Source organism: Sycon ciliatum, chromosome 9 (genome assembly GCF_964019385.1).
Source record: "Sycon ciliatum chromosome 9, ocSycCili1.1, whole genome shotgun sequence".
Taxonomy (NCBI): domain Eukaryota; kingdom Metazoa; phylum Porifera; class Calcarea; order Leucosolenida; family Sycettidae; genus Sycon; species Sycon ciliatum.
In genome coordinates, this window is record NC_088651.1 from 9,343,591 (window position 1) to 9,401,090 (window position 57,500).

Genomic DNA, 57,500 nt, shown 5'->3' on the forward strand with positions numbered 1-57,500 from the left:
CTCTCGCTCTCGCTCTCTCTCTCTCTCTCTCTCTTCTCTCTCTCTCTCTCTCTCTCTCTCTCTCTCTCTCTCTCTCTCTCTCTCTCTCTCTCTCTCTCTCTCTCTCTCTCTCTCTCTCTCTCTCTCTCTCTGAGGTCTTCCTTTCTCTTCCTCCATTCTCCTCAGTGCATGATTGTTTCACTTGTGTTGCAGGGTAAACTGTTGCACTTTATGTTCACGAAGCTGTCAATCGACGACACGTGGGTACCTGTGTTTATCTCTATTCATAGTTAACACCATTCCTATCGAAAGCACTTGACATTGTTGTTCCTGCTGGCAATGGTAACAATGACACTGATTCTTGTTATGTTGGTGGTTCAGTTTTTTGCTTTGTTTGCTGTGTGTTTGACAGCTTCAAAAGGAGCGTAAGCAACTGGAAGAGCGTGTCAAGGAGACCACACAGGCGTTGGATGACGAGAGTGATCGCGTCAAGACCCTGGCCAAGTCCAAGGCCAAGAACGAGACCATGATTGCTGATCTGGAGAGTCGCCTGGGCACCGAAGAAAAAGGTACCTTCAGCCTGCAAGTGTGTGTGTGTGTGTGTGCGTGCGTGTGTGTGTGGTGTGAGAGAGAGGGTGTGTGTATGTGTGTGTGGAGTGAAAGAGAGGGTGTGTGTGTGTGCGTGTGTATGCGTGTGTGTGTTCATGTGTTTGCGTGTGTATGTGTGTGTGGAGGGGGGGGGGGGTCTGGCTCTGTGCTTGTCTTTTTGTTTGTTGGCCACTGCCCTGTGCCGTGTTTATCTCCTCAGCATGTCCCAGCAGTAATCACCCACAACATGCTGCTTATTTGTAGTATTGCTCACGGGTGACTTCTCATTGTGCTGAACTGAACCACTGCAACCATATGCAATACTATGCAGGTCTCTATTTAAACCTTTACCATTGCAGTTATGTAACTCTCCCTTTCTTTCTCTATGGATCATAGGAGCTGCTGCATCTGCGCCTTGATCCGTAGCGGGTGCTGGTGTTCCTACGGATGCGCAAAACACCTTGATCCGTAGCGGGTGCTGGTGTTCCTACGGATGCGGAAAACACCTTGATCCGTAGCGGTTGCTGGTGTTCCCACGGCGGATGCGGAAAACTTGGCCTTCAGCCGAGTCTGACGCGAACCGTGAATTTTATTTACTCTTTTTCACTCGTTCTTCGTGTTGTAGAACCGCAAGGAGTTGGAGAAGCAGAAGAAGAAGGTGGATGCTGAAGCACGTGAGCTGCAGGAGAAGCTGTTTGCAGTGCTGATGAAGATCCAAGAACTGGAGTCCACTGTTGCTCGCCTTGAAGGAGAGCTATCCTCCACAAACCAGCGGTGAGCATTAACACCACTGGTGGCTCTTGATATCTATCACCATTAGAATCTTCTCTGTAGCGCAAATCATCAGCTGTCAAACCCCGGTCATGTCCAATAGGGTACTTTTTTCTTTCTTTTTCTGGTCATGCCAACTCACCACGTTGTCTATTACTTGTCCTGCTCTATTACAATGTGCACGCGTGTGTGTTTGTCGGGTATCTGTAGGCTTGAAGAGGAGAGTGCCGCCAAGGCGCAGCTGGAAAAGAAGCGTCGTGAGCTAGAAGGTCAGATCGCCGACTTGAACGAAGATTTGGACATGGAACGTTCCGCCAGGGGAGACGCTGAGAAGAAGAGCAAGCAGCTGGAATCGGTACGTTCACTTCTCCTCTTTCACCCATTTAGCCCTTTCAGTGCCAAGGGGGTCAGAAAAATTCAAATTTTTATGCGTTGAGCCCAACTCAAATTTTTCATAGCTCAGCTGTATATCCACGAATCTTTACAAACGATGGCTCTCTGAAAAGATATCATGGCCAGGCAGACAGCTGGGAAGAGAAAATGCAGCGAAAATAGTCTTCCTCGCGAGGGTGACTGAGCGAAGTCCGTTTTCTGCATTTTCATAGCATCTGCACTTTCTCACGCGCGCGATCGATCGCAGTGCAGTCAACTTTCAACACACGAAATTCGGACAAATTTGGCCTGAAAGCCACTGAAAATCTCGTTGTTTGCGCATACGTCATGTTTTCTACGCGCGACAATTGTTTGTCCGAGCGCGAGCGCTTCAGGCTTCGCCCTGGCGATATCTATCCTCATGGACACAAAACGATGTGATGAGTCGATAGCCAAGGTCTTCCTGAAGATGTAGAGTGGTCGTTTGTAACTCTCCTGTGTGTAGAAGTGAAGATACGAATTTATTTGTACACACATACTCATTCTGGGCGACTAAAGTCGCCCGTGGCACTGAGAGGGTTAAGGCTACATGTCATGGCAAAGAGGCTCTGCACGCCTTATTTGGCATTGAAAAAGACGTATAATACGTCCTCAGCGCCTGGGCGTTATTTTTCATGACGTATATGTATATGTACGTCTTTGGCGTTAAATGGGTTAATTCATTGCAACTAGCTGAATTGACGATCATCAATGACTTCCTGAACTGACAATCATCAATGACTTACTGAACTGACAATCATCAATGACTTCCTGAACTGACAGTCATCAATGACTTCCTGAACTGACAATCATCAATGACTTCCTGAACTGACAATCATCAATGACTTCCTGAACTGGCTCAGGCTAGTTTCTTTCCTCTACCTTTTGTCATGTGTAGTGGTAAGTTGTCCTTGTTGTGGGTTGTGTCGCATGCCTCGTGTGATGCTTCTTTTATAACTTTCCTTCGCGTTCTGCCTCTATCTCTGTCTCCCTGTCTCTCGCAAACACACACACACACATGCTCACTCTACACCCCCACAGGAACTGGAGAATCTTCAGAATGTTGTTGTTGTTGTTGTTTGGCTTTATTTAAAGTGGAGTTCCAAAACAGGCCTAAACCTAATGACAATGGTCCCACTGATAATAAGAGAAAAGAAAATATAATAATAAGCGGACAAACAGAACCAAGAAGAAGATACAGCTGTAGTTAGATAACTAATATGAGCACGGCAGCAGGGGAAAAAAGTCACAAGCACGGCAACCGGGAAGAAAGGAGTGAGTGAGTGAGAGAGAGAGAGAGAGAGAGAGAGAGAGAGAGAGAGAGAGAGAGAGAGAGAGAGAGAGAGAGAGAGAGAGAGAGAGAGGTAGTGAAGCAGATGAGTTCATCCTAGTTGACGGTACTGCCTAACAGAAAGGCCAGGCTTAGCGATTTGAAAGTGGAGCGCTTTCTTTCGAGGCGTGCTGTGTCTGGGAGCTGGTTCCACAGGATAGCTCCAGCATGGCTAATGCGCTTAGCTGAGGATGCAGTGGGGGAGACAGGAATGATGAGTAACTTGCTGTTCCCTCCTCGTGTTCGGAGAGAGGGACTACGGGTGAAAAAGCTTGCAAACAGAGTACTTGAAGATTTGTTCAGGCAGCGCCAAATGAATACAAGGATGTGCATGTGGGTGTATATGCTGAGGGTATGGGCATTCATGCGTTCAAGTAAGGGAGCCGTGTGAGTGCGAGGGGCTGCCCTGCACACCGAGCGAGCCGCACGTTTGAACAAACTATTTAGGCGCTTATCCTGATAAGACGATAAGAAAGGGGCATAGGCAGCAGATGCATAGTCAAATTCTGATAGTATAAAGGACCTGAAAAACTGAACACGGCAAGAAAAAGGCAAACATGCTGCACTTCGATTTAGTAGCCCAATCTTAGCGGCAACGCGGCGTGCAACATGGCTTGTCATGGTGTTCCAGCTCATGTCTGAGTCGAAATGTAGGCCAAGATACTTGGCCGTTTTCACAACAGGCAGCGTCTGCCCATTACAAATGACATGCAGCTCAAGTGCTTGAGATGGGGATGGGGGAATAGGCAATATCTGTGTCTTTCTTTCATTAAGAATTAAACCACGGCCCTTCAGCCAGGTGGCCAGGTGCTGAACAGCAGCTGAAAGGTGTGCAGAAACAGCTTCCGCAGACTCCCTGCTACATCGTATAGAGATGTCATCAGCAAACTGGATTGCTCCCACATTAAACGGTGATAGTTCTTCTGCTATGCCGCGGGCATAGACAATAAATAGCAGTGGGCCCAGTACCGACCCCTGGGGGACACCTGAGTAACTGGTGTACGGGAGACTTCTAGTCTGGCCAACCTGAACGTACTGTTCTCTATCAGAGAGGTAATCCACCAGCCAACAGAGTGCCGTGTCGCAGATGCCAAGTTCGAACAGATCTTGCACAAGAGTTTGATGTTTCACTTTATCGAATGCCTTTGACATATCAACAAAGGCTACACCTGTGTTGAGTCTGTTCATGCGGGCCTCACAGATACCTTCCACAGCTAGCACTAGTGCGTCGGATGTAGAGTGGTGGGATCTGTAGCCGAATTGAGTTGGCGGGAATAAATTGCTCTGAACTAGATATCGTGTGAGTTGCTCGTGGACTATCCTTTCCAACACTTTGGATGCAATCGATAACAAGGACACTGGTCGATGATTCTTTGGCATGCTCGGATCTCCGCCTTTGAAGAGTGGCGATATCCTAGCACTTTTCATCTGGGCAGGAAATATGCCCTCTCTCAGGGACTTGTTAAAGATCAAAGTCAGGGATGGCGCCAGTACGTCTGCATGTGCGCGGAGAAGGGCTGCAGAAATGTCATCATCACCGCTGGACTTGGCCGGATTTAAACGTTCGAGGAGCTTCCTCACTCTGGCAATAGACACTGGTGCAAAGGCTGTCAGATCAGTGCTTGAGGCGGGCCCGTAGGGAAATGAGAGATGCACTGGGCGGCTGGCGTCCTCTACTATCTCTGCAAAGGTGTTTTGGATGGCATCAACAGAACATTGAGGTGGCTGAGATTGTCGATGTTTACCACTCAATTCTTTGATCGTGTGCCATGTCTGTTTGGTATTGCCAGACGCAGCTCGAAACTTGGATTGGTAGTAGGTCTCTTTCTGTTGCCTATTATAGCTGGTAGCTTCCCGCCTGGCAGCCTTGAAAGCTGAGTGGGAATGTTCTGTTCCATCACTAAGCCACCTCCTATGGAGCCGGTTGCGCTTGGTCAAGAGGTGTAATAACTGGCGGTTCATCCATGGTACTGATTTTTTCTTGCGTCGAGGGCTTGGTGCAAGAGGAGCATGTCTGTCTAACACTTGTAGAAAGCGGCTGGCCCACTCAGTCCACATGACAGTTGGGCTTCCGTCAATTTCACAAAAATCCTGTTGGACCAAATCTGCCTTGAACTGGTCATGATTTATGTTTCGGTAGTGTCGCCGTAGCCCAGAAGTTACAGTACTTCTTACTGGGCTGAGTTGAAATTCACTGAGAACTGCTGCATGGTCACTGAACGCGATGGGGATAACAGTAGCCATATTTAGAGGGTCGAATGTATTGTAAAATTGATCCAGTGTGGTTGGTGCAGAGTTTGCTGAGAACCGAGTCGGCTGGTGAACTCCGGGATATAAACTGTAGCTGGCCACGAGGTCAGATAGATAATGAAGCTGTGGATCTGGAGGTGCTGTTGGATTGGTGTTTATGTTGATGTCGCCACAAATAATCACGTTCTTCCCGGGCATTATAGCTGAATGGAGATGGTCGTCCAGGCAGTCCCAGTATCGAACTGGCTCAGATGGAGGTCGATAAATGGTTCCTATCAAACAAGTTCCAGATTGGCAATGGATTTCTCCCCAGCAGCTCTCAATTGCCGATTCTGTGAGGTCCATTCTTGGCTTGACCAGGAGGGATGCCTTGGAGTACAGGCAGACTCCTCCACCGGCCTGATCTTTTCTGTCTGAGCGCAGTATGTTGAAGCCATCCAAAGCTATCTCTCCATCAGACACGGTGTCGTCTAGCCAGGTATAAATGAGCTTGAGGAGCAAGTGAGTGGCACGGTAGTTATGGAGGAAGTGCGTCGCAAGCGTGAAGGAGAGGTAGCCAGTCTGAAACTGCAGGTGACGGAAGGCACTCGTATGCACGATGCCGCATTGTCCGAGCTCAAGGAGAAGCTCAACTCTCAGATCCAGCGTCTGCAGGAGGAGGCTGATCAGCTGAGTCGAGTAAGTCCTGTTGTCTGTTGTTTGGTGAACATTGCGTACCTACCAGACATTGTTCAAAGTGGGAAATGGAGTTTGCGGTGAAAGCATACGACATGGTCTTAGTATACATGAACACGCTGAGTAGAGTAAGTACTGCTGTGTGTTGTCTGTTGTCTGTGTTCTGGTGGACAATACGGACCTAGAAAACATCCTGTGCACAAGGAAAATTGGCTTTTGGGTGAACACAGACGAAATATTCTTGATACTGTTAACAGGGAAACATGCCTGTTTTAGTAAGTAATTTGCGAGCACACGCACCGATTTGCACCTGGAAAGGTTTGCGATTGGAGTCAATTTCTTTAGTTACTTTCCTACAAGTCAACGTTTTGTGTCAGCTTATTTTTGCGGTTCCACACCCATAGCAAAAATCGCGAACGATTCCATACCGCAAATGTTTCCCGGTTTACAGCTGTACTGGTACATGAACTGAACTACCTAACCTGTCCTCTGTGTGTGTATGTGTGTGTGTGTGTGTGTGTGTGTCTGTCTGTCTGTCTGTCTGTCTTTGTGTGTGCCTGTCTGTGCGTATGTTTGTTTGTTGTCTGTTCAACTCTAGGCCAATTCCAACCTGGAGAAGGAGAAGAATCGCCTGGTGCATGAGAACCGTGACCTGGTGTCCGAGCTGGAGAGCGAGAAGGCGGCTCGCATTGAGTCCGACCGTCGTCGTCGTAACCTGGAACAGGCTAACATGGAGTTGTCCAACGTCAACAGTGAGAAGAACAGGAAACTGGACGAGCTCACTGCCACAAAGACCAAACTACAGGTCAGCGTCGGGTAGTTACTAGTAGATGTGTGTCACCAAGAGTACACCAACACCCAGAGTGTCATTTGTACAACTACATGTACAAGCAGGATTCAAGCACATCTCTTTATGAACAGCTGCACTTTGGGTCAGACCTCACCTACTCGTAACGCTAAAACGTTTGTTGAGAGTGTTGTCTTTTAACGTGTACTGTGTGATGAACCTGATAATGGGCTGAGTATTTGGTGAAGTGGACGTCTAATTCTGAGAGAGACCACAAATTTCAGGTTCTTCAGCACTGACATTTTTGAAACGTTTCACAAGTAAACTTTCATGCCCTCTCCTCAGGTGATGTGGACGTCTTTGTTTTTTGTTCTCGTGTTCTTGTCTTCAGTCTGACCTTGAAGGTAGCAATGGTCACTTGGTGGATCTGGAGTCTAAGGTGTCTAGCCTGGAGCGCGGCAAGCATGCGCTGGAATCCCAGCTCAATGAGCTCAGGGTAAGCTTAGCTTCCAACTGCTGTGGGTGGGGATAGCATGCACAAGTACACTGGAACTCACATGTGGGGTAGTGCCTTTGCTGATTGCATTATGCAGAGCTCACTGACTTGTCAGTTCGAGCACTCTGTGACAAGGTACATTCGGGCCTGGTTTAAATCTGGCTTCTGGATCACGCCACGTCCTTGACTCGCAAGTCACACGCTATGTACAGCTCTGGACACGATTGGTGGCCCGTGCACCTACTACTAATAGATATCTGGTATTTGAAAGTCTTTGCAGACGTGGATGATACTCCTAAACCCATGTTGTTTTCTTGTGTATTCGGGCTATGCAACAGTTTCCAACCTGTCCTCGACAGCATTTCACCAGTGCATGATTCTAACCACAGGTTTATGGCCAGTACCACCACCTGCCACCTACTTTCAAATGCCAGTATGATAACAACGCTGTATGTCCGTATTCGAAACAGTATTGCCGAGGGAAAGCTGAGGGACAAAAAATGTATTCGGAGCTGAAAATGGTATTGTGCTGCATTCTTGTCTTTCCTTGCTGTTGTTTTTAATTCTCATTGTTCAGGAGTCAATGATGGAAGATGCAGCTAGTCTCTCTGCTGTCACACACAAGCTAAAGGCCTCACAGGCTTAAGTAGTAACTCTCAATGATCAGCTGGAGGAGGAGCAAAATGCCCGCGAAGAGATGCAGAAGCAGTTGAGCAATGCCAACACTCAGGTACATATAGTTCGGATACCTAGGCATGCCTGCTGTCTCTCTCTCTCCGTCTCTCTCTCTCTCTCTCCCTCCCTCCCTCTCTCTCTCTCCCTCTCTCTCTCTCTCCCTCTCTCTCTCTCTCTCTCTCTCTCTTTGTTTGTTTGCTCTCAGTCTGTGCAATATTCTTGGGTTGGTTCTTGGGCAATTCTCCAATGGCTCACTCCGAAACCTCTCTGCTATTGGCAACAGTGCTCATTCAAGTCATGCTCTCTGCTCGGTGCTCTGTACTTCTACCTGTGTGTGTTTATGTGCAGCTTGCTGATACACGTCGGGATCGTGACCAACTATCCCTGGACAACGAGGAGCTGGAGAACTACCGCAAGAAGTCGCAGAGAGAAATAGAGTCTCTGCAGACGCAGCAGGACGAACTGGCCAACGCCAACGCCAAGCTGGAGAAGACCAAGAAACGACTAACGGAAGAAGTGAGCGATGCTGCATGCCTGCGTGGCTGTTCTCTAATGCTACATGCTGGTAGTTAGGCTGTTGTACAGTTATGCTCGATGAACTCTGACCTAAAGTGCATGGAGCCGTCTACTTGCACGGCCCTTGACGCTCTGGGAGTGGCATGAATGCTGCAGGACGTACACATGTTCACATGCAGTGATGAAATCGGAACTGGTCCTGGGCGTCAGTTTTGCACTTTTCTGTTGGATTTCAGTGAGTGCAGCTGTAGGTTTCTGACTGTAAAGTTCAAGAGTCACTAGGCAGCATGGTGCATGATGAAAGGTTTGCTATGTCCAAGCAAACTGATCTTCTTCCTAATAAAATAAATAGAGGAAGAGTGAGCCAAACTATCGTAAGCGAATGTGCTTATAATTATTATGTGAACACGATTGGTGGAATGCTCGGCAGCTGAATATACTACTAAGGCCTCGGTCACACTGCGGCAAATTTGAAACTGGACGCAGCGTCAAACCCAAGCACTTTGGTCACATGACCAAGATGTGAAACCACTCTAAACTCCTGGGTGTAGTATCGGTTGAGTTCTTGTAAGTACAGTGCCAGGGAACACGATAAGATTTCGAAATTGCTCTGACACAATGTCCTGCCACTTCTGGAAACGGTCGGACATGGCCGGACACTGTGATTTGGCAGATTCTGTGATACATGTACATGTCAGGGACTCTTTTATTTTTCCATCACTTTCATACACGTAAATGTACATACTCCCGGGGGGGGGGGGTACATACTCTTGATGCTATTAATATTATTAGTATTACAGTGCGGTGCTACAAAAGTACAGTGCTGGAAACTGAAATCCGACCTCTGAGCGGTGGGTTCACATTCTGGCGGTCTCTGTTTCGTAGTGTTACTATCCCATGGTGGGTCTTTGTGATGTGAGCGCACCGCTCAGGGGGTTGGATTTCAGTTGCCAGCACTGTACAAGTAACATCACACAGATCTCGAGTCAAGTAGATGATTGTAACACTGATTCAAATCTCTGTGCATTGTGCAGCAAACACAGTAACTGGGACTGTGTGACTGTGAGCGTGCAGTGGTTCTGCACATATCGGATTTGAGCTGTTTTTTTCCACGACAAAGTAATTTTTATGAAGTCAGCAAAAGACAAAGTGGGCACCTGCTCGCCCGTTCTTGTTGCCAGCTCCAAGATCGACACCATGTCACCACGAGTACTCGAGTTGGCTGAAGGATCCCATCTTTGCAAACGTTATGTGCTCTGTGAACAGCATGTAGATTCTACGCGACATTGAATTTATGACACTTTAGCTGCTGTTGCTTCATTGATCTTGCACGGCGCTAGAGATAACGCAAGCTGGTACATTTCTGACCCCTCGTTTCCCCTGGAACACGGACTTTTTTTAATTTTTCGGATCGTACAAACGCGTCGCGGAATAGTTCCTAGCTTCAGCAGGAAGCGAGAAAAAAATTCATTTCAAAAACTCCTTCCCGATCGTTTGCTACGCTCAAACTGGAGCTACGCTGAAGTGGACAGCTCCCTGCCATGCCGTAAAACCCTCTTGTCACAGGTTGCTGCTCTAACTTCTTGAGACTTCTTCCCAGCCAGAGTGCCACTGTCCTTTGTCGTTCTCTTTCTCAGCGACGCTATTCAATTATTTCGGTCGGACAGATTGTCCGTTCAAGTAAAAAAGCGCCGGATTTGAATCGAAAATGGTCGGAAAATGTCCGATGTCCAACCGTTATCGTGTTCCCTGCAGTGCTGGGAGATACTGTGGAGAGTGAGTTCATCCTGACTTCTCTCTATCTCTTTACGCATTGCTCTGCAGGTTGCCGACCTCAGTGTGAACTTTGAAGCCCAGGCAGCCCGCGCCGCAGAGCTGGAGAAGAAACAGCGCAAGTTTGACCAGACGCTGACGGATGAGCGGGCCAGAACGGAAGAGACTTGTGAGCAGAGGGACGCCGCACTGCGTGAGTCCAGAGAGTATGCTACAAAGGTATGTGACGGTTTTTTTGTATCTCCGTCATGGACAGATTGTGCTCTGGTTTGGTCGTGCGTTGGACTGTCATTCTGTGTACTAGTATTGCCAAGAGTACATAACCCCTCAGGAGTGTGCAACTCCACTATGGGTGCTGTCCTGACAGAATTTCAAGTTGACATCATTTCTATGATGCAATGCAAACTGAAGGCATAGTGGTGGCCTGCGGAAGCGAAGGCTATAGCTTGTGTGTTTCTGAACATTCAAGTGATGCTAACGCGGATCCCGCGAATATTATTATATTATTATAATGCGAACTGAACTGAACCGGCATAATGTGACCCATAGATGCAGGGGTTGTGTGGAGTTGGAACCAACATGGCCGACGTCATGTGACCCATAGATGCAGGAGTTGAGTGGAGTTGGAACCTACATAGCTGCCCCGTATTATAATTATGGTCATGCGATAGATTTGATAGATGTGAACCAATCTCCATTCAGCTGATGTCAAGCTCTGATAATGAGAACATGTTTTTTTGCTGCGTGTTTGTTCCTGTATTGTTTGCATATAGAACATGGCATTAACACAGGACGTGGAGATGTTGACCAATAAGCTGGCTGAGTCTGAGCGCTCACGCAAGTCACTGCTTGCTGAGCTCAATGATCAACTGGAGAACAAGGATGACACTGGTAAGCTAGGTCAATGATCAACTAGTGAATTATTTGTCTCATCTCCTCTGTGTGTGTGTGTGTGTGTGTGTGTTTGCGTGTGGTGTGTGTGTGTGCATGTGTGCATGTGTGTGTGTGTGTGTGTGTGTGTGTGTGTGTTTGCGTGCATGTGTGTGTGGTGTGGTGTGTGCATGTGTGTGTGCATGTGTGTGTGTGTGTGTGAGGGAGAGGGAGAGGGAGAGAGAGATCGTGTGCCTTTATGTCTTTTCTACTCTTCGTCTGTCTGTGGACGATTTCCTCTGATCTCTGTTCTCATATGAAGGTACTGTAGTACTAGTATCAGTAGGGTGGACTCTTTTCTAGAGTTGCTCAACTCTGGTGTCTTCCTTGTTCAAAGCACTTCACTACGTGTGTGTGTGTGTGTGCGTGTGTGCGTGGTGTGACCTGCAGGTAAATTACTTCATGAACTGAAGAAGGCCAAGCGTAACTTGGAAGCACAGCTTGATGACCAGACGATGCAACTGGAGGAGCTAGAGGATGAGCTCCAGACTGTGGAGGATGCTAAGCTCAGACTGGAGGTAAGTAGCCTTGATGTGTCTGTGTCTGTGCCGCCCACGCTTGTGTATGCGTTTACGGGCATGCGAGTGGGTGTATGTAAAGGTTCGGCAGCATATCATTAACATTTGGCAGCACTATACTGAAACTGAAGGAACTTGCAGCTCCCAGATTTGTGAGGCTCATCCAGCAGTAAAATGGGGAGAACCCCTGACTCTGGGTTACATACACTATCATGAGTCTGATGGGTCTGAGAGAATGTCACTTACACTCACTAACTATTGCTTTGTCTGTTCCGCATGTCATTGCTCAGGTCAACTTCCAGGCCACCAAGACCAACTGGGAGCGCGAGATGGCGTCGAAGGATGAAGTTGTGGAGGAGCAGCGCCGTGGAATGCAGAAGCAGCTGCGTGAACTTGAGTCGGACTTGGAGGACGAACGCCGCAATCGATCATCTGCTGTCGCCGCCAAGAAGAAGCTGGAAGGCGAGATGAGAGAACTGGAGAATGACAAGCTGCAGTTGGAGAAGGGCAAGGAGGATGCATCCAAACAAGTTAGACGACTTCAGGTGAGAACCCTGACAAAGCATTATCAGGAGCGTAGCTGGTCCCCCTTTTAGGGGGTTCAACGGCCGCATATGTTTAGGATGATGGCTGGTGCATGTGATACATGGTCATTATGTGCATGCTGAATCTAGGTCGGAATTGTTAGGGGGTGCACGTACCCCCCCCCCCCCCTCCAGTGCGGGCTATGCGCCGGTGGATTCATACGTTGTTTATCCGGGCGGTCCAGGACGGGGCATTGCTCGTGTCTTCGAACTATCTTTAGCTCGGAGTCACATACGATTCAATTGGGAAAGGCGGTCGATATGGCATATGGCGTCACATATCCACAAAAAGTGACAAAGAGTAGTAATATTTCCACTAGAACTGGTGCAAGTGTGCCCTGCAGACGTAAGTGACGTGAACTTTGGTGTCGGGATAACTGACTTACCAGTATGTGTGTACTTGTACCTAGCTAGGTGGTGGCTGGGTATGCGCGTGTGCATGTGTGCGTGTGCTTCTTTCTGGGTGGTGCCGGTTGGTTGGAATGAGCATGTCAGGTTGTTCTCGGATGGAGCGTCTGTGTTAGCCGACACCATAGCCTCTACTGCAGTTGCTGCTGCTGCTGCTGCTGTTCTTACTAATGATGGTGATGTTATGGACGCTACTGCATACTTTGCTCAGGTTGCTGCTGCTGGTGGTGGTGTGCTGTTGTTGCTGTTGTTGCTGCTGCTGCTGCTGCTGCTGCTGCTGCTGCTGGTGGTGGTGGTGTGCTGTTGTTGCTGTTGTTGCTGGTGGTGGTGGTGGTGGTGGTGGCAGTGTGCTGCTGTTGCTGCTGGTAGTGGTGGTGTGCTGTTGCTGCTGCTGCTGGTGATGGTGTGCTGTTGCTGCTGGTAGTGGTGGTGGTGTGCTGCTGCTGGTGATGGCGGTGGTGATGCGGCTGCTGATGTTACTGCTGATGCTGTGATGCTGTTGATGATACTGATGCTCTTGCTGCTGTTGCTGATGTTTGTTGCTGGTGTGCGTGTGTGCATGTGTGTGTGTGTGTGTGTGTGTGTGTGTGTGTGTGTGTGTGTGTGTGTGTGTGTGTGTGTGCACACGTATGTGTGTGTGTGTGTGTGTGTGTGTGTGTGTGTTGTGTGTGTGTGTGTGTGTGTGTGTGTGTGTGTGTGTGTGCACAGGCTCAAATGAAGGAGGTCTATCACGAGCTGGAGGAGTCCCGTACCGGCCGCGATGAAGCACTGCAGCTGTCCCGTGAGGCCGAGAAGAAACTCAAGGTTCTGGAGTCGGATGTCACACGCCTTACTGAGGTCAGTAGCCAGTGATAGGTCCACCGTCTGTTTTCTTGTATTCTGGTTTCCACTTCATCCCGTGCTGGGAACATTGTGTAGACAGCCTACTTTGCAGATACTTTCTCGTTGTGACTTGACATTGATATTTGCTTTTATCTCTCCTCTCTCTCTCTCTCTCTCTCTCTCTCTCTCTCTCTCTCTCTCTCTCTCTCTCTCTCTCTCTCTCTCTCTCTCTCTCTCTCTCTCTCTCTCTCTCTCTCTCTCTCTCTCTCTCTCTCTCTCTCTCTCTCTCTCTCTCTCTCTCTCTCTCTCTCTCTCTCTCTCTCTCTCTCTCTCTCTCTCTCTCTCTCTCTCTCTCTCTCTCTCTCTCTCTCTCTCTCTCTCTCTCTCTCTCTCTCTCTCTCTCTCTCTCTCTCTCTCTCTCTCTCTCTCTCTCTCTCTCTCGCTGCCTCTGCCACTTACAGGAACTGATGTCGGCCGATAGAGCCCGACGTAACGCCGAGGCAGAGCGTGATGAGCTGTACGACGAGGCACGCGGTAACAGTCCACGCCTGCAGTCGCTGAGCGAGGAGAAGAGAAAGCTAGAGCAGGCTATTGTGCAACTGGAGGAAGACTTGGAGGAAGAACAAGCCAACACAGAAATGTACATGGAGAAGTCCAGGAAGTCACAGTCTCTGGTAAGTAGAGAAACTGTGTAGAATGATAGGCGTTTACATCATTTTTATGGTACAATGTGCCTCGCGTGTGTGTGACTTGCGATGTTTGCACGGGGTGGCACCGCATGGCACTCGTCTGTACAGGATCAAATTTGGGTGTCGCGGATCTAACAGGTTTCAGGTGCAATGCAGAATTAGGTGACCAGCATTCCCTGCACATACAGTTCCTACTCCAGTGCTTTTTAGGTGCTATCTAAATTTAAGTGCCTGGTTTCTCTACGGAAATTAAAGTTACACCGAAAACAATATGTTATACTATACCTGGTGCATGCTGCAGATGTTGCGCATGCAGTAAGTGCTCTGCATACCGTGATTGGAATTTGTTATGGGCGGGGATGCTTTGGTACTCCACGGTCACCCCAGCTATGTCACAGATAGCGATTCCTGTGTGTGTGTGTGTGTGTGTGTGTGTGTGTGCGTGTGTGTGTGTGCGTGTGTGTGTGCGCGCGTGTGTGTGTGTGTTACACACAGCTTGAATCGACCCAAGTTGAGATGAGCGCACTCAAGGAGGAGGTTGCCACGCTGGAGCACAGTAACGCAACTCTGGACAGACAGGTACTAAGCGTTGCTATCGTGCAGGCAATACGTGTGCTCAGCAGCTGTTGTGTCATGTACTGACATACGGAAGTGGTTTATTTTACAGACAGATGAGTGTAGATATAGTGAAGAGTCAGGGAGGCCATGCCCAGCAGAGCGTGGTATCGTCCGTAGCACGGGGGTAGTGCGAGGTCACGTACCGTCTTTACATGGCGACACACAGGGGAAGGACTATGCCGTGAATGGGTGAAAGGATAACATGATACAGGATACAGGGTATATTCTAGGACGAATTTCCAACCGGTTACGGTCCAATGATGAGTCGGGGGGTCCGGGGGTCCCCCCGTAATTTTTTTCAAAATACAACCCAAATATGGCACTCGACAGCAATTTAACAGATTTCTTGGTGCTGGAGTACACACTCGTGACCCTAGTACCAGCCCACGCGGCTTCGCTGGAAGTATCCGTCCAGAAAAAAGCGTTTGACCATTCACAGCTCCATTCACCCACAGAAAAGTACGGGCGGTTGGAACTGATTTGTAACTTTTCAACCGGTCGCCAACAATTTCAACCGGTCGAAAACCGGTTGGGGCGGTTCTAGAAAATTCCCTGGGATAGGACAGCAGCCACACCAGCATGTACAGAGTACTGGTCTTAATGGGGATATTTTGTACATGTACATGTAGATCTAAATAATAAGTATGGTTGCAGCGCGTAGCTCGCATGGGGCACGGGGGGGGAGACACATGCACCCCCTGAAATTCCCAACCCAGGTGCAGCACGCGCATGTTGACCATGAATGTCATGCACCAGCCACCCTACACATCCGTGCACCCCCCTAAAAGGGAGATCAGCTACGTCCCTGAGCGGCTGTATGCTTTGGACGCTCACGGCCATTCTTGGTCTGTTTAGTGTTGCCATGTTGAGAAGCAGGTCCAAGAATTTCTGCCTGTTTGTGGTGGCTTGCCTTTCTCTGCTTCTTTCAGACCAAGGATCTCAAGTCGAAATTGGAATCTGCGGAGAATGAGCGTGGCTCACGTCTGAAGGGTCAAGTGCGCTCACTAGAGATGAAGATCTCCACACTGGAGGAGCAGATAGAAGTAGAATCGCGGTAAGTGTCACCAATGCCGAATTTCTCACGTGTACCTGTACGCATGCCGCCTGTACGCATGCCATCATGATCTGTAGGCAAGCCAGCGCTGTCCACCATTCAGACTACTGTATTGTCTTGTATTAAAGCCTGTCTCATATAGAAGCCTGTTTTGAATACAAGCCTGATTTTCAAGATGCATTGTCGGCACATAAGCCTGGTTTTAGTGTTGACACACATAGAAAGTTAGAAAGACCTGGTTTGGATAGAAGCCGGATGTGAATAGAAGCCTAGCCCTGACATCGGTCTCTACAGGAATATGCCCGGCCTTGATACGCGACATGACGGTATGTGCACCGGTTTCTTCGTTGTCTGAGTCTCTTCCACGGGATACTGCAGTTCTACAGTGCTGAGCTCAATGAAGTCCGGTTGTCCGAGTCAAGTTGCCCCCCCCCCCCACACACACATGTGTGGTCCCTTATTGCTATAAAATGTTACATTACAAAGTCACTGTTCGCGTGTCCAACGTTGTCAACCCGCCCCTTTTTCCCTATGGTCCTGCACAGCGAAAAGCATAGCCTGCAGAAGACTAACCGGCGCTTGGATCGCAAGAACAAGGACCTGATTGGTCAGGTGGAGGAGGAGCGTCGACGTGGCGATCAGCTTCATGAGCACGTGAGTAGAGTACTGTGCAAGTACTAAGAATACGCTTTTTTCTTTCTTTGTGACGGACTGTGGGGTGTTTATTAGGCCAGGGGCGGCGCAAGGTAATTTACTGTGGTACGGTCAGCCATCTGAAGTACAATTTACTCGTGGGGGAGGGGTGGCTGAGCCGAAAATTTGCATACCGGTATGGTTGTTTTCACTGGCGAATCCGGACGTTTTCACTTTGACTTGGGTTTAGACTTATGATTTTCTTGACTGGAGCACAATCAGCAGATTCCACTATTCAACCAGCTTGTGACGTGGTTTAGGTGTAGACCTGTAGAGATAAGTGGAGCCTTTGTCGGCCTCTCAAATTTATTACTACATGTATCACTCTGCTGTTGCTGTTCTCGCAGAATGACAAGTTGTCACTTCGAATGAAGGCACTCAAGCGTCAATTGGATGAAGCGGTAAGTGTGTGTGTGTATGTGTGTGTGTGTGTGTGTGTGTGTATGTGTGTGTGTGTGTGTGTGTGTGTGTGTGTGTGTATGTGTGTGTGTGTGTGTGTGTGTGTGTGTGTGTGTGTGTGTGTGTGGTTTTATTTTATTTTATTTTACTATGTTCACCTACCCAGCTCGAAAAGAATAATGAAAGACAATGGTACAGAGAGTAGGACAGATGTGTATGTCTTAGTGCTGAAATGATCTCAACTGACTGGCTTGCCGTGGAGTTGGCCAAACATGTTTGTTGTTCCTCTTTCGATGTTGTGCGTAGTTTGAATTGCCAGGCCTGTGATTTGCTTGCGTGTCAAGGTTTGCTGCGTGCTGTAAAACCAAAACGATTCGGTGGTGTAACATTTTCGGCTTACCCCAGAATCGGGGTTTCAGTAGCGTTTATTCTTCAGTATCGGTTAGTTTGGCTTGCTCCCATGCAAGTGCTGGTGGGCACTACAGTCAGACCTCGCTTATCCGATCCTCTTTTATCCGCATCCCTCACCATCCGGAAGAAAATAGCTGGTTTCAGATTTACAGCCTACGTGATTCATCCAACATAACCGGTGTTCGGTTATCCGGCTCCCTCACCTATCCGGATATATTTTTTTATCCGGAAAACAGATGTGAGCGGTTAAGTGAGGTCGGGCTGTATTGTACTGATAGCACTACCTGGTGGCATTATTTTTTTAGGTATAGTTTTGCTGCACCTGTGTTAGGCCATCATTTTTTATATCTATGTTTCGCGTCAGGTCAACTTCCAGAATCATATGCGAGAGGTGGAAAAAATAAAAAGTTGCAAAATAATAAAAAAGGCTCATCAGAGGTGTATGCACTGTACATAGCACAATAGCTCGTGCATGGTGTACATTCGAAAGAAAAATCGTACATCGAGGCACAACATCTTGGTTATCAACATGAGTAAATATTCACTTTGGACGGAGGAGGCAACCGTTGGTGCCTATGCTTCGCTGGATTATTGTACTCAGACTTCAGCAGCGGTGCAAAGAGCTCCGGAACGACGCATCCTCTCAGCTTGAGGCGATCAATGCGGTCTGGTGTGAGCTCATAGAATATTGCTCCCAGATTCCGAACAAACGATTTACCAATCCTGGCCTAGAGCCCAGTAGAGGCCATTTCTGAATCCCAGCTTCGCCGTATGCAACCAATCCACACTTATGACTCGCACGATCGTACATTCACTGTGCATGTTCGATTTTTTTTATTTTTTTCCCAAAAAAATCAAAACGTATGCGTGCGGACGACGCGAAACATAGCTATAAAAAATGATGGCCTTACCAAAAAATGAAAACTCCACTGAAAATGTCTTTAGTTCCATATTTCCACAGATGATCGTAGCTTGAAAATCGATTCTGGATAAACACAATTTCAAACCTAGAACAAATTGTCATGTTGCGTGGTGATGTCTGCTGCATTCATACTTTTCATAGGTATTATTGAACTTTTATCTCCATGTAGATTATTTGAAAATTTCTGGTGTTGCAGTTTTAGCGCTTTGCCGGTTGAGGTAGACACCTTGTCTAGTATCGTCTTTGCTGGTGTACTTACCTACTTTGTGTCGCATTGTTCTTGGCGTTTGCAATGGACATGTGTGTGTGTGTGTGTGTGCGTGTGCATGTGTGTGTATGTGTGTGCGTGTGTGTGTGTGTGTGTGTGTGTGTGTGTATGTGTATGCATGTGTGCGTGCTCACAGGAGGAAGAGGCGTCGCGCCTGACGCAGTCGCGTCGGAAGCTGCAGCGGGAGCTCGACGAGGCCACCGAGACGTTCAACTCTGTGCAGTCTGAGCTGACACAGTTACAGAGGGGTGTCCGTACCGGCATGCCCCGCAGCTACTCAGCCAGGAAGCGCAAGTCAGAACAGGTCGGGGAATCCGATGATCTCGGCGACGACTGAGTGAATTCTTGACATCGCTCCGAGTAACGATTTTACTACTTGACCCGTGGATTCTGAGCTAGTACTGTGAGTTGCTCTGAGCAGTGTGCAATCGGTGTAGACCTGATGCTGAGGGTGATGTGAGAGGTTAGAGTCAGTTCCTCTGCTTGCCCGCTGGTCAGTGAGAAAGGTGGGCTCTGTGCAGGGTTGCTGAGTGCCGTGCAACTCATGCCTACGTCTTCGTCGTGAAGGATGGCCAGTGGCAGGGATCCATGTGTGTGTGTGTGTGTGTGTGTGTGTGTGTGTGTGTGTGTGTGTGCGCGTGCGTGCGCCATTTTTGAGAGTAGAGAATTTGCAGCATCTACGTGCCGGCCGGTGATCGGTTAGAAACAAACGTTGGGCCATAATCAACCGTGATATCACAATACTCCTCCCTCCCCCCCCCCCCCCCACCACCACTCCCCAAGCTGTGTGTCCTGTCCTGTGATGCTTATCTATGTACCATGGCACGGCACCCCCCCCCCTCCCTCCCTCCCCGCCATGCACTGCTGTTGCGGAGCGGTCTGCCCTTCGCATTTCTCATCACGCCCTGCCGTATGCTTGTTGGTTGAGATGAGCGCCGAGAGTTGCAATGCTTCAGCCTTCCTTCATCCTGTCGTCTCATTTTGACACTAGGACTCTTTTCTGTACTTCTTTACTTCTGCAGTTCTTGTTTTTTTTGTTTTTTTTTGCGCTTGCCAGCTGTTTTTAATTTATTTTATCGCCTTGAGTATGTCTAGCATCGGCCCCCGGTGCCTTTTGAGTCTCTTTGCTTCTATCAGCGTGTGTGTGTGTGTTTTTGCGCGCGCACGCGTGTGCTTGTGTAAGTGTTCTAAAACTTTTGAAAGGTTTTTTCATTGTGCTACTACAGTGGTTCAAGCAGGTCGATGCGTGCGCCCTTTGCCAACCTGTGCTGTAGCAGACTGCATGTTCTCACAGCTATGCACACTCGCGTACCCGCACACCTGGCAAAAGTATTCTACCCTGCACTGCCCTTGCCCGCTTTAGCTTTTTATCTGTTTTTTAAAATTCCTTTCCCTTCCTCTCTTTCGTTTTTTACAGAATATTTGCTACAGTGTTTTCTTGTTCCTGCTCTCTCCTGGTTGTACCTTTTCTTTGGTGATAATTATTTGTTTTCTTGTGTCCCGATCGCAGGCAGAGCCATGTAAAGTGTGAGCAGCAGAAGAGTGACAATGCCTCTGAGTTCACTTGTGACGTTGTCGCGAGCAGCCCCAACGCTCCATGTAGATCAAAAACTTTTTTCTTATTTTGTTTTACTGCCGTGGTTACCGTGTAAAGTAGGTTTTCATGAATTTCAGTGCTGTTGTTGGCTAGTTGTGAGTGAGAGGACCTATAGGATGTGCTATTTCAAGTGCTTGTTGTGTTGCGCTTTTACCTGTTCTTCTTCCGTACATTTGTATCAGTTTTGTTGTTGTTGTAAATCTAAGGCCCTTGGTGACCTGTGACTGCTGTGAGTATGTGTTTCAGCTTGTGCTTTTAATGATTTTGAGAATGACAGTTGTCACTGGACATGATGTGTGCAAGCTGCAAGCACACGTGTGCGTTTGTGTGTGTGTGTGTGCGTACGTACGTGTGTGACGTTGTATATCATGTGTATTATGCTATGCACATAACGTTACGTGTGAGGAAGGATAATCCCCCCCCCCCCCCCGTGCTGAATTTGCAACAATTATAATAATAAATATTATACCTTTACACGTGCTATTTGGCACGGAAGGGTTTCCCAGCGTGAGTTCCCACCCACCCATTCCTATAGAGTATGACAAGGTCATCCCCTGCACCTTCAGTTCAGGGCAGCGTCAAGGTTTAGCACCGAGCTGACGGATGGCGCTACTACTGTACTAGACTGCAGACACAGTGTAGTAGTGATGAGTGATGTGCAATATTTTCATCCTGCATTCTAACATTTTAGTCACGTGCATTTTGTTACAAAATACACATCATGTGACATGACTGAATGTTTTAAGAGAATGCAGGATGAAAATATTATCATGTAGGATTGTAGATCTGTTTCAGTACATGCACTCCTGCTATCATGACTTTAATAATACTAGTTAGATCTCCAGTGCACTAGCGTCGATGTTGAAGTACTAGTGATACCCGTGAACTGGTGACAGGCACAAACGATGGGAAACAGTTCTTGCTTTTCTCACATTGAAGTTTATTCTTAAGAAAGGTTTGCTCCCCACACCGGAGCTCGCGCTATTCCGCTGACACTTGACTGACTCACGACTGCCATCCAGAGCACACGAGAAGTCCATCGAACCTTCGACTCGGCAAACCTGCAAGAAAGCACCACTCCCTGCTCAATACACAGTGTTTCGGGGAATTCACCCCTCATCAGTTGAGCTTGAGTAGGCTGAGGAAGATTGTGCCTGAAGAGCACCACTTATATAGTGCTCTCCAGGCACAAACATCACCAGGGATACAAACTGTCTGTTTACAGAGACGCTCCGCTTCCAGCGCGATAAACACCTCGTGAACACCAGATAGCAGTGTGAGTCAGTGTCGCTCCTGGACGGTGAGACAGACGTCGAGGACCCTCGGTCATTCGCAACGCTGTCACCTCCAAACCAACTATAGTCTGTTTCAAAAAGATTTACAATCAAGTTTCGGTCTTAAAAAGTATGAAGATAAGGGAAATTTGGACAACAAAGTACATAGAATGGCTTGTTAGGACACGGCAAATTGTTCTGTGAAGGTTTCGGAACAATTGGACCAACCGCTAAGGAGTTAGAATTTCGGCCAGGTTTCCGGCCTTTTCCAATGGTTTACAATTTGCCGTGGAAGCCAGTATCGATTTTTTATCAAAACCCACGATTTATCCTTTCCTTTTTGGCCGTGTGGTTATGAATGCTGTCTGCTGACCATGAAGTTGTGAGTTCAAATCCCAACCTATCCTCTCAAGTCAAACTTTTTTTTCATTGTTTTGGTGATCAAGCTGGTACAAGACAAAGAAGATGGCTGCACCAAACGACTTGTTGTTGGAGCTCGCGCTTCCTGCCGAACTGACTGACTCACGCCATGTGAACACACCCACAACACTGCAATGGTGTGAGTGAATTATAATGGAAGTCATCGCGCTGTAGCTTTTTGAGATTTATTTTAGTATTTCAAGATCGCCAATTTATTTGAATTTAGCAGTCAACGCCGTCTTCTATCAGCGTTCACAAGCGTCTGCTTTTCTCAAAATGTCGTCGAAGTCACACGGATAGCTTTGCCAAGTCATGGCCTTGGGAATGAGTCCGTGTCGATGTCGTTTTCGTCACACGGTGAGTAAATTGCATCGCAGCTCAAAGAAACTATTTTGGTCACAAAACGGACCCAAGGAGCTCGTCAACATTTACAACACTTTCGTTTCGACATGTCCTCTCTGACTCCATTATCGATACGAGGAAGAACTCGTTTGTTGTAAACCAGACGTACATGACTGTGTCAACGTGAGTGAGTTGTCATTTTTCCTGCTTTCGCGCGGAATATTTCTTCGAGTTCACAGTGAGTTTTTCCAGGCAGCGCTCGAGTGCTCATACGGTAAGACGCCAAACTCCGCGGGCGATCGCCAGGATCGTAAATCTTTTTGAAACGGACTGTAGTCGCAAGCCCGCGCTGGGCACAACAGTACGAAGTAGTGGTTGCGACTTCGGCGATGATTTGTAAGAAAGGTTTGCTCCCCACACCGGAGCTCGCGCTATTCCGCCGACTTTACTTGACACTTGACTGACTCACGACTGCCATCCAGAGCACACGAGAAGTCCATCGAACCTTCGACTCGGCAAACCTGCAAGAAAGCACCACTCCCTGCTCAATACACAGTGTTTCGGGGAATTCACCCCTCATCAGTTGAGCTTGAGTAGGCTGAGGAAGATTGTGCCTGAAGAGCACCACTTATAGTGCTCTCCAGGCACAAACATCACCAGGGATACAAACTTACAGAGACGCTCCGCTTCCAGCGCGATAAACACCTCGTGAACACCAGATAGCAGTGTGAGTCAGTGTCGCTCCTGGACGGTGAGACAGACGTCGAGGACCCTCGGTCATTCGCAACGCTTCCTCAGCCTACTCAAGCTCAACTGATGAGGGGTGAATTCCCCGAAACACTGTGTATTGAGCAGGGAGTGGTGCTTTCTTGCAGGTTTGCCGAGTCGAAGGTTCGATGGACTTCTCGTGTGCTCTGGATGGCAGTCGTGAGTCAGTCAAGTGTCAAGTAAAGTCGGCGGAATAGCGCGAGCTCCGGTGTGGGGAGCAAACCTTTCTTACAAATCATCGCCGATGTCGCAACCACTACTTCGTGAAGTTTATTCTTATCAGAAAATAAGGAAGCTAGAATAGTCGTTAGCGATGATGCTCGAGCAACAGTTTATTCTTCCCTGTTTTCACTGCATTCAGCGAGCACCTGATGTAAGTGCAGTGAACCGCTGAACGGGGCTGTGAGACTGAGTGCTTGTGAGCTTCGCACTACTACTACTACTACTACTAGTATGTCTTTCTTCCGCGAGCCAGATGCCGAAACATTTCGTCGTGAATGGTGAAAAGGACATTTTGCCGAAATACGAGCACTGTTGCGGCGGTGGGTACTCGGTCGAACCATTCGGCATTCCGTAGCGGACGTGGACGGATTTTGCCGCGGAGTCACCGCTCGACGACCACTAAGCAGTATTGACATATCCGCGGCAAGCCGCTTATGTACAACGGCATGGGAGAGGATAACAAAAAATGAAAATATATTGTTGGGGAAATCCACGCTATTATCGAATATTCAACAATGACGGGTGTGGGGTTATACCAAATTCCCATAATGTGGACTAACCTGTGTACATACGGTAATCATTGCTGTCTTGCCGGCCAATGGGTTTGCCTTCGACAACATTCTGTTCCGGGCGCTCGTTCTCCAGTATGCAGAGAGACCGGGACCGTGAAGCCGCGCAATTATCCCCAGTAAGTACTCGTAGTGACCCACTTCTTTGTTTGATATTGATTCACCGCTGCATGCTTGTCAACAATCACAATGTGTAGTACGTATTACAGGCTCTGCCCTATATGGGTCAGGGAATAATTTACTTTCAATTTTTTGCATAGCACCTTTGCTATGCAAAATCAAACTAAGCAATATTGCAATTCGAAATTGTTGCATATAATAGTTATTTTCTTCAAAACCTAATCTGGTGCCAAAATGCGTAGATAAGCACTTTCGAAGTCTATTTTTGCGCATCAATCTCATCCCTAAGAGACACACCTGACATGCACACTGTACATCATTGGCTGCAGTGAAAAATCAACATGCATCGCAGTTATCTGCGACACATTTCTGAAGTTCCTTTGCACCTCAGAAGAATTGCGTAGCAAACTGCGATGCAATACCGGTTAAATTATTCCCTGTGGGTACTGCAAAACATGTAATTTTCGGTGTAACTTTAATTTCGGTGATTTCGGTAGAGAAACCAGGCACCTAACGGTAAATATAAATTTCACCTAGTATTGATCACTCTTCGGACAGTGGAACACGCTTCTTGATTACATAATGGTATTACATACATGTACATGCACTGCTCACTGGTGGTGAACTTCGTTTGCCTAAAAGAGGCTAGAATCCTGCTGGCACTTCAGCAAACATACAATAGGGATGTTCTGCGTTTCGAATAGTACACCACACCTGCTAGTAGTATCTTTCAACTGTCACCGGGGAGGGGGGGGGGGGGTCAAGAGTCGACGGAGCAGTAGAACCTTCGAGAAAGTCGAACGAGAAGAAGCAGTCGAGTCGAACGTTACTCTCGTACTCATGCAGTTTAGGGTTCCGAATTATTCCGAACTTTCCCAGTGGTATGTCACGGTACGACTCAATCTACTTCAAGAATTCCTCATCGTGAGTATTGAGCAGAAGAGCATCGTCAGGCAGAAGCCCGATGACCTGAACAATAGATCGCTGCTCGATAGCCATTGTCGATCTCAAGAGGCGACAAGTGACACGACCAGCGCGCTTCGCGTTCCAATATGGCATAAAAAAACATTTCCTGGCAAAAAACGAGCATTTCTGGAAATGTATAATCTTCACGTTAGGTCAATTATTAACTTTTTTAAATATCATTGTTGAAAGCGTTGCAGTCGTAAACGAACGAATATTCGTTCGTTCATTAACAATAAGAATATTCGGATAGTCGATATTCGTATTCGTTTGTAGTGCATACATACAGTATGTGTTGATTATCCGGTTCCCTCGCCCATCCGGATATTTGTTTGTGGACAACGGCTGTGTGCGGTTAAACGAGGTCTGACTGTATGAGTGTTGTAGTTAACACTTAGCAGATTCTGCTTGAAAAGTCGCTGAGTGAAATTGGCAGAACCATGCAAACCTTGTGGCAGGCACTTCCTTGAATTCTACTCCACTTCTTTACACACATACCAAACATGCATGAAACATACCAGAAAACTGACCAAATTCTGTCAATTTTTTCTACCAGCATTATCCGCTAAGGGATAGCTGCCATTCATGACATCATGGATTCTATAATCAGGTACCAACAACAAATTCACGAGGAAACCGTTAATAGGCCTGTGAATGAGTCCATGAATAAGTTGAATACTTGCGGAGTTTGAGAAGATTGGTCTGTTCTTCACTGAGTCATGCTGCATTGCTTGATAATACTTCAAGCACAGTAGAATGCCAGCTGATTGCACTGGTGAATTCTGAAGACTGTGCCAGCTGATTGCACTGGTGAATTCTGAAGACTATGCCAGCTGATTGCACTGGTGAATTCTGTAGACTATGCCAGCTGATTACACTGGTGAATTCCGTAGACTATGCCAGCTGATGGCTGGTGAATTCTGAAGACCGTGCGGGGTGATTGCGGTGGTGAATTCTGAAGACTATGCCAGCTGATTGCACTGGTGAATTCTGAAGACTCTGCCAGCTGATTGCACTGGTGAATTCTGAAGACTGTGTCAGCTGATTGCACTGGTGAATTCTGAAGACTGTGCCGGGTGATTGCACTGGTGAATTCTGAAGACTGTGCCAGCTGATTGCACTGGTGAATTCTGAAGACTGTGCCGGGTGATTGCACTGGTGAATTCTGAAGACTATGCCGGGTGATTGCACTGGTGAATTCTGAAGACTGTGCCGGGTGATTGCACTGGTGAATTCTGAAGACTATGCCGGGTGATTGCACTGGTGAATTCTGAAGACTATGCCAGGTGATTGCACTGGTGAATTCTGAAGACTATGCCGGGTGATTGCACTGGTGAATTCTGAAGACTGTACCAGGTGATTGCACTGGTGAATTCTGAAGACTGTACCAGGTGATTGCACTGGTGAATTCTGAAGACTATGCCGGGTGATTGCACTGGTGAATTCTGAAGACTGTGCCGGGTGATTGCACTGGTGAATTCTGAAGACTATGCCGGGTGATTGCACTGGTGAATTCTGAAGACTATGCCGGGTGATTGCACTGGTGAATTCTGAAGACTATGCCGGGTGATTCGGCACTGGTGAATTCTGAAGACTGTGCCGGGTGATTGCACTGGTGAATTCTGAAGACTGTGCCGGGTGATTGCACTGGTGAATTCTGAAGACTATGCCGGGTGATTGCAATGGTGAATTCTGAAGACTATGCCGGGTGATTGCACTGGTGAATTCTGAACACTATGCCGGGTGATTGCACTGGTGAATTCTGAACACTATGCCGGGTGATCTCCTCTGCTATACATGTAGTCAAGAGTGCGTAAACATTTTTTTATTGACTCTTGATGTACTGCGTAACACATTGGGTTTTGGTAGACCTTCAATTTCGGTGAGAAACCGGTAGAGAAACCAAGCACTTAGATTTTAGATCACCTGTATGTGAAGGGAATGCTGGTCACCTAATTCTACTTTGAAGTACATCATTACACCTGAAACCTGTCAGGTCTCTCGATACCAAAATTTAAATAATTATATATTTTAATGTTATCAAGAGTGCATAAACAGTTTATTGACTCTTGATGTTGTGCAGTATACCACAGTAACCATGGTAACGTAGCTCGACTGGTGCATTGCCATGCACGACAAGCAAGTACCGTAGCTTCCCGATTATAAGTCGCACTCGATTGTAAGTCGTACCCCCATTTTCCGGTTTGAGCAATATCGTTTTGATACATTATATTGAGTTCAGTAGTATGTCATGCTCGATTGTAAGTCGCACCCCCCCCCCCCCCGTTTTTCGTTTTTATCTTTGAATTTTTGTGTAAAAAGGTGAAGCTTATATTCAGGGGAAAACGGTAATCATGGTGTTGTCATCAAAACCGTGTTTTTCTGCTGTGCAGGGATGACAGTGAGCGTGGCTGGAGAGACTGGACTAGCACTGGACTAGAACAGCAGACAGCAACCTGCTTCAGTGAAGGCATCCCGGGTGACGCCACAGCTACGACTCGACTGCTTTCATCCACACGCGGTGTGTGTGCGTGTACGCAACACACGCGCGTGTGCGCGTGTGTGTAGTAGTAGTAGTGTTGTAGTAGTACTAGTAGTAGTGGTAGTACCATCGTAGTTTGTACATGATCATAGTATGGTAGTTTTCGCGGAACCAATGCCATCGCAGGGGGCGTGCTTGGCGAGGGGCACAGGGGGCAAGTGCACCCCCCAAAAAATATTTCGACCGGGGTTTTGAAAAGTCACCAATGTATTGCGGAAAGCCCGACCTCGCGGGAGCACATCCTGCACCTGTGTCTCGTACTTTGAACTAGTAAGTATTAGTTGTAGTGCAGTAGGGGCCTGGTGCGCGGCCTATGCAGCCAGGCAGTCCCGTAGACCTACGTACAGTCTGTCAAGTGTCATATCAGATTGTATGACATCGCGAAGGGATGCGACCATCGGCCTGCCTGGCACAGTGCCGTTGACGGATTGGGTTTTCAATATTTGTAAAGTTTTCATCCTTTATTTTTTTAAATTGATATGATGCTGTACTGTGGTCATTCTTGATATACATATTTTGTAACAGTAACAATGACGTCACATGTACAAATGATGATGTCACCCTTTTGAAACTAATAATTGCTGTTGTCTGGAAATGGTGCCTGCACCGCGGACAGCTACGCCATTATTTGTTGCTCCTGAATCCGCATAATGATTGCTGTTGGTTCGCTCCCTCTTGCCAGTATTGCATTGTGTGTGTGTGTGTGTGTGCGTGTGTGTGTGTGCGTGTGTGTGTGTGCGTGTGTGTGTGTGTGTGTGTGTGCATGCGTGTGTCGTCCATACCATCCAGACCTCTGCAGTATTTTCTGTGTGTGAACGGGATGGAGATGGAGGGGGGGGGGGGCTATGGAAGGGCATGTAAGGGGGGGGGGGGGGGCAGTGATTGCTCAACTGTCCTCGACCATGGGAAGCAGAGTCTTCTCGATCTTCATGCAGCTTTCAAAGTGTGAAGTGAAACCTCACACCTCTGTAGTTCGCTTTTCGAAGACTGCGATTGGCCGGGGACAGTTGACCAATCATCAAGTGTGAACCTCTGAGCTAGGGTAGGCTATATAAGTAATTTTTCTGGTAGGGGATGGTGGTCGGGGTTTGGGATGGCTATTATTTTAGAATTTTCTTCGCATGAATTTTCTCCGCCGGCTTGCTTCTTGCTGTCTTGCTGCTGACTGTCCTCCTCCTTCTCTGGCTGCTGCAATGGCCACCATCCACCTGTACAAAACACATACACAAGAAAACAAAATCTAATTTTTTAAATTTCAAATCCAGCTCGGGGCTGGAACAGACACATGCTACTGTCGTGAACATTGAAATCCGGTGGAGTGACTGGGGACGGTGCCTTAGCGCGCACGCGTACATCCACTCTACTTCACGCGCACACTGTAAAAGTGAAACCGGCATTGTTTCAATGGCTACAAGGCCAGTGCCCCATCAAGGTCGCTTGACCGGCATTGTTTCCATGGCTACAAGGCCAGTGCCCCATCAAGGTCGCTTGACTGGCATTGTTTCCATGGCTACAAGGCCAGTGCCCCATCAAGGTCGCTTGACCGGCATTGTTTCCATGGCTACAAGGCCAGTGCCCCATCAAGGTCGCTTGACCGGCATTGTTTCCATGGCTACAAGGCCAGTGCCCCATCAAGGTCGCTTGACCGGCATTGTTTCCATGGCTACAAGGCCAGTACCCCATCAAGGTCGCTTGACCGGCATTGTTTCCATGGCTACAAGGCCAGTGCCCCATCAAGGTCGCTTGACCGGCATTGTTTCCATGGCTACAAGGCCAGTGCCCCATCAAGGCCGCTTGTCTTCTCAACGGATTTCACTGTCCGCAACAGCACAAGCAAAACGAATTTTCAAGCAACTTTTGAAGCAAGCAATTCTGCAGAAAACACATCAATAGGCTGCACGTCACAGAACTTGTGTTTCTCGTACAAACTGTTTGGGCAGCAACAATGTAAAATCTTGCAAAACAGACTGACATCATGAGTGTGTTGAGGTACACTGCATGCACACCATCACCAGATCACCATTCTGCTATGCATTCCCTACTGTATAAGCAGAAATGTTCGTCTGCACGGCACAAAACTTGTGTTTCTCGTCACGTGACAAACTGCTTGGGCCGCAACAATGCAACATCTTCCAAAAGAGACTAACATACTGTGTTACACAGCGTAGCCCTGTGGTGTACAATGTGTTACACAGCGTAGCATGGTGTACAATGTGTTACACAGCGTAGCCCTGTGGTGAACAATGTGTTACACAGCGTAACATGGTGTACAATGTGTTACACAGCGTAGCCCTGTGGTGAACAATGTGTTACACAGCGTAACATGGTGTACAATGTGTTACACAGCGTAGCATGGTGTACAATACGTTACACAGCGTAGCATGGTGTACAATGTGTTGGGGCACACCGTACACCAACAACATTCTGCAATGCACGCTTTGTCTACTGTACAAGCACTGGAATAAAATCTCGTCTTTTTCCTCGAAAGAGGAACGAACAAATAATATTAATGTCGATTCGTCCAGTTTGTCAATATGTTTTACCATCCATGGACTAATTTTCTACCTCATGAACTCCCTTTCTTTGGAGTTGGTGGCAAAATTATTCACTGACTAAGTTCTCTGCTTGCACAGTACATGAATGTAATCCGCACTGCTATTGCTTTGAGTACATGTGCACGTTGCTGGGTAAAGTAGTCCATCAAGTAACAATACTATTAGTCCTCAGTTGATCTCCTTGATCCCCAGACGACAAACGGTAAAGTACAAGGCTGCAGCATGGCAGTCAGTTGCTGCAAGACAATGTCACGTAGATCTACAGCTAGCTCTTGGCGGATAATGGCGGTCGAAAAATTGCCAGAACCACACAAACCTTATGGCAGGCACTTCCTTGACCCCTGCTCCACTTCTTTATACACACACCAAACATGCATGCAACATACCAGAAAATGTAGCAAATTCTGCCAGTAGTTTTTCTGGCGCTATTATCCGGTTCAGATTTAGGGTTAGTGTTGGGGTTGTGTTTAGGTTCAGATTTAGGGTTAGTGTTGGGGTTGGGTTTAGGTTCAGATTTAGGGTTAGTGTTGGGGTTGGGTTTAAGTTCAGATTTAGGGTTAGTGTTGGGGTTGGGTTTAGGTTCAGATTTAGGGTTAGTGTTGGGGTTGGGTTTAGGTTCAGATTTAGGGTTGGGGATGGGTTTAGGTTCAGATTTAGGGTTAGTGTTGGGGTTGGGTTTAGGTTCAGATTTAGGGTTGGGGATGGGTTTAGGTTCAGATTTAGGGTTAGTGTTGGGGTTGGGTTTAGGTTCAGATTTAGGGTTAGTGTTGGGGTTGGGTTTAGTTTTTTAGGGTTAGTGTTGGGGTTGGGTTTAGGTTCAGATTTAGGGTTAGTGTTGGGGTTGGGTTTAGTTTTTTAGGGTTAGGTGACTGCCCTGAAACGTCATAATTTTTCAACATCACAAGAAAAGAACATTAGAATTTTCAATGCAGCGCTCACGCAGATTTTAAATAGCAACTGCATAGAGCGGTTGCCAGTTGACAAACCCCCTTTTCTTTCATAATGCAATTGCATGATGTCCACACTTTTCTTAGGCTGTGTTTACATGAAGCGTTTCAACCCGGGTTGAGTTCGACCCGGGTCAGATTTCAACCCGCCATGTACACAAAATGAATGGCGCGTTTACATGACGCATTGCGCTTGACCCGGGTTGAAATTTCGCCCCGGGTTGAAATCAACCCGGGTCAAGAATATCGTACAAACGTACTTCTGTGTGTATCTCGCGCCAGGTTTGAACAGCACTGCAGATGCAAATTTCGCGCGAACGGATTCACGTGACCATACAGGACTATAGAAGTGGACTTTTGGCGGCATATCAGTATTTGACCCGGGTCAACTGTCTTCATGTAAACGCTCACCTCTTTTGTCTATCGTACAGACTTTCAACCCGGGCTGAACTCAACCCGGGCTGAACTCGACCCGGGTTGAAATTTCTCATGTAAACACAGCCTTAGGGCATGTTCGATTGTACGAATCCATCAGCCCCGGATTCGCCAAATTCGTACATGTTCGATTGTACGAATCCGGATCCCGAGAGCACGGATTCGGATCCAGTCAACCCACCTCCCAGAGACGGATTCGACGGATTCATTTCCATGGTACGACTCATATCTACTCAAAACTCCCAATATGCGTACACTAGGTCAAGAGTTCACCACAATGCGTACAGATACTACGGGATGAGCTGTAGCAACGCGGTTGCTAAGGCCTTGAAACGGATTATCGGTTGTGCACATTCGATTGTATCCGTCCGATCGAAGTGATCTGATTGGCGGGGATCGGGATCCAGTTTCCACAATTGAATGCAGCCTTAGTTTTGCCCTGAAACCAATTTTCAACAAGTCTGAGGTGAGTTTCGGTTCCAAGACTCTCCACACGTACACGTACGTTGAGCAACGGCTTTTTGTTTAGGTTATGTAACCCAGGCATGCGGCCATTCTTAACAGGGTTGCTGCAAGAAAATATCGTCGACAATAGAGAGTGGACTCGGATGGAGAGCCAAGCTTAAATTTACAGGAAAGAAAAGGACCAAGGAACTACAAGTTACGCTAGCTAATTATTAGTTGTAGAACGTCAGTACCGTCGGTCAGTATTGTGCAATGTTATCGCATGAGCTGATTGTTTAGTAACTGGTGGTGTTCGTGGACATTATAGTGTAACTTGTAGTTCCTTGATCCTTTTTCTTTTCGATAATAGAGAGGTTTTGCATTCTGAAATTCGGCAAAAGATTCGGCATGGGACAGCCAGGTCAAGAATGCACTCGAAGACTGGCTCGGCATGTTTGTTCAGAAAAATATCACTTCACCGAAAGTATTTTTTGGAAGAATTTTCTTGTAGAAGAGCGCACTAGTGTGCTTTATTCAAAAAGGTTTCTTATCTCGTAATGATTTCGCAAGCGTCTTCGACTCTTCGTCGACATCAGCATCGTCAGCTACCTCTCATTGCTCCTCTCCTTTGTCTCTTTTCTCCCTTTTTCCTGCAGTGTCCTCACCATTATCTGTGGGTGGAAAGGACAAGGTGATATCCATGCAATATGACTTGGCCATGGATTCGGTTCTTCTGAGGCAAATGAGAGGTGGTACAAATCCATTCCTGCGTGGATTTCCGGGAAGTGAGGAGACAGCGTTGGCCCTCGAGTCTTTGTTTGAAAAGGTTTGCTGGAATCAGCAAAAAAGGAGCCCGAGACATGTTCGACTTGCAAAACAAATTTTCGTTCGAAAATCCGAGTTCTGATGTTCGACAAATGAACGCCGAAAGCCGAACCGAATTTCGGAATGCAAACCCCCTATGATGTTTTCGCGGCGTTTCTTTGAAAACTGACAATACTGACCATGCAAGTTAGTTATTCTCTAAACGGACGGTAGTCTGCAACAGTCACTTACTATGTTTAGTGTTTACTAAGCTCCGGCGGATTATGCGGCTCGCGAAATCATGGAATTATGCTTTCATGGATTCCCGCATTATGCTCGCAGAATCCTCATATTATGCTTTGGCACGCGGAGATTCATATTCACTTTGTTGTGCTTATGGAGCCTCAGCGTTCGGAAAATTTCCTTTTTCGTACTTGCAAGTGGCCATAAGCACAACAAAATGTTACATGATTATCCCCATACCAAGGTGTCCATGCATGCTAGAGATCAACATGAGAAAGAGAAAACATTACTTCTTCTATTCATTAGTTGACTTCTTTTGTAAATTGTTATAGCCAAATTAGTTTCAGTTACCTTTGAAAATTAGCATGTTCAATTGTCTTCGTAATCAAGTCGTCATACTCGTCCAACCGATGTCATCCTCAGTGGCCTCACCCTGCTAATAATCAGCTCATCTCTCCCGTAGCTCCACCTCTCCTTCCATCATGACCGAACATCAGCTATACCTAATTTTTTTTTAATTATTAGAGCAATATCCATAGCCTGCACAGTCATGGCTGCTAAAATCCAGAGGTCATGACTTCATAACATGCATAATCATGTACATGTGCGCTGAGTTTTGCGGACTGCCCGTCACTACTAGTATCTCATCCGCTCCGGGATACCTGATAAAAACTGATTCACTCAGTCGCATCTTCTCCTGCATGTACTGTATCAGTGTGAGAAAGAACTTTGTAGAAGACGAGCCTGAGCATACAATACTGTATTGCCATGAGTTCTACCCTGATTTTCATTGAAAACACTATCCGCATGACCTCCGAACCCTTTGCCATGCAGATCACCAGCACTGATCAGGTGCATTGCACACAATTGTGTAGCCTACATACTAGAACTGTGGTACAATCATGTACAGTAGAACCTGTAAAGGCGACCACTAGGATAAGGCGACCACCTGTCCCAGAAGACCACTGCAACCAGGACCAAGGGATGCTATTTCCAGTCAAATGACCCAGGATAAGCAGACCACCTGGTAACAGAGACCATGTTTTGAAGGTCGCTTGAGTGGTCGTCTCAGACAGGTTTCACTTTAGTTATGCTTCTACCTCCGAAAGGATGCCAAATAATTATGCTCCAAAATTTCACCCATCACATTATGACAATAATTATCGTGGGATAATTCGCAGGAGTCTAGTGTTTACGATACCTGGCAATGCGGCGAGCAAGTCCAGACGACCAGAGCGGTTGCAGCTTGTCTCGTTGCAAACCAGTTAGACGGCAGCGGGGCAAATTTCGGAACTAACCTGCCCACCGAACAGCATCATTCTCAGAAAGACGTTGTTGCTCCCGGCTCCAACCCTAGAGCCCTGCACTGTAGCGAACGGCTGGGAAGGTCTGTTGTTCCACAGCGACAAGACAATGGCCCACGGAGTCATGATAGAACAAGCGAGTTGACGTTCGTAGCACTCCGGCCCTGGCAAGACCTCGGAGAGCCGGTCGGAAAAGGTGTCGCGGCATAAAGCGATATCAGTAGACGATGATAAAATAATTCTTACCTAGTATACACGTAGTACAGCTGTTGCGTTCGGCATTCTTTCACGGTTCTCATCCAGCAGTTGCACTGTCGTACACGATCGGCTATTTCCGAAAGTGAACATTCTTCTTGCTCGTTGAGACCAACCATGCCTGGCATCACGCTACAAAAGGCCGATTTTTCGGCCGATGCTCCGACGCCGGCACCGACTAAATCGACTGACTGTGTCGGGTGAGCCGGTAGCTGTTGATACGCACCGGTGAGCCTCGCTTCTAGACCTAGCGCCTGTCTGCTCACACACTCAAGTGTACACAGCCGCGCTTGACCGTAGGCGTAGTACTAGTAGTAGACGCTAGACGTCTAGACAGCGGAATTCAGAAATGAGATAGTTTTACACGAGCTACAAGGCCAAAAAGGCAAAAGGCGTGAAGCGTTAGAGTCTAGTAAGTAGTATTATTACTAGTACCGGCAGGGAGTCTATGACTCCCTGGTACCGGTACATGTAGTAGCGATAATACGGAGAGTAATAATTAGTGCGGCCAGTTTACGGTCAGCACCGCGACGCTCTCTGCTGCCATCCTGGTCAGGATCGGGTCAGGATGGTGAAAAGCCGTCAGTCAACCTAGTGCTAGTGGCCGGGGGGGGGGGGGGGGCATGGACTTATGACCCGCGATAGAGTAGGTCCCACACGTGGAGCAACACAGAAACAGCTACAATCGTCATGTTGTAACTCTTGCTCCTGCCACTGATGATACATGTACACCTAAATTTATCTTGATCCTGCCTTGCTCTCCTTGTTCAATGTCCTCAACCCCTTGCTCAGTCCTGCCTTGCTCTCCTTGTTCAATGTCCTCAACCCTTACTCAGTCCTGCCTTGCTCTCCTTGTTCAATGTCCTCAACCCCTTACTCAGTCCTGCCTTGCTCTCCTTGTTCAATGTCCTCAACCCCTTACTCAGTTCTGCCTTGCTCTCCTTGTTCAATGTCCTCAACCCCTTGCTCAGTCCTGCCTTGCTCTCCTTGTTCAATGTGCTCAACCCCTTGCTCAGTCCTGCCCTGCTCTCCTTGTTCAATGTGCTCAACCCCTTGCTCAGTCCTGCCCTGCTCTCCTTGTTCAATGTCCTCAACCCCTTGCTCAGTCCTGCCCTGCTCTTCTTGTTCAATGTCCTCAACCCCTTGCTCAGTCCTGCCCTGCTCTTCTTGTTCAATGTCCTCAACCCTTGCTCAGTCCTGCCCTGCTCTTCTTGTTCAATGTCCTCAACACCTTGCTCAGTCCTGCCCTGCTCTCCTTGTTCAATGTCCTCAACCCCTTGCTCAGTCCTGCCTTGCTCTCCTTGTTCAATGTCCTCAACCCCTTGCTCAGTCCTGCCTTGCTCTCCTTTTTCAATGTCCTCAACCCCTTGCTCAGTCCTGCCCTGCTCTTCTTGTTCAATGTCCTCAACCCCTTGCTCAGTCCTGCCTTGCTCTTCTTGTTCAATGTCCTCAACCCTTGCTCAGTCCTGCCCTGCTCTTCTTGTTCAATGTCCTCAACACCTTGCTCAGTCCTGCCCTGCTCTCCTTGTTCAATGTCCTCAACCCCTTGCTCAGTCCTGCCTTGCTCTCCTTGTTCAATGTCCTCAACCCCTTGCTCAGTCCTGCCTTGCTCTCCTTTTTCAATGTCCTCAACCCCTTACTCAGTCCTGCCTTGCTCTCCTTGTTCAATGTCCTCAACCCCTTACTCAGTCCTGCCTTGCTCTCCTTGTTCAATGTCCTCAACCCCTTACTCAGTCCTGCCTTGCTCTCCTTGTTCAATGTCCTCAACCCCTTACTCAGTCCTGCCTTGCTCTCCTTGTTCAATGTCCTCAACCCTTGCTCAGTCCTGCCTTGCTCTCCTTGTTCAATGTCCTCAACCCCTTGCTCAGTCCTGCCTTGCTCTTCTTGTTCAATGTCCTCAACCCCTTGCTCAGTCCTGCCTTGCTCTCCTTGTTCAATGTCCTCAACCCCTTGCTCAGTTCTGCCTTGCTCTCCTTGTTCAACGTCCTCAACCCCTTGCTCAGTTCTGCCTTGCTCTTCTTGTTCAATGTCCTCAACCCCTTGCTCAGTTCTGCCTTGCTCTCTTTGTTCAATGTCCTCAACCCCTTGCTCAGTTCTGCTTTGCTCTCCTTGTTCAATGTCCTCAACCCCTTGCTCAGTCCTGCCCATGGCGTCAATGTACAATGTACATGTACATCACGAATCTCTTTCCTTTCATCGTCCACTCGCCTCATTTCTACATGCGCACAACTTCTCCTCCCCCCCCCCACCACACTCTCCTCCTCCTTCTCTTCTCTGCCTCTTTTATTTGTTTTTACCGTACCCTTGGTATGACGCGATTAATTTTCGCAGAAATCGCCGTCATTGGTGCCTTTTGGTGGAAATCACGGAATTTGCAAATTCTTCCGAAGAATGAGTTGTCATCAGTAAACTAGTGATATTGCTACCCAGAAAGCTGCAGAAAAGCTATTTTGCCATCTACATGTATATTGGAGCACATCATTGCGTTTGTCAGTATGGTTGTGTGCAGGCCTCTATTGTACCCTTCAGTTGGTGATGGCCAAGTATAGTGTGAAAACAGTGAAAGGTATTTTCCTTTCTACTACTGTACTAGTATCTAGGGTAAGCTTTCGCCATCATTTTATTGGGTCTTCATCCCCTTTGAATGTGCGAAGTAAAATAAAAACAAACAACCTACAAGTACATGTAACAAGATATGAGGATGGTGAAAACCTCGCAGAGATGATGCAGTATTAAAATGGCACAAGATAGCGGGAGCGATTTCGGCGATGATTACAGGAAGAAAAGAAGAAAAAAATAGGAAAGGTGTTTGCTCCCCACACCGGAGCTCGTGCTTTTCAGCCGACTTGACTTGACACTTGACCAACTCACGATTAACATCCAGAGCATAGGAGATCCATACCATCGAACCTTCGACTCGGCAAACCTGCAAGGAAGCACCACTCCCTGCTCAATACACAGCGTTTCGGGGGAATTCACCCCGCTCATCAGTTGAGCTTGAGTAGGCTGGGGAAGATTGTGTCTGGACTCTGGAGAGCATTACATCTATTATACATTATGTTGTTTGTTGACAGCATGTTACAAGGCGACAACATGTTTTCAACAAAACAAGGTTATCTAACACTAGTACTTTCAACTACCATATACATATACATGTACAGTAATTGATGCTCTTCACACACAATCAGCATACTCCTGAAAATCCTGAAATTCCCGCTGCAGAATAACCCCCTTTTTCACGCAAAATTTGCAGCATAATTTGTAAAAGAATTTACATCCGCGTATCCCAAACAGGTAGCTGTCAGCCCCACGTACTGTCACTGTGTCTACCGACACACTTGCCATTTTTGGTCATGCCTTGTCCCGCTACTGTAGTGGTTCATGGATACTTTTTCTCTTTCGTTCATCCCTCATGTAGTCTTGATGTTTGGAATTTTTTACTGTTGAGCCAACAAGCTGAAAAAACAACCAGCCAAATCCATGTTCTCTACACGGTAGTGCTAAACTGCTGAGACCAGAGTTCGCATCGTTGTTCGTGTGCCTGACCAGCTAAGCGCAGGTTCCACCGTGGAGGCCCTACCACTCTCAGGCCCAGGGCCAGGGAGCCCCACACAGTGAAAAACGTATGTGTAGGGCTCCCTGCTCAGACCCGCTGTTGAGTTTTTTCGTGCTCTCTCCCATTCATTTCTGCCGAGTAGGTTGTATCGTTTAAGTTAAAAAAAGAATTCTTTTTTTAAGTGACCACGTTCATATCATTGTATGTTCATGCCGAGACCCCCTCCCCAGGCTACACGCATGATTGAGCTACATGTACAAGTGAAGTGTTGATCGATGAACTGGATCCCATCAAGCTAGCCAATGTCATGCCAGGTGCCTTGCAACCCTAGCCAGACCTGCCAACCGTTGGTATATTCACTGGAGCAGGGTGCAAACTTGACTCCCACGACATGATGATTTCATCGGGCAGGCACTACATTAGTCCAGGAGAATGTGGTAAAGGCAATGACTATTTGACAGAGCCAACAGAAGATGCAGACTGGCTCTCCAGCATTCACTCGGCCAATAATATAAAATCAACTGGCAGCGACATAGAATATCAATCCCAGGGCTCATCAGCGGCCAGAGGGGGATAGTAGGGAATCAACAGAAGGGCGGAGGGATGAAACACTAGGTATGTAAACTACATGTATGGAAGTACAGGTGTCTATGTGCTAAATACAATCATGTACATACTTCAGAAGTAGGTATAAGTACAAATTTCTATGTGCATGATGAGTGCATCATCAGGCTGTTCAGAGTGCTCACTGTCCAGTGGACTGAGCTGGTAATACAAGACAAGAGTGAGTGAATACAAAATGAAGAGTTCCAATTGGGATTTGACTAATACTAGCAAAATAGATAAGGAGTGTACATTGCTCAACGATGTGGGCATGACATCATCACTATGGGTATGAAAGCATGGATTAGTGCATGACATCATCATTATGGGCATGAAAGCATGGATTAGTGCATGACACCATCACTATGGGCATGAAAGCATGGATTAGTGCATGACATCATCACTATGGGTATGACATCATCACTATGGGGCATGACATCATCACTATGGGCATGAAAGCATGGATTAGTGCATGACATCATCACTATGGGCATAAATGCATGGTTTAGTGCATGACATCATCACTATGGGCATGACATCATCATCATCATCATGAACTTGTGGACAGTGAACAGCAATGCACAACTGTGGCACTTGCCAGAGAAAACAGAATACATGTTGCCGGAAATATGTTCTCATCAGGAAGACATCAAGGACAGTGAAACCAAAGAGAACGAGCTGGAGAAACGTCTGTTGAAACGCGGCTATAAACTACATGCAGGAAATCATAATACATCAGCTTATCATCAATCCATCCTGGACCTATACTTCACAGAGTAGGTCCAAGTGGAGACGATCGATACAAATCTAATGGACAATTGGAAGTCAGCAGTAGCGGAAGATCCCAGAGAAACATCGCCTGTATTGGACCAACACAAGAAAGAAGATGTACATGAATGCTGGCCAGCTCTCATTGACGGTCCGGTATGGGATATGTATGGGATATGTATGGTACATGTATGGGATATGTATGGGATATGTATGGGGTATGTATGGTACATGAATGGGATATGTATGGTAGATGTATGGTATATGTATGGGATATGTATGGGATATGTATGGGATATGTATGGGATAGCGTGCCAGGCACGGCATGTCATGTGAAATGTGAACATGCACAACACACACCCATTCATAGGGAATACAGCGGTGTGGATACCGGCTATGACAGACACTACAGTTAAACATGTCTAAGACCACCACTCAAGAGACCTTCAGAACGTGTTCTCTGTTATCAGTTGGTCTTCTTATCCAGGACCATTTGACTGGAAATAGCATCCCTTGGCCCGGGTTGCAGTGGTCTAATGGGACAGGTGGTGGCATTATCGGAGTTGTCGCCTTGACTGGTTTTACTGTACTGTGACTAAAGTGACATCTTGTGCATAGCTTTGGGAATGACATGAGTGATTTGTCCCTGCCCTCGCGATATCGAGCACTTTGTGCAAATACATGTACATAGTAACTTAGCTTGTAGTACAAGCCGTACATTCCCTATATACTGTCATTGACATGGAAATCCGGTGGAATGACCGGGGCCGCCACCCTCAGTGTGTACAGAACGTTGTGTGCATGCAGTGCACGTGTTGATAGCAGTACACATGTACTAATGGCTTTCATGGGGCTGCTTGACCTCCGACTGGATTTCCATGTCCACGACAGTAGATATACAGTCAGACCTCGCTTATCCGGTCCTCTTTTATCCGGATCCCTCGCCATCCGGAAGAAAATCGCTGGTTACCGATTTACAGCATATGCCATGCATACATACAGTATGTGTGTTCAATTATCCGGTCCCCTCGGCTATCCGGATATTTTGGTGGAAAACGGATGTGTGCGGTTATGCGTGGTCTGACTGTATAGCAATACGGGATGAATTGCACTCGGAACTCAAAGCAAAGTCCAGTTATATTGCACGTGGCTTACCTGGGTAGTCATGACAACAGAGGCATCATGGCCGATCAAGGAGAGCCTCGAACTCAGTACGCTTGAATGCAAAGATTGGGTTCATGTCTGTGATGATGTCCAAGAAGATGATGAACGATGCTCGCCCGCACCCCTGCATGTGCTGCAGCAGTTGCTCGTTGTGTACATCTGAGCCATCACGCCTCTCTAGTTCAATGAAGCGCCTGATAATCAGGTTGTCTGCAAGAAGTCTCCGTGCTATGACTTTGTCGCGAAACGCTCTGGAGTTCAGTGAGATTATCCATCTTCGGTACTTGTCCAGGCAGAAATCTGGATGGTCCCAGGGATCTAGGGGAATACAGCACAGAACACAATGCAGGCAAATATACCAATATACTGTTATCTGCATAGAGAACTGCAGAGCAACAGAGCATAATTGCATCTTGATATGGGTCTTATCCAGAGCACAGTCACACCAAGAATACTGAAATATGCTATAGAAAATATGACAGGAATAATCTTCAACGTACTGTACTCATCAGTTGCTGGTCTGGCGACGTCATCAGAAGCAGCTGCAGTCAGATTGGCACAGCAAGAAACCACACACATGTACAGCCAAGTGACAACCTCTCACTAGAGATTACATTTTGCTAGTTTCACTACCAGCACGCACCCGTGCAGGCAGGCAGGCACACACACGCACACACACACACACACACACACACACGCACGCGCACACACACACACACACACACATAAATTACTGTAAACCAGGCGGTGAGCGTATGTGCATGGGTTTTGGGCACTACACTATTCAATTGGGGAGATGGAATCCTAGATGTCTCCCTTTGTGAACCAGTTCAATTCTTTCAAAACAAGAAAGTTTCAAGGCCGCACAACTTTACCGCTTTACCGTGGTAAGAGGGATGATTTCATGGTAAGAAGAAATGACATCATCACTCATTGGCATTACATCATCATCCATCACCACAGTAACTACATATGATTGCCAGTAAACAAAGAACACATGCTTCAGACATGCACACCAGGTGGGATGTTTGACTAGTCAATCCGGATTAAGATCAGATCCACTGGACCAGGCAAAACGGCAGTTAAAAGGCAGACTTGCGACTATACAGCTATGCACCAACACACATCCATCTCCATATCCACTCACGCAACCCGCCCACATACCTACACCTACGTATCCCACCCACGCACATCCAGCCACGCCTGCCCCAGAAATACAGGCATACCGTATTTTCTGGAGTATAGGCCGCACTGGAGTATAAACCGAACGCCAACCTTTTGTCACAAAATACAGTCATCTATCCTATTTATCCCCATCAATTTGACCATTGTTGTATAAGACAAACAGATTTTTGTTTTGGGTGGATTGCTGGTGTTTAAAGTGCCACTTATACTCTGAAAAATACGCTACACATACACAGCATGCACAGCATGCACACACACACATACACAGCACGCAGCACGCACATACACAGCATGCACACACACATACACATACACAACACGCACATACACAGCATGCACATACACACACATACACAGCATGCACACACACACATATGCACAGCATGCACACACACACATACACATACACACACACAAATGTACATACACACACTCACACATGCTCACACACACATGCACACACAACACGAGTACATGTATTAATGCAAGACAACAACCTACCAGTCGTGCTGTGGCTATCACTAGGGCTGACAGTACAGAGGACCCGACCTGGACACTCCAGCATTGCCTGATACAGATCTTCGGCACTGGCTATCGTGGGAAGGACTTCATCCACTAGGGTTAGCACCACGCTGTCAGGCAAGTCGGAAATCGACCCACGGAACAGATCGGCGGCCATCTTGGTCTGGCGGTTCTGCACAAAATCGTCCACATCATCCAGGAAGTATGAATTCACCTGGCCACATTCTATCAGTTTGAGAAGACAGTCGCGCAGTGGAAAGTCGGGGCGTAGGAGAATGCGATGCTGATAGAAGGCTGAGCAGAGACGAGCGGCTCTGCGACGTTCCTCGACCGTATCTACACACGGGAATATGAGTGGAACAAAAATACAATCCGGGTTATAACCAAAATGATCTCATAAAAACTTTAAAATATGTTATGCAGGTCGTTCCATATGACTATACAGACAAACAGACAGACAAACAGACAGACAAACAGAGAAAGAGACAGACAAAGAGACAGACAAAGAGACAGACAAAGAGACAGACAAAGAGACATGCTCAGAAAAAGTCACACCCACCCGCAGACAAACATACACATCCCCACCCATACACACATGTGCACACACACGCACGCACACACACACACACACACACACACACACACACACACACACACACACACACACACACACACACACACACACACACACACACACACACACACACACACACACACACACACACACACACACACACACACACACATACACACACACACACACACACACGCACACCTTGGCATGCACATGCTAGGCTTTCCCCAAATCGGCCCGTTTTTCGCCTATTCGGCTTTTTGCTCGGCTCACAAATACATCAGATTCGGCTGCAAAATCAGCTGATTGTTCTAAAATCGGCTGCAGAATTGGAATGTATTGGAAAATCGGCTAAATGAATTGTTGATGGTTTGGAGGTGACAGCGTTGTGAATGACCGAGGGTCCTCTTCGCCTGTTCTCATCGTCCAGGAGCGACACTGACTCACACTGCTATCTGGTGTTCACTACAGTAAGATCGGGCGCCGAAGAACACCTCGCCGAAGAACACCCAGGCTGGAAAACCGGCAAAATTTAAGAACAGTACAGGCTAGAATTGTCAGATTTAAGAACACTAGATCTACATTGTACATGTATGGGAGGTGAGTACATGTCATGTACACGTGTAAACAGTAGTGTTTAAACCGAACACGGATTCTTCGAACGAATAATCTATCGAATAATTTCCCCCTCCATCGAACGAATAATCTATATTCTATCATACGCATGATGGCATTTTTCAACACTTTTTCAGCACTTTTTAAGTAGTTTTTTAAATAATTTTTTGCTGATTATCGGATTTTGTTATGTGGAGGTGCAAAACCGGTTAACCTGTACCGCCAAAAGTACATAACCCCCAGAGTGTGCAACGCCTGATCCAGCTCTGCATAGGGTCTTGGTCGAAAGTGGTCAAAGACCGAAAATCACATTCACTGCATCCATGTTTCCCTCGTATGGAAAGAACAGAATTACATGTATTACTAGATACCACTCTTGTAGATACCGATAGGAGATTAAACCTTGGAGGAGAAGTGATTGAGAAGAAATACTACGAGCAGATCTACGCAGTGCAAATATCAGTAGGGTCAGCACTGAGCATAGATGTTTTTTTTTTTTTTTTTTTTTTTTTTTTTCGATTTCTGATAATTCCTACGACTATTCGATTATTCGTTCACCCCACGAATATTCTAAATTATTCGATTATTCGATTATTCGTTTCAACACTAGTAAACAGTAACTGCTACATGTACAGTCATTCCCATTTACGACACCCACTAGTTTAGAAGTACTACATTGCACTACATGTACATGTACATGACAAACGTCATGACGTCACTCGACTCGCCGCGCGCGTGTGAATAAGAACGGTCTGGCTAGAATCAAAAAATTAAGAACTTTCCTAGGCTGCGCTCGAGCCCCTGCGTTCTTCGGCGCCCGATCTTACTGTAGGTGTTTGTCGCACTGGAAACGGAGCGTCTCTGTAAGTTTGTGTCCCTGGTGATGTTTGTGCCTGGAGAGCACTATATAAGTGGTGCTCTTCAGGCACAATCTTCCTCAGCCTACTCAAGTTCAACTGATGAGGGGTGAATTCCCCCGAAACACTGTGTATTGAGCAGGGAGTGGTGCTTTCTTGCAGGTTTGCCGAGTGGACGGCTCGATGGACCTCTCTTGTGCTCTGGATGGCAGTCGTGAGTCAGTCAAGTGTCAAGTCGTCGGCGGAATAGCGCGAGCTGTGGGAGCAAACCCATTCCTATTTGGTAGATTTTCGGCGATTCTCGAAGGAACCCTCCAAAATCGGCAACAAGCTTAGTGATTTTTTGATAAGTCTCGTTTTCGGCGAATGTTTTGGCCGGCCGATTTGGGGAAAGCCTACAGTCCATTCAGAAAAAGATGATATCCTAGCTGTTGGCCATAAATGGGTCAAATTTTGAGTTTTTGTCACAATTTTTTGGCAATATCGAATGGAATGCTCTTCTAATTGTGTTTTTGAAGTATATTTCTCCAAAGAGGAAGCCATAACAAGAATAGGATTTCGGCCAGGTTTTGCCCCCAAAGCACTGAATTGGGAAAAAGCCATGAAAATCAAAACCGTGCACTCCACTTGCAGAACAGTACATTTTCGGTTCAAACCCCAGTTGAGGTACACGTTTTGGACTTTTTTCAAGTTTCGAATCTCGCGGCACTGGCAAAATCACCAAACACGGGAGCTCTCCAGAGCCAGCGCTCATCTTTTCTGAATGGACTGTAGTACACACACAACTACTTCACTGTTGGCGGTGCACAGGAATGTGACTGAGTAGCCGGAAATTGGAGTGGCCAGCACCCAGCACCGCACCCTCTTTATATCTTATAAAGTAAATAAGTGATTATAAGTTGGGGGGGGGGGGGGGTGGATGGGTGAACAACGGAAATCTGACCAGCACAAAGTGACAAAGGGTGATCAAACACGGAACGGAGCAAAACAGAGAAGAAGAACTTTGTTGTGCAGGATCAGAGACAATTGCTCCCATTGAGGTACATGTAGCAACATTTGAGCAGTAGCAGGGATCCATGGGCTCCCATTAATCTGCATTATTTTCATAATACTACACACACTCAGACAGACAGAAACACAGACCCCCACATACAAACACACACACACACACATGCATACACACACACACACACACACACACACACACACACACACACACACACACACACACACACATACACACACATGCATACACACACACACACACACACACACACACACACACGGAGGCATGACACACAGTGCCACTGACCTGCATTACAGCAGCTTGCAGACACAGCATACGGATGATATTTTCTTGTGTCGGGCTCCCGCTCATCAGGCATGACAAACTGAGCACGCAGTCGCTCACTGGCAAGGAACTCCATGGTAGCATTCAGATCTCCTTGCTGATCCCGCTGTCGCAGAAGATCGCTACTCGGCAGGCACCCATCATCAATGAACACCGTTGACATGTCAGAACCAGGAGATTGTTGGCGAGGAAGAGCAGAGATGTGATCCCAGATAGTTTCCTGCTGAGAAGTCACGCTACGCTGGTCGGGCCCTCTGGTTATGATGTTGAGCGCGAGTTGACCGTGTGGGATCTCCACCAGTGTGTCCGTGTTCACGTACTGAGGTAGCGAAACACGAACACCTCCCTGCCAGACAGGAAACTTGCGTGTCCTCTTGGCCAAGGAGTTGACGAGTGACATTTGTATGGTGGGCATCAACGCTGCGCTGATAGCGACACCAGACTTACAGTAGAGACGGCGACCAGTGTAGTAGATGTGCTGGTCGGGGTTGGCTTTCTCCCAGTGCAGACTAGTGCGTGATTCAGCCTGTGCAGGAAGAATCATGACTTGCTCACCATCCTCGGTCACATGACACATACCCAGGCGTACGGCAATGTTGAGAGCGTCTTCACCACGCACCGGTGAATCTTTGGCCAGTACTTCAATGACATGGCTGTGCGAAGCGAATCCAAACTCATCACAGGTGATTATCGGTGGAGGAAATGACTTTGGCGAGTAGAATTTTCCAGTGATGTCACTCATCAACCATAGAGGTTGAACAACCACCAGCTTGGCATCGGGAAAATAGAATACCTGTAGTGAATACACATAGATACCCCATGTACATACATGCACACATACACACATACACATACAACTTCCCAGTACAAAACAGCCTACCGTTCCATGCATTTTCCTGTATTTCTGTAAATTGCTCTTCGCTCACTTGCATAGAACACTCTTTAAAGCTACCCTGACTGACACTGATTATCACCATAGCCTATTAGTACTTCCACACGATTTTGTTGCATCCTGGACATTACACGTCGGGCAGAATATTGCGGGTTCCAAAAGGATTTCCCAAACCTAAGAAGACAGTACTTGGAGCAGCGAAGTTACTGACCAGCGCTTTCTGATGGAGGTTGAACAGCTCCATGTTGACATCCAGGACTTCCTTCAGCGCTTTCAGTACAACTGGTATTGAAGAGTCACCGTAGTTGTAATCAAAGCGAGCAATTGCTCCAGCCAGGAATTCCACAAACTGGTCGGTGCTGATAGCAGGACTGTCTCTGCATTGATCACGAACATTCTCCAGGAGTGCCTCCGAAATGGACACAACCGCCTCCGAATCAGGTCCAGATGCCTATTGAGAACATGACATTGGAAACAAGATGAATACACTTTGAGAAAGGAGAGAGACAGAGACAGAGAGAGAGAGAGAGGAGAGAGAGAGAGAGAGTGAGAGAGAGGGAGAGGGAGAGAGAGAGAGAGAGAGAGAGAGAGAGTGGGAGAGGTGGGGTAGGGAGGGTTGGGGAGGGGTGTTTGTTGAGGGAAGGGGATCAGGGTTAGACTTGCGAAGCATCAAACTATTTAAAATGATAGACGAAAGCCAACACTACATAAAATAACAGCTACCGTTGATGATTATGATTTTTGAACGTTGTCATACTCACTTGTTGCACCTTTTCCTGGTGTCGTTGGATCAATTCTCTCAATGCAGCCACACCTTCACACGTCTCCTTGATGGCATTAACGAATGGGATCGGCTCATCCAGGAATTCCAGATGCACGCCTAAGATTTTCTGCAGCGTTGCACACTCCTTCTCAATGGCGGTCATTTGCTCCTTGGAGAGTTGGTCCCGGCGTGTCACAACAATAAGAGCTTTGTTGCGAGTGGGTGTGCTCTCTGCGCAGCTGCAGGCGATGAAATCTGCCCAGGTGCGGATCCAGCGTCTCATGTTCACGATGGACTCCATGCCCGACACTGTGAGTAGATTGAGAGCCCAGACGTCGGAGAATTTCGTCAGTCGCTGATGTTGTGACATGAATCGATACTGACCTCCAAGGTCGAGGTATATCGTACCGAAGGCATCCACGTAACGTCGCATACCTCGTGTCCTGGAGGCCAGTATCGTGTCGCCTTGGTCACCGCGGAAGAAATTCACGACTTTGCCAAAGAAACGGCGACGGTGTAGAATAGATTCCAGAAGGGATGACTTTCCTCCGCCTGGGTGACCCAGAAGTCGAACAACCAGTGGAGATTGCTGGTTAGTTTTCCGGCGGATTCTGTTCAGTGAAACTTGCTACAAACACAAGTCAAGTACGAAAGAGAAAAGAGCAAAGAAAGAAGCGGGGCACATTTAATACACAAATTTCAACCTCTATCCAGCATGCCTTGCCTTGGACAATAGTGCCTAATAGTGGCTAAACAAACAAGCAACACACACTCTCAATACCGTCATTATACAACATACACTCATCTACACGGAATTTCTCTCAACTTAAGACAATAAAGTACGCTCGTACACTCGTAGCAGGCTAAATCAGAGTCTCACTTACGAATACTTGAACATGAGTAATTCAGGTAAGGGCGCGCTCACACTGCGACCAAAACCAGCGTCCATGCGGCCTAGTTGCATGGCAACGGCATCAGCTTGACCAAAACGTCGCGGCCACGTTTCAAATCGTGACCGCAACCTCCGGAGGGGGGTGCCACGACTTGGCGGCAACATGATCGTAGACGTGAAGCGTATTTGTGTACAACCTGGCCTGAAGTACGTTCAATTCCTCAAATTCCAGTGTGTTGATTCTTGAACCTCGGCGGTTGTCGATGTCATCCTTAGGCCTTGACAGATTATGCTAATATTTTCGTGAAATTATGCTTTTTGCATTGTTGAAAAACTTGCAGAATTATGCTATTTTTATGCTAAAAGTTATCATATTTTATAATAGTAATAAAGAGAACAAATTCTGCAGTCATCGCCACACTACAACGAAGTCATGAAAGTTTACCAGAATTAATTTTCTTGTCACATTCATCAGTGGAAAGTCGTGACTGAAGAGTAACCATGCTGAACAATGATTAAATATATGTAGGACTCAGTATAGAGTCCATGCACTATATGATGTCCAGCACCCTATATAGAGTCCATTGGTCCAAAATCCACTATACAGAGTCCAGGAGTCCACTCAGTTTTGATCAGCTTCATCCTGCCGCGCAATCCCCTATAAGGAGTACACTTTTTCTACAAGTCCCCTATTCACGGTCCAGGAGTCCAGTTTATCCAGTCACGCCGTCCTGTGTGCATGTGTTGTGCCCGAAAGAGAACAAACACCTTTTCAGTTTTGCTTGCCTCGTGGCAGCGCATTCCTTTCTTCACTTCAGCCATGGCTGCCAGTTCTGCCGTGCAGTTGCTGACAGTAATCTTTCTCGAGGTAACCAAGGAGGATAAGGAGACGTTCAAAATCAAATCTGGAAAACGTCTTGTGGTTCTCTGAAGACGTTTCATCAGTGCGCGGGATGAAAGCAGAAATTGCAGAACGAGAAAAGTTCAGCACAGTTCAAATCTGACGAGTCAGGTACACTGACACTCTCTTTCGTTCGACGCCACAAGGATCCCCTGTTTGGCTGGCCATTGCTGCCAGTAAGGCGTTTGAACGGTTTCATCAGAGCGAGGGATGAAAGCAGAAAGCGGAGAACGAGAAAAGTTCAGCACACACACACACACGCACAGTTCCAATCTGACGAGTCAGACACACTGACACTCTCTTTCGTTCGACGCCACAAGGATACCCTGTTTGACTGGACAAGAGCTGCCTGTACCACCGTGTCAAAAGGCTGTCCAACTACATGGCAGGACGATGACTGAGGTAAGGAAGCTTTTACTCGTTTCGATTGGTCTGCTGTTCTGTCGTTATGCTTGAATTTTTTTCCATTTTCAAGGATCGTATCGCATTTGTTTGATGTTGCTTGAATGAATGCCCTAAAAGTAATCAACCACTTCGTAATAGTCCTCAAGGACTGCAAGGACTTTGCATCAATCGTATACGATCGTCTAGCTATCATCAATTATTATTTTATTTCATGAGAAATGTATTTTTATCCCTGTGATAATTATGTGAACTCCACGACACTCTTCCTCTACTAGGCTCTAGTATGATGTCAAATACAATTGGATCCACAAACGCAGTGCCAGTGTACTAGTACACTCGGACGTCTCTTATCCGGGCACCTTGGGACCGGGCACTGCCCGTATCTCAGATTTGCCCGTATCTCAGAATAACTCATCTACCATGTATCATATCATTTTTTGAAGAAGTTTATTTGGCACGTATTGCACATGTTGAGGATACAAAAGGAACCCATTGATAAAAATGTGGGGATTACATAGGTTGGCAGTGAAACATAAGCACTTCCACATACGGAAAAAAGTTCAAAAAACCCAAATTCGACGCATTTGTGCTATAGGAACTCAAGCTGAAGGTGCCCGGTAGAGAGACGTGCCCGTATCTGAGGCGTCCGGATAAGAGGCGTTTGAGTGTAGTAGTAGTAGGAGGATTTCTTGTATGCCGATGACAAGAAAAAGCTTCTCAACCTAATACATGTACTCGTATTCCATGAAGTAACCGTTTTGATGTCACAAAAATGACATTGTGTCAGTGAAACTGCCTCGTGACAACAAATCATTGCATTTCCATCTTGGGGAAGACTGACCGTCACCTGTTCACAGGTCTTTGAGTGGATGGATTTGCATTGAGCACCACATTCGTTGAGAACTTGGTAGTTGTGTGCCCCCATGCATCCGGCATTACGGTAATAAGCGTATCCTTGTGCTATTTATTTGTTGCAGGTGTACTGATCTTCAGAAGCTTGCGGAACTGAGTGCTGCTGAACATTTGCATGGCCATGAGCAATGGTGAAGCTTGCTATTGCACTCTCAGCATGTGCTAGTATTATGCTGACTACTGCACTATGTTACTTTCTTACACTACTCCATGTATGTAAACGTGCGTGCATCCGCCCACGTATGCATTCGTTTCGTATAATTATTTGTTATCCTTCTTGACTTTACGTGTAAATGGGTGGACGTTTGCATGGCTATTGGAGGTGCGTGTGTATTGTGTCTCTACTCTTTTCTTGGTGTTTTCTTGGCGTTGTATAAGTTTGTGTGTGTGTGTGCACGCGCACAATAATTTGAAAACAAATAATTTATCCTTGGCTCTCCATTTATAATATTCTCTTTCGATTCTTGGTTTTTTTCTAGGTATTTTCTTGGTTTTGTGTGGGTGTGTGCATGTGTGTGTGTGCGTGCACAATAATTTGGCAACACTACATGATTGAGGTATTGTAATTTGCAGCGTCTGCGAAGAGACCACTTGATTTGAGGATGGTGTTTGTAGGGTTTTTCATGATTGTAATGAAGTGGCTGCATTGGCGCCTCAATACTTATTTTTTATCTTGAGAAGTGAATGATGTAAAGGATTAAAGGGAGAGGCCGTTTTCTGGTTAATATTCACTGCTTACAGCAGATCCTATGTCTAATTTCGAACTCTGGATAGGGGATACCTAATTGGCTGGACTTTATACAGGGAGTGTTGTCCACATAAAGACTCTTTATAGTTGATTTCAAAGTTTGGACTCCATACAGTTGATTTTGGACCAATGGACTCTATATAGGGGTGAAGCCAATTGGCTGGACTCTATACAGGGAGTGATGTCCATCTAAACTTTCAGCTCACAGTTGATTCCAAGTTTGGACTCTGTACAGTGGATTTTGGACCAATGGACTCTATATAGGGGTTGGACATCATATAGGGGCTGGACGCTCTACTGAGTCCAACATAATGTGTTACGAGAACAAAAAGAAAAAAGTTATCATAATATAATTATGCCGCATTATGCTCACATATGCTGCTAATTTATAATGGTTCTGTGCTAAATAACAGGGGGATTTTTTTGTAGAGGGAGTTGTACTGTAGTAGCAAAAGTTCAACGGAGTCTTCGCACCGTCCGACCTAGCCACGATCGTCACTGATTGTAGTGGTCTGGACATGTTCTCAAGGGAGTCGTAAACCTACGACTTCCTGGTGCATCTACTTATACTTGTAGAACATGTACAACTGTATGGAATTTGATGCGAGCAGGCGGATTATTCCAATTTTATGCGATTCGTATGCAATTTGCCTCGAATTATGCGATTATTCGATTTTGGTAGGAATTATGCGAAATATTATGCTAGCATAATCTGTTAAAGGGGAAGTATACCCTAAAATCAAATTTTCACCAGTTGTAGTCTTCGGGGTGCTGAGTCGAATGGTCTTGGTCCGAGGAAGCTGCGACGCTCCCTTCCTACTTGAATCCCAATCGAACTCGCGCACTTCCACCGAAACTGGGTGACTGCGCCCTACTAGATGGGGATTTGTATGCAAAATGTCACTAAAAGCGCCATTTCGTTCTTATAAAAGCACGGATGACCGCGATTGGCCCATATGTTGTAGTCTTTTGGATGCTGAGTCGACTGGTTTTGGTCCGAAAAGCCTGCGATGCATCGTTCCTCCTTTATTCCCAATCGAACATGGTTGAACAAGCGGTCACGTGCTCGTGCGTACACCAGTGACCTGGTCACCGTGGCCAACCGTGTCAGAAAAGAGGAGGAGTTGCCTTTTACAGCCGCTCTGACTTAAACTTCTGCAAAGCAAGTATCCTGGTCCATGGAATGGAGATGATTTGGCTGCGCTCTACAGCAAAGATAACTGGGAGAGCATTTCTTCTTGGCTGTTTGTATCGTCCTCCTTCAGCTGATGCTAAATTTTGGAGCTGCGTTCAGGAGCTTGTCCACCACATCCACGGCGAGGATATTATCTTGCTAGGCGACCTGAACATTGATTCCTTCCAGACCAATAGGCCAATGTATCAAAGCTTACACTCGTCGCTACTTCTTCCCCTTAACCTCCTGAACAAAGTTTGTTCTGCGACACGGACCACCCCCTCATCTGCTTCGTCAATTGACTATATCCTCACAAATCTGGCTGCAGTCAGAGACGGAGTAGTGTCTCCCTGCGAGTTCTCCGATCATGATCTGGTTTATGCAGCTTTGGATGTAAAGTCCAATACACAACTGCCTGCTTACGATGTTACCTTGAAGACCCGCGACTATAGGAACATCAACTTCCCAGAGTTAATAGGTCTGCTTGAGCATGCAAACTTGTCTTCGTTCTCGTCTACAAACGTCGATGAAATGCTCGACGAATGGTTGGGTAAATTCAACACTGTTCTAGATGTGGTAGCGCCGTACAAACAGCCTGGTAGACGCACAAGACCGCGCAAGAAGAACTGCCCGTTCATGACCCCAGAGCTCTTGGCACTCATCCGCCAGAGGAAATCAGCTTTTCGTCGATATCGCGCCAGTGGCTGCATTGACACTACATTACAGCGATGTTTTACCTCTCTGAGAACTTGGTGCAACAATCTCTACCGTCGACTTAGAAATTCCCATTTCCAGAACGTGTGCCTAAAATATAAACAGAGCCCAAAGCTGTTGTGGTCCACTATCAACCACATAACTAATCGATGTCGTTCCCACATCCCTCCTGCGGTTGCAGCAGACGAGTTGAACACCTTCTTCCATAAGATAGTGACTGATCCAAACCCCAGGTACGACATCCCAGATGGACCCCGCCTCAATCTGCATTTGGTATGTTTAAGCAAGTCACTGTAACAGACGTCAGGGCAAGACTTGCCTCCCTCGACAGCAGCAAAGCACCAGGACCCGATTGTCTTCTTCCCAGTATCCTGAAGGCCACATCCAATGTTATTGCACCTTCTATATCAGCCATCTTCAATACTTCTCTTCAATCTTCGACTTTCCCTCATCTTTTCAAAATCGCTAATATCACCCCCATTCTTAAATCCCGGCAGGGTGATCACACTTCTCCGTCCAACTATCGCCCAGTGTCGCTTACGAGCATTCTCAGCAAAATGCTCGAACGTCTTGCCCTTGACCAACTGCTGCGGGACTTCGACCTGTATACTTGTCTACACGATCATCAATTTGGCTTCCGGCCCCAGCGATCAACAGTGCAGGTGATGACCTTGGCTGTAAATGACTGGACGTTGGCTAGAGATGTGGGTCATACAACCGTTGTAGCATTTATTGACTTAAGCAAGGCCTTTGATCGAGTTGTGCACCAGGAACTTATCTTTACTTTGCACAGCTTAGGCATTCATAGTTCTGCCCTGAAATGGTTCGCTTCCTACCTGAACGGCCGGCACCAGCGTGTATGTATAGCCTCTGGAACATCATCTCTTCTCCCTGTAACCCGAGGGGTTCCGCAGGGAACAATCTTGGGTCCCACCCTTTTTAACCTATATGTGCGACTCTTACCTGACCTGGCTGCAGGGAGCGGTGCAAAGCTCCTCATGTTTGCCGATGACAAGACTTTGTACGCTTCCTCACGAGATCCAATAGTATGCGCCGATGTCGTGTCCTCGGCTCTCGCTAAGATACACAATGAACTAAGATCACTGGGCATGAGCGTTAATGTTGACAAAACCGTGGTCATGAGGATCTTGCCGAACAATGCTCCTGACGTACAAAGACCCGTTCTTGTTGAGCTGGGCGGCACTACCTTAAGGGAAGTGAGTGTAATTCGCTGCCTTGGTATCCTTATCGATAACAAGCTCTCATTTGCTCCACACGTAGATCACCTCACCAGCAAGGTGTCACGCAAGATAGGCGCGTTGCGACGCACCTTCCGCCAAATGGCAGCATTTGCCCGTCGCCAGTACCTGCTTAGTGTGATTCATCCCGACTTTGAGTATTGTTTCCCTGTTTACGCATCTCACCTATCAGCACAGTCCAGGGAGAGATTGTTTACCTTGTTCCGTAGAGCTGTCCGAGTTACCTGCGGTGCTTCATATCATGCTGCTGTACCACCCCTTCTTGCTTCTCTTCAAATAAAACACCTTGAATACCGATACATTTATCAATTTCTTACGTTTACGTTTATTTGTCATATTGTTCAGCCTGCATCATGCTTACGCAGTCTTTTCCCTTTGCCCACCTCTAAGCGGTCAACTCGTGGAACTACAACAAACAATATGTCAATTTGCTTGTATAAATCCATGGTAGGGTACAATTCCTTTTCCTCCAGAGCATCCCTTATGTGGAATGCCCTCCCTGCTCACTTGAAAGGAAGTGAGGACATTAGATCATTTTCTACAGAACTTTTGCACGCTCTAAATGACGACAAATTGACTATATCCCTATATCCCCTCCTTTTTGAAAATGTATTTCACCAATAATATAAGGCTTGGAATTTTTTAAACATGAATATCCACGGACTTGCCCCTTCTGTTCATGCATTGCCCTGCTCTAGTAATGGTTCATGAATCCGCCCAGTCCACATTCCTTCTCCGTTTCTCTCTAGTAATGGTTCATGAATCCGCCCAGTCCACATTCCTTCTCCGTTTCTCTCTAGTAATGGTTCATGAATCCGCCCAGTCCACATTCCTTCTCCGTTTCTCTCAGTTTTCCTTTCCGGCCTTTCAGTTGCATCTTCCTCTCTGCTCTGTTTTATTTTCTCTTTTCGTTCGTCCCTCTTGATATTTGTACTTTGTACTGTTGAGGCAACGAACTGAAATAATAAAAAACAAACAAAAACAAACAAACAAACCGTGCCTGCAGGGTACAACTTACTAGCCTGTTTGACCTTTTTTGGGTGCAGTCCTGTCACTCGAGTTGAACTCGAGTTGAACCTTGGTGTGAAAGTTGTCGCCTGCTGGCGCGGTGACCAGGTGATTTGGGCACCCAGGAGCACGTGACCGCTTCTTCAACCATGTTCGATTGGGAATAAAGGAGGAACGCTGCATCGCAGCCTTTTCGGACCAAAACCAGTCGACTCAGCGTCCAAAAGACTACAACATATGGGCCAATCGCGGTCATCCGTGCTTTTATAAGAACGAAATGGCGCTTTTAGTGACATTTTGCATACAAATCCCCATCTAGTAGGGCGCAGTCACCCAGTTTCGGTGGAAGTGCGCGAGTTCGATTGGGATTCAAGTAGGAAGGGAGCGTCGCAGCTTCCTCGGACCAAGACCATTCGACTCAGCACCCCGAAGACTACAACTGGTGAAAATTTGATTTTAGGGTATACTTCCCCTTTAACATCTACACATTTTTTTAAATTTTGTAGTTGTGGTCCTTCACGCACGCACCACCATAATAATATGCATTCTTTGCTCTTTTTGGACGATGTGATTTTTGTTTTTGTTTTTGTAGTTGCTTCGTTGTCAGTAACTGAGTTGATTGGGTCAGTGACCAATTTCTACAGTGTTCTCGTTCAATACGATGGTAACTTGGTCTGGCTTTTCAGTTTGGGAAATCATCTTTCTCTACTTTTCTGCGATGATGGAATGCCATACCTCAAGACATTTCAGTTACATATCATCGGAAAATACAGTTCTCATCTCGGCGACAGACGAAAGAAACCACTACCGGAAATTCCACTGCACTGGCACTTGCTCTGGACACGAGGTCAGGAAAGGGAAAGCGCTTGGATGTCAGCGGCAGTTCTTCAAGAGTCCAAACCTACCTGATTTTATGAATTATTTTCGTCGACTTCAAGAATACGAGCCACGAGGCACTTCCTCCAACATGCAACATGCGAAAAATTACATCCAAAACGCGCCACAACTTTATTAGGAAACGCACTAACTCTTTTGGATACGAACTGCAATTCGCAAAGTTTGTGTGACAACTTCACGTCTACGCGTGTACGAGACCAACAGTCTGTTTCAAAAAGATTTGCAATCCTGGCGATCGCCCGCGGAGTTCGGCGTCTTACCGTATGAGCACTCGAGCGCTGCCTGGAAAAACTCACTGTGAACTCGAAGAAATATACCGCGCGAAAGCAGGAAAAATGATAACTCACTCACGTTGATACAGTCATGTACGTCTGGTTTACAACAAACGAGTTCTTCCTCGTATCGATAATGGAGTCAGAGAGGACATGTCGAAACGAAAGGGTTGTAAATGTTGACGAGCGGCATGGGTCCCAATTCGTTTTGTGACCAAAAATGGTTTCTTTGAGCTGCGATGCAATTTACTCACCGTGTGACGAAAACGACATCGACACGGACTCATTCCCAAGGCCATGACTTGGCAGAGCTATCCGTGTGACTTCGACGACATTTTGAGAAAAGCAGACGCTTGTGAACGCTGATAGAAGACGGCGTTGACTTCCAAATTCAAATAAATTGGCGATCTTGAAATACTAAAATATATCTCAAAAAGCTACAGCGCGATGACTTCCATTATAATTCACTCACACCATTGCAGTGTTGTGGGTGTGTTCACATGGCGTGAGCCAGTCAAGTGTCAGTCAGTTCGGCAGGAAGCGCGAGCTCCAACAACAAGTCGTTTGGTGCAGCCATCTTCTTTGTCTTGTACCAGCTTGATCACCAAAACAATGAAAAAAAAGTTTGACTTGAGGATAGGTTGGGATTTGAACTCACAACTTCATGGTCAGCAGACACCATTCATAACCACAAGGCCAAAAAGGAAAGGATAAATCGTGGGTTTTGATAAAAAATCGATACTGGCTTCCTGGGCAAATTGTAAACCATGGGAAAAGGCCGGAAACCTGGCCGAAATGCTAACTCCTTAACGGTTGGTTCTGAAACCTTCACAGAACAATTTGCCGTGTCCTAACAAGCCATTCTATGTACTTTGTTGTCCAAATTTCCCTTATCTTCATACTTTTTAAGACCCAAACCTGATTGTAAATCTTTTTGAAACAGACTGTAGTGTGAGCACGACTGCCACGTTTCTGCGTTTTGCTGACGCATGGACGCATGCTCATGGTCGCAGTGTGAGCTAAAGCCTTAGCTTTGAACTAACGTTCAGAATGTTTTGCTTAGTCACACGGATTCAAAAGCAAACTTTATAAAACAA

General features: G+C 46.9%; 3 protein-coding genes across 5 annotated transcripts in view; 2 read left to right on the top strand and 1 right to left on the bottom strand.

The window, feature by feature from the left end:
• Positions 1–5,801: 5,801 nt before the first annotated feature.
• Positions 5,802–7,783, top strand: LOC135824556 (myosin heavy chain, non-muscle-like). Its single transcript, XM_065337291.1, has 3 exons — positions 5,802–6,007; positions 6,603–6,809; positions 7,183–7,783. The coding sequence occupies exons 1-3, from the start codon at positions 5,849–5,851 to the stop codon at positions 7,321–7,323; spliced, it is 507 nt and encodes a 168-aa protein (XP_065193363.1). The 5' UTR covers positions 5,802–5,848; the 3' UTR covers positions 7,324–7,783.
• On the top strand, positions 7,194–27,852 carry LOC135824554 (myosin heavy chain, embryonic smooth muscle isoform-like). 3 transcript variants are annotated; one of them, XM_065337287.1, is made up of 14 exons: positions 7,194–7,287; positions 7,865–8,017; positions 8,311–8,478; positions 10,303–10,470; positions 11,025–11,142; positions 11,572–11,699; positions 11,990–12,244; positions 13,400–13,528; positions 13,975–14,187; positions 14,698–14,781; positions 15,750–15,874; positions 16,420–16,528; positions 16,915–16,968; positions 27,236–27,852. In XM_065337287.1, exons 2-14 carry the CDS (start codon positions 7,985–7,987, stop codon positions 27,239–27,241), a joined length of 1,590 nt encoding a protein of 529 aa, XP_065193359.1. In that variant the 5' UTR covers positions 7,194–7,287; positions 7,865–7,984; the 3' UTR covers positions 27,242–27,852. The 3 variants fall into 3 exon arrangements, with proteins under 3 accessions (XP_065193359.1, XP_065193358.1, XP_065193361.1); XM_065337286.1 differs by lacking the exon at positions 27,236–27,852 and adding an exon at positions 18,704–20,452; XM_065337289.1 differs by lacking the exons at positions 7,194–7,287; positions 7,865–8,017; positions 27,236–27,852 and adding an exon at positions 18,704–20,452 and having other exon boundaries at positions 8,347–8,478; positions 10,303–10,444.
• A 10,508-nt stretch (positions 27,853–38,360) lies between these two features.
• LOC135824550 (uncharacterized) overlaps positions 38,361–57,500 on the bottom strand; it is a 24,177-nt gene continuing 5,037 nt past the window's right edge. The window contains exons 6-12 of the mRNA XM_065337283.1: positions 47,220–47,849; positions 46,670–46,909; positions 45,528–46,359; positions 42,149–42,505; positions 40,963–41,004; positions 40,454–40,780; positions 38,361–39,389 (exon numbers count right to left, since the gene is read on the bottom strand). Of these exons, the coding sequence (XP_065193355.1) occupies positions 40,479–40,780; positions 40,963–41,004; positions 42,149–42,505; positions 45,528–46,359; positions 46,670–46,909; positions 47,220–47,849 (2,403 nt within the window). The 3' untranslated portion in view covers positions 38,361–39,389; positions 40,454–40,478. The remainder of the gene's footprint in view (positions 39,390–40,453; positions 40,781–40,962; positions 41,005–42,148; positions 42,506–45,527; positions 46,360–46,669; positions 46,910–47,219; positions 47,850–57,500) is intronic.

Bases quoted from the DNA above. Each gene is read 5' to 3' on its own strand.
- LOC135824556 (XM_065337291.1), top strand. From the start codon at position 5,849: ATGGAGGAAGTGCGTCGCAAGCGTGAAGGAGAGGTAGCCAGTCTGAAA. The intron at 6,008-6,602 runs GTAAGTCCTGTT...GTTCAACTCTAG, and splicing joins AGGCTGATCAGCTGAGTCGA to GCCAATTCCAACCTGGAGAA. The intron at 6,810-7,182 runs GTCAGCGTCGGG...TCTTGTCTTCAG, and splicing joins CCACAAAGACCAAACTACAG to TCTGACCTTGAAGGTAGCAA.
- LOC135824554 (XM_065337286.1), top strand. From the start codon at position 7,985: ATGCAGAAGCAGTTGAGCAATGCCAACACTCAG. The intron at 8,479-10,302 runs GTGAGCGATGCT...ATTGCTCTGCAG, and splicing joins AGAAACGACTAACGGAAGAA to GTTGCCGACCTCAGTGTGAA. The intron at 13,529-13,974 runs GTCAGTAGCCAG...TGCCACTTACAG, and splicing joins ATGTCACACGCCTTACTGAG to GAACTGATGTCGGCCGATAG.